Source organism: Silene latifolia, chromosome 4 (assembly GCF_048544455.1).
Source record: "Silene latifolia isolate original U9 population chromosome 4, ASM4854445v1, whole genome shotgun sequence".
Classification (NCBI taxonomy): domain Eukaryota; kingdom Viridiplantae; phylum Streptophyta; class Magnoliopsida; order Caryophyllales; family Caryophyllaceae; genus Silene; species Silene latifolia.
Window position 1 is genome coordinate 28,303,322 of NC_133529.1, and position 72,089 is coordinate 28,375,410.

Genomic DNA, 72,089 nt, shown 5'->3' on the forward strand with positions numbered 1-72,089 from the left:
AAGCATAATGATTTAAAAACCCGAAACAACATGGGAAAAGGATAAATCAAGACATGTATGAGATTTACACGACGGCGTAGCATAGAAAACTTTGAATGAACCTTTAAGCTCTTGCATGATCTTTCGACTTATGGACTCTCACGGGACACTCAAACTCTTTTATATGTGAAAGGATAATTTTTGTGAATGAACACTCAACTATCCTCAACTTATAACAATGTGCCCGCAATCTAATATGGTAAACATGTCAAAACTAGCAAGTAAAGACAATCAAATGTAAGCATGATAAAGAAGCCAAATGGGTAGGAAGAAGGTAAATAAACATGGGTAAGAAGGGGGAACAAAAGAGTTATGGTAATGTGGAGCTAAGTCAAGCTAGCAACTACCAAAAAAATGCAAGGATGCTCAATCCCAATTCTAACCCAAATTTGCAATTCAAACCATAAGAAATTTCTCCAAAATATAATGAATAATGCTTGAGAATTTCTCATATCTTTTCTTCTTCTCTTTTTTTCTTTTCTTTTCTTTTTCAATGCATACTTCTTTTTTCATGCTTTTTCTCATTCATTCATTTTTTCTTTCTTCATTTTTTTCATTTTCTTTCATTTTCCAATGTTTTCAATTTTTTTCTTTTTCTCCTTTTTTTCCTCTCTTTTTTTTTTTTTTTTTTGAGCATTAAGACCAAGCTCACATGACTTCAAACAACCAAATATATCCCAATGAGCACCCAAACACTATCCAACTAAGCTACTAGCTCAACAAGGGTAGGCAATTTCAATGATGTAGCTAAGGATAAATTTTGTGAAGGGGTCAAAAAGGCTAAAATATCATGTGAATGGCTCCAAAATGCTAAAACAAATGAATGCGTGCTTACCAAGAAATGACATGAAGACCATACTTGTGCGTTTTGATGTAACACACATTATAAGGAGACACCTACACTCACCTAAGTGAGACCAAATAAAGATGAAATGGCCTTAAAGGAGGTTCTACCTTACCATTTTGTAGCTTGCCATAAGTCAAGATCAAGCCTATTCGGTTCATTCTCCATCTCCCACCTACTATGTCAAGACATCCCCATGTAGCTAATATCCCATCATTAAAGAATAAATCATTAGCAACAAGCTATTAATAGGATAAGCAAAGAGGAAAGTAGGCAACAAGCAAGCACAAAGCAAAAATTTCTCTCAAAAATTTTCAAATTTCCTACACTACATGCAAACTACACTATATGCAAATGCAATCCCCCCCCAAGCTAAACATCACATTGTCCTCAATGTGCCAACTATCCAAATCACCCAATCAAACCATAAAAATGGCTCAAAGCACAAAGCAAGGACTAGAGGTTATGTCTAATGGGTTTAAGATCTAAACTAATATGCAAAGCAATAAAAAACTTACTCAACTTGCTAGCCTCCCCCCAAGCTAGCATGAATTCGGGGGACTTCTTCATTGATCAACTAAGAAAAGGGCTAAAAATTGAACCCCTTCCTCCCTTTATTCTTCTTCTTTCCACTACCACTTGATTCTCCTTGTTGGCCACTTCCACTTGAGTCATCTCCTTGAAGAGGAGTGACATACTCACCAATATCTTGGCCACTACCAAGACCTTCACCATAACTACTAATTCCACCATAGCCACCATAGCCTCCATATCCTCCATAGCCTCCATAGCATGCCTCAATCCCATAGTCTGAACCACAAAAATCCGGGCCGGGTTCATATTGAGCAAATGTACATGCATCATTGTGAGGAGGGGAAGGGGGAATAGGAGATGGAGGAGGAAATCCACCCGGAGGATAAGTATAGAATGAAGGGTGTGGCCCCTCGGGTCGGATAACTCCTTGCCTAGCAAAATGATCATAAATAGGATGTAATGCAAGTCGTTGGTCATCACGAATTTGATTAACACCTAAGTTCATTTCTCGCATCATGTTCATCATTTCTATGCTAGATGGTGACTCAATGCTAGAGGTGGAATGACGTACTTGGGAGGATGAACCTCCCACACGTCTCTCAACGGTGGTAGTTGACTCACCTCTAAGGGCTAAATGGTAGGTCGGTCTAACAAAGGGGTCACTTCCACTACGAGGCCTAGTATGAACCAAAGCCTTTATTTCTTTCTTTTCCTCGGGTAGACGAATGGAGTCTTGCCTACCTATCTTCCAAATCATGTTTGGATGGGCATCTTTAAACCAATTACAAGAAAGAAAGTATTCATAATCAAGACCAACTCCCCTAGACCTAGACTCAAGCAATGGTCTCAAACCGGTAGTCTCTTGGTTGAACCTACACAAATGGTGAGCAATTTTTGTGACCAAACCACCTAAGACAATGCAACTATTCTTGGGGTTAGTTTGTTTGGTCAAGTGGACCGCAAAGTGGTAGGGGATATTGATTCCCCACTTCTCATCACCATTAACATTTAAGAAAGCACCCAAGATTTCTAACTCAATCTTCCTCACCGAGTGAGGTTCATTTCTACCAAAAAAGGTCCATCCCATAAACCGTTGCCAAATCCTTATGTTGGGATAATGAATAAATTGATGTGGTGTATGATCAAAACCCGGAAAAGGCAAGTGAGAAATGGCTTCCCAAGTTAAAGTGGGGTTGTAATCATCAGGTGACTCGGTTGGCAACTTATGAGGCAAATCAAAGATAGCGGCGAAATCCGCTAAGTCCATCTTATGATCTTCATTAAATAAACGAAAGGTAACAAAGAGAATGAAACCGGGTCTCTTAGACCTATGGAACTCAAAAGAGCTCAAGAACTCAAGGGTGAGTTCGGGGAAGGTCTTATAATTCATGGTATAACAAGATTTCATGCCAAGATTTTTAAACAAAGCTTTAACATTTTTCTCTATTCCAATGTTGTTTAAAGATGCTTGGTTAATGAATTTCGTTGGTTCCATACCTTTGCTTTTCAAAACAACCCAATTGTTGTATTGAGCTAGTGAATTGAAGATCACATTTGGATATTCCGGGTCATGCCATTGTGGAACATCCTCCATTTGGACATCCGCTGCTGCATTTGAAGCCTCCGCCTCACCTCTCCTTCTCTTAGAAGCACCTTGTGAAGGAGCTTTTCTTGGTGCCATATTGCTGAAATTTTAAGACAAAATTCATCTTAAGGCAAACCAAAATCCATCCTAATAGGCATAATAGTATGAATTAGTGAACTAATTCACACTACAAACAAGTAATAATCATTCTACAACCAATTTCTAGCACTATTAAGCACAAAATCGAATTCCCCCAAACTGATTTAGGGTTTGCATAATCCAATTAATTGATTGCAATAGATGAATTTAAAGAGAAAAGAGAAGAGATCTTACCAAGTTGATCTTAATGGTTGAACAAAGCTTGCAAATCAATGAAGAAAATGAAGTTTCCTTGTGATTTTAGGTAGAAAAGCAAAGAAAATAATGGAGATGGGAAAGGAAAGGTACCGTCGGGTTTGAAGAGTTGTGATAGAATCTTGCTTTTTTTTTTATATACCCGCAAATACCAAAAAGCAGCTACAGTACCACGACCCCGATCGGGGTTAGGCGGCCCCGATCGGGGTTGACCACTTGTCCGCGTTTTGACTTCCTCGTATAATGGGGTGACTTATTTTTCTTTTTTTCGAAAACCACGTCCCCGAACGGGGTTTTTGCATGGGGTTGCGTGTCAAGTGCACTCCATTTTCTCCTTTCTTCATTTTCACCTAAAAATCACAAAAGAAAAATCGTTAAGTTGAGTATTTTATTACTAATCTACGAAAAACAATTAAATTGCAGAAAATCAAAAACAAAAAAAATAAATAAAAGCAATAAAAAGCTTGGGTTGCCTCCCAAGAAGCGCTGGTTTAACGTCCCGCACGACGAAAAAGCTTGAGTCGGTTTAAGCTTTCTTTGGTAGAGGTTGAACGGTCATTTCTTCTATCACACCAACGATCACATTCTCATGGTAGAGCTTCAAACGATGACCGTTTGCCTTGAATTTTTCGCCCTTGGTGGTCATCACTTCAACGGAACCGAACTTGTTGACATTTGTGACGGTATATGGACCGGACCACCGTGATCGTAACTTTCCCGGAAATAGCTTGTATCGGGAATTGAATAGCAAGACCTTATCACCAATTTGAAATTCCTTGTTCAAGATCTTCTTATCATGCCATCTCTTTGTTCTCTCCTTGTAGAGACGGGAGCTCTCATAAGCTTGCAAACGGAATTCATCGAGCTCATTGAGTTGCAACAACCGCTTCTCTCCACTCAATTTCGGGTCCATGTTAAGCTCCTTAATTGCCCAATAAGCCTTTTGTTCCATCTCAACGGGAAGATGGCACGCCTTTCCATAGACCAACCTATATGGTGAGGTACCAATAGGTGTCTTAAACGCGGTGCGGTAGGCCCATAAGGTATCATCGAGCTTCATACTCCAATCCTTTCGTGATTTGGCAACAACTTTCTCAAGTATGGACTTGATCTCACGGTTGGAAACCTCTACTTGGCCACTAGTTTGTGGATGATAAGCCAAGCCTCTTCTATGGTAGACTCCATATTTTTCCAACAAAGCATCAAGTTGTTTCTCACCGAAATGAGTACCACGATCACTAATGATTGCTCTTGGAACACCGAACCTCGGGAATATGATCTTCTTGAACAATTTAATCACGTTGCGAGCATCATTGGTAGGAGTAGCAATTGCCTCTACCCATTTAGAGACATAATCAACGGCAACCAAAATATACCGATTCCCTTTTGAGGAAGGAAACGGTCCTTGATAATCTATGCCCCAAACATCGAACACCTCTACTTCCAAAATTCCATTGAGAGGCATCTCATGTCTTCTTGATATGGAACCCGTCCTTTGGCAAGCATCACAAGCCATCACGAAATTTTTGGCATCTTGGAACATGGTTGGCCAATAGAAGCCGGATTGCAACACCTTTGCAACGGTCTTGGATGGTCCATGATGACCACCATAAGGAGAAGAATGGCATCCTTCTAGCACCCCTTTCACATCCCATTGTGGGACACATCTCCGGAATAGCCCATCGGAGCAATGTTTGAACAAGTGTGGATCATCCCATAGGAAGAACTTGGCATCATGTAAGAACTTCTTCCTTTGTTGATATGAAAGGTTGGGTGGCAATTCTCTTCCAACTAGGTAGTTGGCTATGTCGGCATACCAAGGAGTATTGGCTTCCAACATCATTAGAACATCGTCGGCGAAGGAATCATCAATAGGTAATTCAATACCTCCATCTTTGAACTTCAAACGGGATAAGTGATCGGCAACAACATTTTCGGCCCCCTTCTTATCTTTAATCTCAAGATCAAATTCTTGCAAAAGCAAGATCCATCTTATCAACCTTGGCTTAGCTTCTTGTTTGGCTAGGAGATGCTTAAATGCGGCATGATCGGTATGAACAATGACTTTGGAACCAATCAAGTAAGAGCGGAATTTGTCTAAAGCATAGACAATGGCAAGTAGCTCTTTCTCCGTGGTGGCATAATTGATTTGAGCCGCATCCAAGGTTTTGCTAGCGTAGTAGATAGCATGGAGAACCTTGTCCTTTCTTTGTCCTAGCACGGCACCTACCGCATAGTCACTTGCATCACACATGAGCTCGAATGGCAAGTTCCAATCCGGTGATTGGATGATAGGTGCGGAAATCAAAGCCTTCTTGATCCTATTAAAAGACTCAAGACAATCGTTAGTAAACACAAAGGGAGCATCTTTTAAAAGAAGCTCCGTAAGGGGTTTGGCAATCTTAGAAAAATCTTTGATAAAACGGCGGTAGAAACCCGCATGGCCTAGGAAACTCCTTACACTCTTCACATTTACCGGTGGGGGTAGTTGCTCAATAACTTGGACCTTAGCACGGTCCACTTCAATTCCTCTCTCCGAAACAATATGACCAAGCACCACTCCTTCATTCACCATGAAGTGGCACTTTTCCCAATTCAACACCAAATCAACTTCTTCACAACTCTTCAAAACTTTGGACAAGTTAGTCAAACAAGCATCAAAAGAAGAACCATAAACACTAAAGTTATCCATAAACACCTCCATGATAGACTCAATGTAGTCGGAAAAGATGCTCATCATGCAACGTTGGAAGGTGGCGGGGGCATTACAAAGACCAAAAGGCATTCTACGGTAGGCAAATGTACCATAGGGACATGTAAACGTGGTCTTCTCTTGGTCATCCGGGTGAATGGGTATTTGAAAGAACCCGGAATAGCCATCTAGGTAGCAAAAGTATTTGTGACATGCCAACCTTTCCAACATTTGGTCAATAAAAGGTAATGGGTAGTGGTCTTTCTTGGTGGCTAGATTTAGCCTCCTATAGTCAATGCACATTCTCCAACCCGTCACAATTCTAGTTGGAATTAACTCATTTTTATCATTTTTTACTACGGTGGTTCCTCCTTTCTTAGGAACCACTTGGACCGGACTCACCCATTTAGAATCGGAAATCGCATAGATAATTCCCGTATCTAACAATTTAAGCACTTCCTTTTTGACCACTTCTTGCATGTTAGGATTTAATCGTCTTTGACCTTGGACACATGGTTTATGATCTTCCTCAAGATTGATTCGGTGCATGCAAAATTCGGGACTTATGCCTTTTAAATCGTCAAGTTTATAGCCAATGGCTTTCTTGTGAGACCTCAAGACATGAAGCAATTTAGCCAATTGACTCTCATCTAATTTAGCACTAACGATTACCGGACACATCCCCTCATTATCAAGAAAAGCATACCTCAAATTGGAAGGAAGGGGCTTAAGCTCGGGTTTTTGTACCTCAACATCTTGCGGTGTAGCAACCAAGCCTATAAAGTGTGAGCTCTCCTCCAATGATAGCTCCTCTCCATCCAATTCATGCTCCAAAGCATCAATCTCCTCATTTCCAATCTCATCATCACCTGCAAATGATTCTAAAAGCAAGAGTGCCTCCAAGGGATCTTTAGACAAAGATCGAGGTGTAGAGTCTTCTATAACAATGTCAACAACATCCAAAATGTCAATAGAATAACAAGACTCTTCTATCATAGGACTCTTCATGGCACTATTCAAATTATACGTGACCTTATCGTCACCCACTTCCAATGTAATTTTACCGTTCTTGACATCAATTAACGCACCCGCGGTGTGTAAAAATGGTCTTCCCAAAATGATTGGGATTTGGGCATCTTCGGCCATGTCAAGAACAATAAAATCAACCGGAATGAAAAACTTACCAACCTTAACGGGAACATCCTCCAAAACTCCCAAAGGGCGTTTTATAGAACGGTCCGCCATTTGCAATGTGACACTAGTGCATTTTAAGACTCCCATATTAAGCTTAGCACAAATAGAGTAAGGTATTACACTCACACTAGCACCCAAATCGCATAAAGCTTTATCAATTTGGTAGGTGCCAATTGTGCATGGAATAGAAAAGCTACCGGGATCTTTTAACTTAGGAGGGGACTTGTTTTGCAAAAGAGCACTCACCTCGGCGGTGAGAGCTATTGTTTCAACCTCATCAAAAGTCCTCTTCTTAGTTAAAATGTCTTTCATGAACTTAGTGTAAGATGGAATTTGAGTGATTAATTCGGTAAAAGGAACGGTTACCTGTAGATTCTTCACAACTTCCATGAATTTACCGAATTGAGAATTCTTTTGATGCTTTGCCAACCTATGAGGGAATGGCACCTTGACTTTTTCCGGAATCTTTGCTTCAATATCTTTCTTTGGAGGAGCATCCTCCACTTCCTTGACTTTCTCAACAACAACAAGTGGGTCATCCACTTTCTTTGGAATTTCTTCAATTGCCTTATCATTGTTAGAGACCTCTAACTCAACAAGTACCTCCTCATCATCTTTGGGCATGGATGGCCCATCATATTTCGTTCCACTTCTTAAGGAAATAGCATTAAGGGTAGCATGTGGTTGCTCACCTTAAGGGGGTAGTTGACCCGATTTCCTTGAAGAGCTAGATGAAGCCAATTGAGCCATTTGTTGCTCCAACATTTTGATCGCGGCATTTTGAGCTTGCTCATTCTTTTGAATTTGAGCCAACAATTCCTTTTGCATACGGATTATCAAGCCCTCAAGCTTACCTCCCTCTTGGTTATTTTGTTGGGCATTTTGTTGTGGAGGTTGAGTTTGTTGGAAATTGTTTTGTGGGGGCCTTTGTTGATTTTGATACCCCGGTGGAGGGATATATTTTTGTTGAGGGACATAGGCATTTTGTTGTGGTGGGGGTTGTGGTTGAGGATTTAGCACATTGTTGCTTCTATAAGACATATTCGGGTGAAATCTTGAATTTGGGTTATATGTGTTTGAGAATGTACCTGGTGGATAAGCATTTTGTGCATTTTGTCTTAAAGCTAAAAAGGCATTTACCTCTTCAATGGGAGCTTGGCAATGAGCGGCATAGTGACCCGCACCTCCGCAACCTTCACACACAACGATTTGGCTCGTTGAAGACATGGCATTGACTTGTTGAATGGAATCTCTAGCATCCCTCTCCGCCAATTGTTGTTGGAGCAAAGCAATTTGAGCTAGCAAAACAGAGTTGTTAGAGGATTCTTCTTTACCTTTAGATGGCACAACTCGGGAATTGACATATTGGGCATCATGGACCGCCATAGATTCGATCGTGGCATGAGCAAGATCGGTGTCAATTTGATCAAACCGCCCATTGTTGGCGGAATCAAGAATCCTTCGGGACTCGGCACAACATCCATTGTAGAATGTTATTGCAAGAAACCAATCATCTAGCCCATGATGTGGGCATTGTCTTTGAAGCTCTTTGTACCTCTCCCAAGCCTCATATAAGCTCTCAAGAGCTTGTTGACGGAATCCGGTGATTTGGCTCCTCAAAGTTTGGGTTTTCTCCGGTGGAAAAAACTTTTGGTAAAAAGCAAGAGCCAATGTCTCCCAATTGGTGATTCCCATGGTGGTGCGGTCAAGGCTATTGATCCAAAGCTTGGCCTTGTCCTTCAAAGAGAAAGGGAAAAGTATTTCCCTTATTTGGGCTTGGGTGACGCCCGTTTGACGGATCATGGAGCAATAGTCACAAAAGTTTTGCACATGCAAATTGGGATCCTCCAAAGGACTTCCTCCAAATTGCTTTCTCTCCACTAGGCTAATGAAAGCCGGTTTGATCTCGAAGTCCGGCGCGGTGATTTGAGTGGTTGTGATTCGGTAGGAAGCATGGCCGCGGTGGGCTTTGAGTGATCGGAAAGTTTCACCATCTTTTTGGTAGTAGATGGTGATGGTGGTGGGGATGATGAACTTGAAACCTCCTCCTCTTCAAGGGCCTCTAGATCGTCTAAGTAAGACTTTCTAGCACTTTCGGCTTGTACGGGAGAAGAGGCTTCTTTCACTTCCTTCCAAAAACGTCGTCTTCTCCTAAATGTTTTCTCGGGATCGGAATCCGGTGAAAGCAATTCTCCCTTGCGTGAGGACCTGGGCATAAGACAACAATTTCTAGAGAAGTGATAAGTAACGGTCTTAAGGAACAAATGTTCCTCAAGACAAAAGAAAACAAGATAAAAATCGACAATTCAAAAAGCAATAAAATCGTTTCCCCGGCAACGGCGCCAAAATTTGATAGGCTTATCGCGTACCTATGCAAAAATAATTTCCCTAGACACAAGTTAATGTAGTAATAGGGGTCGAACACAAGGAAACGGGAATTACGTCGTAAATTGCTATGGGTGGATTTTTATCAAGGTCGATTACGTTTTGGGTTTGATTTGTTTGGTTTGTTGATTAATGAAAATTGCAATGTAAATAATATGATAAAAGATAGTCTAAAGGGGTCGGGTCACTCATGCAAAGGTAAACATATGAACATGATAAACTTGGTACTAATAATCTTTGTCAATTACTTAGGTTTAAAGATACCCACCTTACGGCATTAGCATCAACCATAGAGCGGGTCCTAGAAAAACTCTCGTCCATGACTAGGTCGTCCTACCATACATGCTTAGTCTAATTCAATTCCGTGCCTCTCGACTTTAGAACGAATAAACAAGTTTTAATCTACGACTACGGCCGATAATCAAAGATTAAGCGTAACAAAGCAAGCATGTGATGGAAGCAATTGATCAAAATTATTATAAACTTTATTTAATCATATTATATGTTTGATTTTGCATGGCTCCCCTAGCCTTTAGACTAGAGAATTTAGCTACTCATACTAAGATATAAAATGCAAACTAAATTGTAGAGAATATTAAACATGGTTGTATGAATTATATTAATTGGGTGATATAACATATGAAAAGAACAAAGCTAAAGTAACAATTATAAAAACTATGTGATAACTAAAGCAATGATGTAAATTGTAAACTTGTAATAAGAAATACCTTAATAAGGAAGACTTGTATGGAAAAACAAATAGCTAGAACCAAAAGATTGAATAACAAATGCTTGAAAAACTCTTGAAATACAAAGTGTTGAATGATTAACTAAGGAATGCTTAAACAACTTAAACTTGAAATGAAAACTAATGAGAGCAAACTTATAATGCTTGAGGCTTAATGTAGTAAACTTGGACGTAAAATGGGATGCCTAAAACCTAGGAATACCTCTCCTATTTATAGGAGAGGAGGAGAATAACGTAAGCACCTACGAGCATGCAACCCCGATCGGGGTTAGGAGGCCCCGATCGGGGTCACTTAATCCTCGGTATTTTGCCTTAAATCTCCTCTTAATTGCTAAGGTATCCAATGTTGGTGATTAAATGTGCGATTAATCACCCGGTTAATGTTCTAAATTCCTAGCATCCTAAGCTCTATTGGCATCCAATGCTTGCAACCTTGATATGGACCTTCATTTTGGGCTTGACTTTGCATTTGGCTTCATTTGTAATTCCTTACTTCAATCCACTAATCTTCATGCAAAACCCAATAAATCTTCACACACTTAGTCCAATATTTGGCCTTGTTTAGCTTAGTGAACTTGGTGTACAAAATCATAGGAAAAAGCCTCTAAATGCTTAGATTCCTACAAAACCATAACAAACACAACAATACACCTAGAACACAAAATTAGCTCAAAAATATACTAATTAAAGTATGATAATCAATAGAAACCGAGCTAAAACGAGGGGTAAAAGTATATATAAAATGAACATATCACCACCATGTTTTGTACGTACATGTTTACGTTTATGCTTTGTACGTAAATATAAATTATTACGAAGTAATAAATAATGCATCATAATCTCCTAATTTATCTTGACTTTATATTATTAATTTCCTAAAATATTACCAATATAATCTGAACAAAGAATAAGAACAAAAAAAGAAAAAAAATTATTATCAAAAATCGTTTTATTTTTTGCTTGATAAAATCGGTAGAAAACATAAAAATAAAATAAAATAGCATTTCTTGCTAAAAAATCGGTAAATATAAATAAAAAATAAGACCACAAAATTAAAAATTGTAGAAAATAATAAAATAAGACCACAAAATTTATACCGTCTTTAACTTGAATGGTAGATTTGCAAACAATAAATTAAATGGTAGATCTGCAAACTCTTGGAGAAAAAAATAATTATAATGATATTAAAATATTAATAATCGAAATATATGCACAAAAAAAATTAAATAAAAAGTGAAAAATTATTAAAATAAAAAAAGGTCAAAAAAGGCTCATTTCTTGAGAAAACAAAGTCTCATAAAATACATTTCAAGACGCAAAAAAAAAGTGAAAAAGTACTTCAAAAACAACAATCATTAAATGTAAAAATAATTTTTTTAATAATACTGAAAGACATCATAATTATTGAAGATTAGTGTAAAAATAACTAAAAAATTATATAAAATACCAAAATATCATATAAAATACTACATGCAAAAAAAAAGAAATAAGGATTAAAAAATCAATACTCAGAAATACTAAAGCTCGGTCTTCGTTCAGATATTATACAATACTAAAATCTCGATCACAATTTCATATTGTTCTTCAATATTTATTTATCATGTAATTGCACGACCATCCAAACGGATGATAACATTAAAATTTGATAAAAAAAATTGTTATGAAAAATTGATCAGAACATTGAGAGGGATATATATAGTTATAGCGATTAAATTGAATGATAAAATTAGAACTTTTCAGATTTCTAAATAAAAAGGGTGATGTAATCAACGAGATGAGGGGGGAGTAGAATTGACGAGGGAGCAAGTAAATGAAAATATGAGATGAAATTTATTATTGAGAGGGGGAGCGGCGGAGAGACTAAGAGAGTGAAAATGTTACATTTAGGGCAATTAGTGAATGAGAGAGTGTATATATATATGTGCAAAAAGTTAGGGTTTATAATATAGAACTATATGAGATGAATGAGTCGACTCAAATATTATCGTATAATATATGGACCGTAAATGTATGAGTTGACCCAAATATATGTGGGCTCTTTTAGTGAGTGAAAGAATTACACAAATTTCTCAGTTAAAATTGTTAATATCCATTTTAATCTTAAGACGAGTCAAGTGTAGTTAGAACAAAACAAAAGTATAGTGCATAGGGAATAACATTAGATTTGTCTTATATACATAAGTGAGATGGTATTTGATCCGTTTTAATAATTAAAAAGACGTATCGATTTAAGGGAGACTACTCAAAGGATTATGTCTTTTTATTTGGTTCGGATAAATTTTATACTCATTAACACGATTTGTGATGATTTTGTTTTATTTGGTTGCTATTTAGCGGATACGGTACTGGCATTTAGGCTGATTTATTTACGAGGCTAGACCGTTAACTCGGTTTATAAATCGAGACTTCTGTTTCGTTAATTTAATCTTTTATAAAAATAATTATGAAAAACTTAATCATACAACAATGATGTGACATTAAAATTAAAATTATATACTCCCCCCGTTTCAGATTTTGCATTTGCTTAAAATATCCCTCACAAAGAAGAACCAGTAGGTCTCATGAGAGAGCGTCTCCCACTAATTTAGTGGGAGACATAATAGGGAAAAAAGAAATTCAGTGGATCCCTCATCTTATCATGTGAGAGGTCTCTCAATAACGTTATTGAGAGACCGTCTCTCCGGAGTTTTTGTGAAGAACAAAAGAGACAAACAAACGATTAGGACAAACGGAGTAATATACTACGCATATTATAATTCAAATTTATTATCGAAATAAGCAACAAGGAAATCGTATTTACTTTTATTTGAGTATTTGTAGTATATTTAGACGGTTGATATTCACTATAACAAAACTCTTGAATACCTATTTATTTAATTGAACAATTAATCATGTGCAATTATATTTGCACAACTTTGAAACTTTAACACGATATATCGTTTTTCTTCAATGTCATTCAAATTTTAATAAAGAAAATTACGGCTAACTATAAAAGGATCGACTACCGTATATTCGATAACATATTTAAAAAGGCAACCTGTGCATTTCGTGCACGGGATTAAAACTAGTAAGTGTTATTTCCTTTGCATTTTAGTTTAATTTCTCGCAACCCATTAATTATGGCCTCTTGTCTTTCTTGTTTATGTGCTTTGAGCCATTTTTATGGTTTAGTTGGGTGCTTTACATGTTGGCACATTGAGGACAATGTTGTGTTTAGCTTGGGGGGGGGGGGGGATTGCCTTTGCATTGTAGTGTAGTTTGCATTTAGAAAAATGTGAAAATTTTTAGAGAACTGTGTTGTTTTTGCTTGCTTATAGCCTACTTTTGTCATGAAATTGTGTTTTATACCCTCTTGCTTATCTTAATGATAGCTTATAGATAATGATTTATTCTTATTTGTTGGATAATTGCTACATGGGGATGACTTAACATAGTAGGTGGATGATGAAATTAAATCATTAGGCTTGATCTTGACTTTTAGCAAGTCACAATATGGTAAGGTAGAGCCTCCTAGGCCGGTACATTCCATTTCCGGTCTCACTTAAGTGAGTGTAGGTCTCCTTATAGTGTGTGTTATATCAATAACGCACAAGTATGGTCTTGATTTCATCTCTTTATAAGCATTGCATTCACTTGTTGTTGACATTTTAGAGCCATTCACATGATTATAATTGCCTTTTTGAACCCCTTCACAAAATTTATCATTAACTACATATAAAAATTGACTACCTTGTTGAGCTAATAGTTTTGATTAGTTGTGTTTGGGTGCTCATTTGGAATTTGGTTCATCTTTAAATATCATTGTGAACTTGGTCTTAATGCTCTTGAAAAAAGAAGTGAAAGAGAAAATGAAAAGAAAAAAATGAAAGAAAAGAAAAAAATGATGAATGAAAAAATGATACGAGAAGAAAAAAAAAGGTATGAAAAAGCATGAAAAGAGAAATGAAAAAAAAAAAAAAAAAAAAAAAGAGTTATTTAACAAAAATACTTCAAACTATGGTTGGGCTTCTCAAAATACTCTCAACTTCAATTAATTCCAGAATATACCAAACTATTAACCATTTTCTCTTATATTACACTGGGGTAATCGACTACCTGTTAACCAGGTTATTGTTATTTTATTAATAATATTTCACTTATTACCTCCACCGTTAACATCTAAACTCAATCATCACAGCCTATTATCTATCACCCCACAACCATCAACGCCATTACCACCAATCCCAACCATCACAACTTCAATTCGCAAATGACCTCGTCCCACCGCCATTACCGTTAACCTCGATCACCACCAGTACCACCATCTTGATGATAAGCAATGGGATCTAACTGGTTTTTGGACATAATCATCGCACAAACAACACTTGGATCTGGCCTTAGGATAGGGGATGATAAAGACGATTCTGACGTGATATCAAGATGTGCATAATACGAAGACGGGAAATCAAATTGGTTCATTTCCAAAAGGAAGACGATGAACAAGTCAAATACAAAAAGGGCAAGATGGGGATTTATAGCCTTTTAAAGCTTACTCATCTACGCAGGCCTATGATTGGGTTCACCACATAGAGCCTGGGTTATTTAAAAATTGTTAGATTGTTATTCCACAATACCAGAAATAGAAAGCAACTTTCAGGTTTATTTTTCGTTGGTTTGTTCAAGTTGTGTAGTTATCTGTGGCGCTAATTGAATGTGATCTGGGTTTTAATTTGGATTTCTTGTTTTGAGACCTTAAATTTGGGAAGAAGAATTGTGGTGTTTTAATGGTGAATGTAGATTTGACCATTTGGGGAAGAAGATGAAGGTGGAGGGAGGGTGTTTAAAAAGTGAAGGGTGGCTTTGGGAAGAATAAGGAGGTGGGACCCGTTATTGCTTTTACCTGTTATTACAGGTTAATAAAGGGACGATTCTGTTTAAAGAAGAATGGTGTAATAGTACGGTATATTGGTAGTTAAAATATAGATTGGAGTATTTTGAGAAGGACTCCAATTGTTTAGAGTATTCTCATTAAATAACCCAAAAAAAACATGATTTGAATTGAAAAAGAAGAAGAAGTTGATGTAATAAGCTCTCATGTTTTATTCATAACTTTTGGAGAGTATTCTTGTGATTTGTATCGGAATTTTGGGATTAGTTTTGGGATTGAGCATCCTTGTATTTGGTTGTTGCTAGCTTGACTTAGCCCCACATACCATAAATCATTTGTCCCCCTTTCTTACCCATTACATATTGTCTTCTTCTTACCCTTGGCTTCTTTTACATGCTTGCATTTGAATATTTTTTACTTGTAGTTTTGAAATGATTACCATATTAGATTGCGGGCACACTCTCATGAGTCGAGTATAGGTGAGTGCTACTCACATAAAAATCCTTTTTACATATAATTGAGTGATGAGTGAATCGTGAGAGTCCAAAGTAAAAAAGATCATGCAAGAGCCGAAAAGTTAATACATAGTTATTCATGCTACGCCGTCATGTAAATCTCATCCATGACTTTGCTTTATCCTTATGCCCATGTTATTTCGCGTTTTGAATCATTATGCTTTAACTTGTTTTAGGATATTGCAATTGATGGAATATGGTTTCTTGCTTAGGGACAAGCAAGAGTTTAACTTGGGGAGTTTAATAAGTCCATTTTATATATACTTTTCTCCCCATATTTAGCTCGATTTTATATTTATTTTGCGCTCTTAGGAGCGATTTATTGAGCTAATATCGCCTTTGGTAGTATTCTTGTATTTTATTGTCTTATGTAGGAATTGGAGCGGTTTTCCGTCATTTTCTTACGCTTTGGCAAATCCCGAGTAAGGTGGAGCTAATTACGAGTATTTGAGCTAAAGATGACGGACTATATTATTTGGTGGACAAAACAAATTAAATGAAGCTCAAAATGAAGATTAAAGAGCAAGCTTAGAATTCCATATTGAAAGAGGCATTAAGAGCAAAACATTGGATTCCTTGTGTTAATTAATCAAGAATTGAAGGAAAATTAAGAGTATGTTTAGGATGCCATTTTGGATTCCATATGAGCATTCAACCGGAGGAATTAAGGAGCATTAAGACATAGCATTGTATTACTTTGCAAATTTTACTCCCTTATTCTTATATAAATGGTGTTGATCGACACAACTTTTTGGGACATCTCTTACACACTTCTTAGACACCTTTTTCCACACATTTTCATATATGTTTTAGTCTTAGTTTTAGAATAAAATGTAGGTTAGATTTCCTTTATGTTATTTACATTTGCTTTAGCATTTCAATATTGTATTACAATTTTCATTCAAGCATTTGTTCTTCAATTCCAAGTTATATTTCCATTATAAAGGTAATCTCATTTCTATTACTACTTTGTTATTCCTTTGTCATTTTCATTTACTAATTATCATGTTTACTTTATCATTTATCATTATTTTAAGTTTACATTATGCAAGATTAGTTTACTTTGTCTAGGGAATAAGGGAAACCATGCAAAAGTAGTTCTTGCAATTGTTGAACTAGGATATTATAATATCGTTTCAATGTTTATTTCACAGGTTTGCATTGTATTGTTAGTATTTGATAATTGATCACCATCTTAGATTAAATTTGTTAATTCACTTTTATAAGTTGAGACGCACGAAATTGAATTAGACTAAACATGTGTTAGTAGGACGACCTTGACATAACGAGAGTTCTCCAGGACCCGACCTATGGTTGACAATAAGGCCGAGAGGTGATTGTCTTTAAGCCTAAACAATTAACGATTTATCAACTCTTATGTTTAATTTGAGCATTTACATCCTAGTAGTGGGCCTCTTGCTGCTTTGCCTTCCTGTTGACGTGTGGGCTTGGTTGATCATCCCCTTGACTTATTTTTTACTCATGCCTTCAAGCTGGCCCACTTGAGGTGGAACAAGGGCCCAAACAATGCTCAATATTGATGGGGCGTCAAAAAGAAACCCCGAGTTGTCAGGTGTAGGTGGTATTTTTTGAGATTTACCGGGTCACATGATAACTGCCTTTTCGGAGAAATTAGGCTTGACATCGGTTATTAGAGATGAACTAATGGCCTTGGGGCGAGGTTTAATGATAGCTACGGAGCGTCGTATTACTTGTCTCTTCATCCAAACTAACTCACAAGTACTGAAAGGGTTATAGAGTAAATAATTTTGTAGTGCTCATTTGCATTTGATCCAAACTTGTCGTTCCCTCATCCGAGACTCGTCATGGAAGGTAGAAGTTCATCATATTTATTGAAACTAACTCGTGTGCGAATTGGTTGGCGAACCAGGGGTAGTGCAGGATTAGCGTCTAGTCATCTTCGAAGAGTTCAATATGCCTGATCATTTGTTTCGTCTGGTGCAACAAGATGTCGGGGGGTGTAGCTTGGCCTCATGTCGTTCATTTTTTTATGCTTTTTAATCTTGTTTTCGTAGTGTGAATTTTGAGTAAGACTCCTCTAAAATAGTTTTACAATATCATAATGCAAAACCATATAATGAAAGACCTTAATGCCCTAATTATGCAAGTGGTGGTTGGTGGAATTTATTTTAGTTGGGATTTTTAGGTAAATAATCAGTCAATTTATTTAAAATGGTTTGGGATATTCTCTCGTGTACCCCTCAACTTTTTCATTTTCTATGATTTACCCCTCTTTTCATGCAAAATAACTTTGACCGTCAATAACTCTTGGCTACAAGTTCAGAATACGATAAACTTTTTTTTCAAATTGACCGTCTTTCAGAGGTCTTCCGTGTGAAAAAAATTTCACCGACGTCTCAACTCATAGTCGGGAATTATCGTCGGTCAAAGTTTATTCGTTAAAAAATGTTTGACCAACCATAACTACCGGCTACGAGTTCAAAAAGCGGTGAATTTTTTTTCCAAATTGAAGGCCTTGACGAGATAATTGGTTTGAAAAAAAAAATTACCATTTCCTGAACTCGTAACAGAGAATTATTGTCGGTCAAATTTTTTTTATGAAAAACGAGGGGTACACAATAGAAAACGAAAAAGTTCAGGGGTACACGAGAGAATATTCCAAATCAATATATATATATAAAAGAGGCTTTTTTCAGGCAATTCTAGAGACTCCAAGTTTTTTAAAACGCTCTAATTAAAATACTAATATTAGTCAAAAACAGAATTTTAATCTTAATCTTAAAAGATAAAATAAAAGATAATCTATCAAACATAAACAAAGTAATAAAAAATAATCCTCCGTAAACAATTGAGATCAAACCAAACACTAAAATATAGTTTTATATTTAAACTCCACAGCCTATATGACGATGCAATGAGAATAAATAATGAGCCAACAAGCTACAATACCTGGGAACAGGCTTCAATGATACCGTCTCACAACCCTAATACTGTCACAACATTTTGATCCGCTATTTGTCGTTATTGGGGACGTTGGTAGGTCTATGGTGCTATATAGGAAGATGCAAGCTGATGGAATCAGTCCCGATAAATAATCATTCAATGCTCTGATTCAAAACTTTTGTAGAGGAAATAAGACTGAAAAAGCACTCAACCTTTTCCATTCCATGATTGCATTAGGACTGGCTTCAGACAATATCACGTATGGAGCTCTTATAAAATCACTCTGTGATATCGGGAAAATTGAAAACGCGAAGGAGATTTTGTTTTCAATAGAAGCTAATTCCCAGCCTGGAGACATTCCACGATGTTCTGTCATCAGTTACCGATGTTCTGCAATCTTTCACGCGGTTTTGTTTTTATTCATCTTCTTCTTCCTCTTCTTCTTCACACTACCGCCCACATCATTCCCGGATCCTCCACTTCATCCAGAACCGGCATACTCATAGTCATACCCGTACCCATGCCCACCTGATCTAACCCGAGCCCAGATGATAAATTCGGGTTTAAAAAATACGCAAATGAAAAACTCGGATAAATATGCAATCTACTCAATTGGGTCTCCAATTCATCAACTTTTTCATCATTGTTCGATTTGAAATCATTGGTTAAATTAGGGTTTATGGTAATCTCTTGATTTAGGATTGATTTGGGATTGGAAAACAATTGAGGAGTGAGATTTAGGGTTGTTATCAATCTGGTGGAAGATTGTTTGGGATTAATTAGGGTGCTGAGTAAATTAGCCATGGATGAAAGAGGGGTAATTGAAATTAGGGTTTGTTAGGGTGAGGAAATTGGGGATTTTGGTATTGTTGTGTGAAGATGATGAAAATGAAAAATTAGGGGTCTGGGTTTTGAGAAAAGAAATAAGTAATTTAATTTAATTAGGGTATAAATATTACGCTTGATATTTAGCTACTACTGATTTCCGTACATAATGTTGTGAGTAAAATAATTCTCAGTATATGGTTACTTGAAAAATAATTCCCACCATATAGTTAAGCTAGGTTTGGATAACCCGATGTAAAAGGATTGGAAAGAACATTATACTTGGATTTTCTAGAGGTATTGTCTTGTAAGAAAATTATTCCCTACATATTGCTACTTTTATTTTTATTTTATTTTTAATTTTAAGAAGACATATTTAGGTATATATTATAATTATTTGACATATAATATTATATAGTAATAAAATTTAAATTATAATTATGATAAAAGAATTTAAAATATTTTATTTTTTATTTGAGTATATTAATATTAGTTTAAAAACAACTTTTTAATAGATTTATTTTGTGTGCTCGTAATATATCTTTTCATCATTTTCTTTTTGCAATAGTTACCTTTTTTTTTTCTTTAATACAATAAGGCAATATTTTTGATTTTTTATACTTAACACTTGATGTATGACTTATTGCAAAAAAAAAAAAAAAAAAAGATGAATCATAACTCAGACTTGTACTAGCTTCGATATTAAATTTTAATCCGACCATTTTGAACACACATATAAATAAAGCTAAGAAAAAAGTGCGAGTATAATTTTAAGTAATATTAATACACATAAAAAAATACATTTTAATTTTTTTTATCATAATTGTAATTAGAAATTAAAGTAACAATATGTAGGGAATAATTTTGTTTATAAGACAATACTTAAGGAAATTTCAATTTTATTGTTCTTTCCATTCCTTTGCTTTGGATTATCCAATCCTACCTCAACTATATGGTGGGAATTATGTTTCAAGTAGCCATATGATGAGAATTAATTTGTCTCATAGCATTATGCAAGGAAATCACCCTATTTTTACTCCACAATACATTAACAAAGTAAGAATTGTTTTCTTATGTATAAGCTTAAATGCTATTCGATTTCCACCATACATTGGGGTGAGTAATACATGTTTTCTTATGTCCTTTCTGTTTTCTATTTCGTATTTTTCTTTTAGGATTTACATGGTATTTATTAGTTCATTCAATTGTTAGGAATTACAGGAAGCATGAGATAATAATGAAGTAGCATGAAGAGAGGAGAGAAGACATAATATTGAAGAGTATTTTCTTACTATATTGATTCCATCTCTTAGTTATTTGAGAATCAATTTAGAAGAGGAAACAAGACTATGGAAGCGGCGGCGTGTGTCAGATGATTGTATAAGTTTTTCACTAATTGTTATTGTTTATATTAGTAGGTTGAATATTTTGCATTGTCTTTTGAATTATTGGGTTTGTTTGTTTTTCCGTCAAATAAGCTACAAGAGCAGTACAAAATAAGGGGTGTGGGATTCGATCACGTAATTATCATTCACAAGACCTCCGTCTTAACCACTAGGCTATGACCTCTTCCGTAAAGGGCTGTAAAATTTAGACTGCCAGTTTGTTTATGAAATATTAATTTTGGGTTGGTAAAGAAATAACTGCAGTTTAATCATCAAACATCGTCACAATTGAGACTTGCTGATTATAATTAGAGCACATACTGACAAACATGAATACATGATTATACATATCTAAGATGACAATAAAGATTCCATAATATGTTAATGAAGACCGTATAATACAGAGCGGTATATAACACAACCGTACAAAAGATTAATTGAAATTAGAGAGACTAACTTAAATTAATTCACAACATCGACTACACTTATTTTCAAAGTCGTTAGTTACTTTACGATAGCAAATTTACCGTTCTCACATTCAAGAACTTACATATTCTACCACTTCAGTTAAAAATAAAACATTAGTTAGAAACCGTGCAACGCACGGGCACAAAATCTAGTGGTTTTATATATTTAAGTTTTTGATGTATTTCATTTTAGTTATTGTTAACCCACTTTAAAAAGGGAAAATAAAAGACATTTTTCATAGACCAGAAGGGAGGAGTAAATGAAAAATAAAGACGCTCATAATAATCCGAGTCCCAAATGCAAGTTAGATCATCTCTAATTTATCTTCAACGCGATCACAACAATCATCTCTCTTCCCGCGCTTTAATTTCAATCGAATTTAACCTAATTCAAGATCTAAGATCCAGGTTCATCAATGGAGGTTCCGCTAGGCGGACTCGAGAGGGACAAATCGACTTCCACTGCCGCTTCTCCAGTTTCTGCTGTCGCCAATTTCTGGAAAGGTTTGTTATATTTGATTGTAATTCTGCTCATGTTTTCGATTGATTTTAACCTAATTCAAGCATTGATTCATAGTTAGATAGCTTGATCGTTGTGTTACAGTCAAATTTAGGAATTATACCTTTGATTTTTTTTTGCTCTCTAGATTTTGAATTGGAGAAAGAAAAGAGTTTGTTAGATGAGCAAGGGCTACGGATTGCGGAAAACCAGGAGAATAGCCAGAAAAACCGCCGTAAACTCGCTGAGAGCACTCGAGGTTGTATTTTGTTGCGCTGAATTGATGATTTAATATCTCATTGTTTTGATATATTCAACTGTATTATGAATGTACTATGTTGCACAGTGCTGTAATGTATTAAGCTACCCTTTTATCATTATAATTATCTTTATTGGATAGAGTACCTCAATCTGTATATTGTTATGCCAATGGTGATTTAAGGTTATTATTTTGACAATATTGTGTTTGTTACGCCACGGATTCTATTGAAATGCATAGGACCACATTTGTAAAGAATATGATGGAAGATTAGGGAGAAGCTACAATTATATCAAGGGAGGTGTAGTTGATCATTATTAATCCATGTAGAGGCTGTTGTTTAAGTTCACGTAGTAGTTGTAGTTAACGATACTTATGTCTTATTACCGTTCTCCCCACCCACCCACACACCAAATACTCCCTTCATCCCAATCATTCGTTTACCTTTGATTAAAATACCCCTCACAAGAAATAAAATAAAAAGGTAAAGAAATGATTAGGACAAAGGGAGTACTAGATACTAGTTTGAGGTTGTACATGACATACATATGTGGTGGTGGTTGTTATTTTGGAACATTTCCGCTGGTGCTCTAGGTTTTGAGTTAATTCTACCATGCTACCATTCGAACAAAGTGATCTTTTGCTATGTGGATATATGCGTTTTTTTATGATTGTCTGCATTTGTTTGGATAGACTTCAAGAAGGCACCACCTGAGGATAAATTGAATTTGTTCAATGCATTGCTCAAGGGATACCAAGAAGAAGTTGACAATCTTACTAAAAGAGCAAAGTTTGGGGAAAATGCTTTTCTTAATATCTATCAGAAACTCTATGAGGCTCCGGACCCTTATCCAGTTATTGTCTCGATTTCTGTGAGTACTCCTTCGCTTGACTTTGATATCGTAAATGAAAGTTTGATCCTGTTACTGAATACATAAGATACACTAAGCGTTTTGATGGGTTTAAATACTGTGTTTTAGACCAATAACCAAGTGTAACGACTATGAAAACTATGGCTTAGAACTTTTAACATTCGTAACCTCTTCTCAGTGTTACTAACATCCAGTTGGTTGCAGGAGCAAGACGTAAAAATTTCTGAACTTGAGACTGAGAACAGGAAGATGAAAGTTGAGCTCGAGGAATTTAGGGCTGAAGCGGCACATCTGAAAAATCAACAAGCAACCATAAGGAGACTTGAAGAACGCAATCGTCAACTAGAACTACAGGTAACATTGCGTGGAATGTTTTTTGCTTGATTTTTTATGTGCATCTTTTTGCAGTATGGTCATTGCAGACTAGCAGTTCCGCTTTCACATTGAATAACATGATGTCCCTACAAGCATAATTTTATGGCATGTTTGATTGATTGATTCTCATGTCGCCAAGAATATAACGAATTGAATAACAGGATTGTGGCCTTAGTTTCCGCAAGAAATTTGATTTTTTCATTCTATTAGTCAGACTCTGTCTTGATAAACCATTAAGTTAACACAGCTCTCCACTTTACTACCTTAGATGGAGGAAAAAGTAAAAGAAATTGTGGAAATTAAGCAGCGCGGTTTGGCAGAGGAGAATCAAAAGATATTGGAAGTTCTAAAAGAAAGGTATTTTTTTTAATTTGATGCAATATTAATTATTAAGCTATTGTGTATATGTTTCTGGTCAACTTCCTTCATATGACAAGCATACTCTCTTTCCTGTGTGTTCAGTATGACATAGTTTCACCATGACTTGTCATCTCACTTGATACAGAGAGCAATCCCTGCAGGATCAATTGCGTCAAGCTAAAGACAGCGTTACAACGATGCAGAAATTGCATGAACTTGCCCAGAGTCAATTGTTTGAGCTCCGTGCTCAGTCAGGTTGTTTCGTACTTCTGAATTTAACCTGTGATTGTAGTGCTCAAGCATATACTATGTGCTGCTTGGGATCTTATTACAATTATAATAAGGATGCCTTGAGTCATAAAACTATTGGGAGTTTGCTAACATGGAGCCTCGTACATATCCATCATTATACTGCTTAAATGTTTATTACAGTACATTACCTCAATACCTCGCAGGCTCCCTTGCCTATGCTGAGGGAAAGGGGGTCAGATACCCTGCAGCCTTGAGAATTGTATTTACTGGTGTTCTACAATATAATAAACACAGTTTAGCGCACATTCCTCTGAGTGAAATTCATCTTCAAAATAGACACACCCATATTAATATCATGAATAAATTGCTGGGTTTATATGCATCTTCTGAGTGCTTGTTACATGTTTCCAGTATAATCTATATTTCTTTGCTAATTTTGGTATATCTGTAGTTGTTTGTGTGATATTAGTTATGGTTGTTTGTGTCTCAGCCTTTTCTTTGCATGTATATGACAGATGAGGAAAGAGCTGCGAAGCAGTCTGAACTTGGTCTTTTGATGGACGAAGTGGAACGAGCTCAGAGCCGGCTTCTAAGTATTGAAAGGGAAAAGGTAAGTACATTTTTTTTATTGAGAATGCTTTAATTTGCACTTTCCCCTGTTAAGTGCACTTCACATATGCAAGCTTAGGTAATACAGTTTCTCGAGTTCTGTGTAAGGGCTTTCTCAATGCCAATTTTGTTCCATTTTCTCATTTCAGGGGCATCTACGTTCTCAGCTTCAGTCTGCCAATGAAGAGAGTGCAAATAAGAAAAGGTAAGCTGCTGTGTTCCCTATTTTATTTTGTATGTGTCTTTCTTAATCCTCCTTATAGGAGTGTGCAAGCCTGGTGTGGCTTCTCGCCCTCAGCAGTGCCCATACTTCAGTTGACTTCCTATGTCCTGGAACATGCGGAAAACTACGGTAGCTCACACATTTTTGATGTGTGGCCAATTCAGGAGCTATAAGCACTCTGCTGTTGTATATTTTTCATGTTAACTGTGTCGTGAGAGGCTGAGAGTTCACTGGTTTGTAATATACTATTTCAAGTCATTAGGAGTACAGTGGTTCCCCTGCAAAACGTGGTAGTGATCCTTCTGGATATCAGCTTGATCTCACATCCACTGGTAACAAGCTAGTTTTTCATAACCAAGTGGCTATATCTAATGTTTCTGGATCGTGGTATCAAATTGCGGTTATTTGTAGCAATTGCGGCCGCGGCCGAAGTAATCGTATAGACTGTCAATATTATACCAGCAGAGTATTGGTCAACATTGGCCAAGTACGGATCATATTGGTCAAACATTTTATCCCAAATATCGACTCTTTTTGAAAGGTCTCTTTACATATAAAAGTGCTGTCATGGTTTTAGATTTGGGTAGCGACTACAACTTATAAAAGTTACTCCCTTCTAGTCTCTATTATCTTCCCTATTTCCTTATTAGGCTTAGTCATCATTTCTTCCCTGTTTCCTTATTTGGACATATAATTGTATCTGAATGGAGAAAACTACCCCCACCCACTCTATCCTAATAACTCAGCCCCAAGACTCCACTCAGGGGGTATAAGGTTGTTTTCGCTTGGCTTGGTGATGGGTTCGGCTGGAGTGGTGGTGGTTAGGGGCTGGGTAGGTTGTGGCTGGGGGCATGGTTTAAGTGGTGGCTGGGGCTGGGTTGGTTGGGGTGGGAGTTTGGTGAGAGGGATGTAAAAGAAGGATATAGGTGGGTAAATTGAGGGTAGATGGGTAATTGTCTTTCTTTTCTTATTTTTGTTGCCCAAAAGAGAAGGGGAGATAATAGAGACTAGGAGGGAGTATTAACATAATCCACCTATCGTGTTTTGAAATTTGAGGTGGTATTAACCACACAATAAACATGATCAGTCTGCGGCGATCAGTCAACAAGATTAAAGCTGATAATTAATAATTAATAATTAATAGCATGGTCATGTTAAGCTGAAGAACCTATTTGTATCAACTGATCTGGGCCAATCTTTAAAGGTACGTGTTGGATGCAGAGGTTTAGCTCGCTTCCTGTAGTTGTTACTCTTTGGAAGCTTTTGGACTAGTAATGTAAAACTTAACTGGCAGTTGATACTCTTGTGATCATATTTTGTGGTCTGTATTCTATGCCTTTCCTTTTCAATAGATTAAAAACTTACAGCTGAATGACTGCTAAATAGAGTGCCTTTACTTCATATCTCACATATTTCCTTGTACAAAATTTGCATGAAAGGGAATCAATATAGGGGAAGTGCAATTTACATATTACAGCTGTGGATTTTTTTGTGGATGATTTGAAACTTGGGAGTATTTCCTTCAGTCATCTTTTGTGATTAATCATCTTTCATTGTTTTTGCTATGGCTCGTAGTGATACTGAGGATTCCAGCAGCATTCTTGAGAATTCTTTGAGTGCTAAGGAAAAAATCATATCTGAACTGAATATGGAACTTCATAATGTTGAAACTACCTTGTCAGAGGAGAGGGAGCAGCATATAAATGAAATTAAGAAGTTGAACGCACTTTTACACGAAAAGGTATGGGTTAAATTGATAAATTCTAGTCGGATCAGAAGATTTGTTGTTTTTTGACATTTAGATCTAGTGCCTTTTACATATAAGTACCAAACCATCTCTCATTTTCAGTTAAGGGTCAGTTGAATATAGCCTCCATCATTGGATGCAAATAGTTGCTTATGTTCGACCCCGAAACCCCATAGTACCCATCCCCAGGATGGCATATTACTTCAAGCGGGCTTCCCTTTTTTTGCATCGGGACGTGATTATAATGACAATGATGATGAGGAGACGTCAGTGCATTTTTGACTGTCATGGATCCTCTCGACTTTTATGTGATTTTTTTAGCCGCGACTTCCCTTGCCTTTTAATTTCTAGGAGAATTCAACCTCCCTTTGTGTGCCTTTTCTGTGAATTTGATGAAATTTATTTACAAAATCTCGCACAACCGTCTCAACAAATTTTCGTTAGTCACACACATATATGGCTTTGGCTGTTTGGCATATGCTATGTCAATGGGTCGGGATTATTCTCGAAAAGATCTTCGTACCATGCTCAAGACAATAGAAATTACTGAATTAGGTTTAGTTAACTCTGCAGCTGTTTTTGATTGTTGTAAAAATATTTTTGAAAAATATTTGTGAGTAATTGCATTATTAAGGAAGTTGAGCTTTTAGGTTAATTGTTTTTCTTTGAAAAATTTCTGATCAATTTTACAGGAAATCAGTGTACAGGATTTAAAGAAAGAGCTTCAGGCTCGGCCAACTACAAAATTGGTTGAAGATTTGCGGAAAAAAGTCAAAATACTGCAGGTGATTGCTGCATTTCATTATAGTCTGTACTCTGTACTTTAGATGACACACCATTGACATTGGTAATCCAGTCACATTTTTTTTTGGTCTGCCATATTCCTACAGTGAATATGGATTGCTGCTTGCTTAATAATCTCAGTAAATAACAAAAATCACTTTCTGACATTAGTAATCCAGTCACAGTTTAGATGAGACGTCCAACTAACATTTTAAAAGGTACTCACACACACACACACAAAAAATGCGTTAAGCCCTAACCGTCATGCATATCGTTATTTTTTCCTTTTTGATAAAGACAAGTAACAGTTATGTTTAATTTCACCCACAAAAGTAGATGACGTTTAGTATTGATTTCAAATCGACACTAGTCTTCAATTTAATTCCTTGCCGATCTTCAATAGCATTACCCGAATCGCTGCATTGTCATTGTAGTTGTAATTATCTATTTCATTTCATCCGAGAGGCATTTGGAGGAATGATTGAACTTTGTTATATGAAAATCGTTTACTCAAAGTCACTTAGGCCATAATTATCCATAGTAGCTTGAGGCCGTAATTCTTATTTGTTCGTTTTTTATAAGGGTGTCACCCTCTTGGTGTCTTAATATTTGATAATTTCATTATAGACTTCTATATTGAGCTTTGTCATATCTATTTCATTTCATCCGAAAGGCATTTTGAGGAATGATTGAACTTTATTATATGAAAGTCGTTTACTCAAAGTCTCTTAGGCTTTCCTGTTACCTTTGCGTCTATTTCCCCTCTTCTTATAAATTCAATCAACTGGTCACTTTAGTAAGTGAAATAATGTCATGGTTTAATCCACCATTCTGCCTGTAATTGATAAGTCGGACAAGTCACATCTCAAAGGTCTGGTAAATGCGAGAAGTTTTCTTTTATAGAAGTTTCATTTCAGTGGGGTTGGTTCCGTACAGACCAGTGAGACCACTGCCTGACACATATTATGGTAATCCGGGGCGAAATTGTGGATAGAGTGTTTGTAGTGTTCTATGTAAGGACGGCGTTAAGGTTTAAATATTTGGCGTGAGCTTAATTGGTTCTACCTTTGTGTGTTGATAAGTTTTCAGAAAACCTAATTGCTCGGATACCGGACTGTTATCCTTATACAAGACTTGTTTAGTTCATGTTTTCCCCCGATCAATGTAAAGTGTTGATTTCTAAGGCTTTGAATATGATGGAATAAGTTAAAATAGTGCACTACTCTTTATAATTCTTGTATAGTGAAGTAGTAGTGTGTCAATGCATCAACAACGGAACTTTCATTAAGGTCATCTAGAAACACAAAATCTGTGTTTTAACACGAGGGTAAGGCTAGTATATTGGTCCCTCTTAACTCCATCATAGACGAGTGCCATTGAGGCAGTGGGGAAAGTTTGTTGACGTATGAAGTTTGGAGATTGAATAATGCCCTTGATTGGCAATAAAGGAACTCGATAGCTTCTGTTCCCCCCTTCTTTTATTGAGTGAGAATTTGACATTAAGGTACAATTTGGAATTGCTATGTTTAGCGAAGGGAATGGAGGATTATAGCAAATGGGATGTGTAATTTGTAAAGAGATGCCTTATGATTGCATGAATTTTCTAGATCCTTGCTGTGTTCAGAGAAGGGAATTGAGGAATATCGCAAAATCGCAAATGGGACGTGTGATTTGTAAGGAGATGTGTTATGATTGCATGAATTCCCCAAACCTGTGACGTGACAAAATTCGAAGTGGAATATTGCCTTTGCTTTTTCTTAGTGATTTCTCGGATTTCCGACTACGCATGCAAAGCGCAGGGTCACACTGAACTTATTATTTAATCGTAGTGATAGACAGTTTTGCTGGTCAATATGTTTTGCCTACGCTTTTTTAGATTATTGGCACTTGGCAGTTCAAAGTTTCTTCTTTACTTTTTTTTTTTAATTTTTTTTTTCTGAAAGTGCGAGAGTCGCTATAACTTCTTTTTTTCTCCTATATGACACGACATTATGAAAGTTTCAGTTGCTATTACTTTTTATGACCTATTATTATATGCTATGCCTTTGTAAAATAGTCTTCATTCTAGTATTTAATCTTCAGCTATGAACTTGTGGATCTTGGTAGTTGTTATGTTGAGGTACACTCTTGTCTTTTTTCATCTAGTGTCTGGACTCCATGATATTTCATGACCATTCTTATTATAACGAGCCTACTGCTTTTATAAAAGCTATTGAGAGTTGATTACGAGTACGTTTGGCCTAGCTTTTCAAAGTGTTCCAAAAAACATAAATTGGCCAAACATGCAATTGTTCAAAAGTTAAAAATAACTTCTTAAAAGCTTAACAACCATCATTTTGCCCTGAAAAATAGAAGTACCAATTTGGTGCTTCTAGCTTTATAGCTTAAACTTGAGAAACAAAAACTCGCTTTTAATAATATATTAGGCCACACATATTCTACATTACGATACTCTTGACATGTAGTTCTCTGCTACTCTGTAATGTATAATAGGCTTTATAGTGTCTAAAGCTAGTGAATATTCTTGAATCACTAGCCAGTTATAAAATTTGTTCATCCCTTTTTTAACCCTGTACTTCTTTCTCTTCATGTTTTGATTTCCATTTGTGCATTTTGGTTTAATTCCTACAACTTAATGTTTTTGTCTGAATAGTTGTGAATCATTGATTTAGGCAGTGGGTTATAATTCAATTGAGGCTGAAGATTGGGAAGTAGCTACAACTGGGGAAGAAATGAGCAAATTGGAATCTTTGCTGCTTGACAAGAACAGAAAGATGGAACATGAGCTGACACAGTTAAAGGTATTGATTCTCACCTTTTAATCTCATGAGAGCCTTATAATGTGATAAATTGCTTAGTACATCCAGCTCCTGTTGCCACAAGCCCACAACTATCATTTGAAGGGAGTGTAGTCAAAGATGTCACAACTATTCATAATTATACTTTGGTTTTATGTGCCTCAGGTTAAGCTTTCTGAGAAAACTTCATTACTAGAAGCAGCAGAGTCAAAGGAGTCAGAACTTACTTCTAAGATTGATGAACAGCAGAAGTTAATTCAGAAGCTTGAAGATGATATCTTGAAGGTAATCTGTGAAAAATAACTGTGGTGATTAATGTTAGATAATTATTTCCTTATTGAGATATTTGTTAGATATATGTATAATAAAAAAAGGCCATCAAAACCATATTTTCCTGTTAATTTTTTTTCTTTTCTTTCAGGGGTATAGTTCCAAAGAGCGCAGGACCTCATTATTTAATGATTGGGATCTATCAGAGTCGGTTTCAGCCGAGACATCTGAGGTATACTGTACATCTACCCTATTCTTCTATATCAACAATTGAGAAACTCCTCATTTTTCTGTTCTCAAATTTTAAAGAATGTCTTCATCAAGTAATCTCCAATTCATGTATTTTTTGTTGGTTAGACCATTACCCATTCCCTACCTACATGAATGAGCTACATTTCTTTATTTTAGGGTATTTTGAAATTATTTTTATACCAAGAAACTCATTCGGTTTTTATAATTCTTTGTAATATTTGCGGAGAGCGGTCGCATTTTGGTTAATTGATTATGATTCTCTATAAAATTCCGTATACTTCTGAAGTTTGCATCCTTGTATAAGGTAATCTGCTAAAAATTACAAACAAACTGCAGGAGGATACATTTGGGTTTGATGATTACATAACGTGCACAATAAAAAAAATTCACGGAAATGTGACCCTTCAATTAACCCTTGGATTATGTATGAAGTATTGGTTCAATCTTGATCTTGAATAAGGCGTCTTGGTCTGATCTCAGTTGTTGTGCAATAAATGCGTCCTACCGGCTTAAATGTAATTGTGGTAACCTTATAAATTGTCACAAGTACTTTTTAGTGTTACAAAACTATTTTCGTACACTTATTTTAAAGCTGAAAAACTCTTCACAAAATGAACTAGGTGAAAGGCAAAAAAGGCCTTACCGAGGGAAGCGCGTAGAGGTAACGTCAAAGCCGGTCAACTTTATGAAAAGCGGAAAGCGTGCGCCATAGGCTTTTGCAGCAAAGCCTATGTTAATCCAACTCTTCTTATTCCCTCGCGTACTTGTATCCGACACTCGAAACCCGGACATGGGGTATGACATTTGGTTGGATACCTCATTTCAAGCCATAATATGCAAATATTTCATAGAATTAGTCGAGTCTGACATTTGGAGTTTGGACACGCACCCGTGTTGGATTCTTCAAAACCGAGTCTGTAAGATGGAGCAAAGCAGATTAGCAGACCACCCCGGTCTTCAATTCTCTCCGCCATAAGGGGAGTTAGTGTCAGGGACTCCTTTCACCCCAAAAGAAAAATAAAATAAACTAAATATATTAGTGAACCGGTTGCTTGTCAGCGGAATTCCTTTCATATGGTGTGGCTCCAGATTGCGACAAGAAGTTTCTGTGTATGAAACAATTGTCAACGGATTTTGGTAACAGTAAATAAGACGAGCATTAACTGGGAAAGGGGATGTCAACGGATTGTGATTTTCTCAGTAAATTCTCTAGTTATTCTGGCTGAATGGACTTCAAGTAATGTATTCTCTTGTGTTTGACATGCACTATCTATCTTGCTACACTGGGATGTATACTGTTCATATCTGAGGCTTCTGGTATTTTTATTTACTCCTGCTGACCACATCTTTGGATGTGTGCCCATATATTGATCAGGGCGTGGAACAAAAGCATGTTTCTGGTGATCAGGACCAAAGTTCAATGCTGAAGGTGATTTGTAATCAGAGAGACCGATTTCGATCCCGGCTCCGTGAGACTGAGGAAGTAAGTTGCTTCCTTCAAACGCTATCATTTTATCGTTTACTAGTTGTTTGAGTATCCTTTCTCAATCTATTCTCGTGTGACCTTTGTCGGATATAGTGATGAAGTCTATTATTTTATGTATAGAGCTTCTGTTTTTCTTCATGCAAATCACTTTTTTCAATTAAACTTCTTGCACAATAAGATTATATTTCTGTGTAATTGTTATTCTTTATACATCGTAGGAAGTAAGGCAATTAAAGGACAAAGTCCGTGGATTGACTGATGAATTGGAGAAAACTAAGGCTGACAATGTTAAGCTGTATGGAAAGATTCGTTATGTGCAAGACTACAATCGTGAGAAAGTTGTCTCTAGAGGGTCAAAGAGAGTACGTTGCTTACCACTACAAGATTTCAGTTGAAGTTTCTGGTGTTATGGATGTTAAACTGCTTTCTGCATTTCAGACTCCTGATGATCTAGAAAGTGGCTTCAGCTCTGATGTTGAAACCAAGTACAAAAAGATCTATGAAGAGGACATAAATCCATTTGCAGCTTTTTCAAAGAAGGTAATCTGAACAAGCTCTAACTTTTCTATGGTTGCAATCTTTCATGTTAGGCTGGCTGATACCCGTGGTATGCATTGTACATGTGTTCCCTGTTTAAAGACGCTGTTAAGCCCACCTCGTCATTATGCACGAGTGATAAACATATTACTTCTCCATATGGTTGCATTCATCTTTAGTTCATGACAAGAATTTTTGTAGACCAATTCAATTCGAACTGATTGCAATAATTCCATCACGATATATAGATGATAGACAATTAGACATGAGAAATGTTAGGTCCATGACCAAAGTGTTTTATTATTCTTTTTTACTCGCAACAATTGAAAATGGGTTACAAAGAGAATACAGTTCATCATTGGATTAAAGTCAACGGAAGTCCTAAAAATATGTCTCAGAAGCTGAAGGCTAAGTTATCTACTGTGTTTAACAACCTCACTAATAGACTTCATTTTTGGACGACGTGGACATTCTTGCTCTGCAAAACCCAATTGATGCTGATTGCTCGTGGGCTTCCCCTTCTCCTCCTCCTCCTCCTCCTCCTTTGTGTACAGCATATGATTTCCATTTATCGCAAAACATTTATTTTCTAGAGCTCTTTCCACATCATGATGCATAGATTTATGGTCTTTCTTAACCATTCAGAGAAGAATACTATAGTAGAGACAAAGATTGGGTATATTATCAGAATTCCCTTTTGTTATCATTTTTTTGATCTTCTCTAAGTCCGTGCTCCTGTAGTCCTTAATTTTAAGTAGTCTAGAGTCTAGATTGTTAAATAAATTTGAATATATATAGATGCTTCATGTCACAAATTTTGTGGAGTGTTATAGAATGAGTTACAAGTTTAAACATATTCTCATGAGTTGAGAGTTGAGAATAAAGCGTGTCTAAATTCACGAGTCTTGCGCTGGTGAATTCCTTTTAAAAAAACTATAGGATTTAAAGGAGTTGGAATGCAACAGATGCGTCATGTCAAGACTTTTCACCGAGTCTTGTTCAACAAGTTACAATTTTTTATACACAGCCTCATACATTTAGAATTTTGATTGAATCATGTGTTTAGATTGGGTTGCCTGAGGAAAACAAACATTTTATTGATGCATATTTTGCATGAAACCTTTTTCCGCACGACTTTGTGGATTTTGTTTATCTTCTTGTCAATATTTAAAATTGTGTGCTCTCTTTTTGTTTGTTTGCATCTAGGAACGGGATCAAAGGTATAAGGAGCTAGGTCTCAGGGATAAGATAACACTGACCAGTGGGCGATTCCTGCTCGGGAACAAGTAAGTTTTCTTGCTAAAAGGAGTTTTTTTATGTATTTCAAACATTACTCTGATAGGTACATGGTTCACGTGGCATGCTATCTTAGAAGGAATATCCAATCTCTAAGCTTGAATTGTTATCTATGTTACTTGCTGTTCTCATAGTTATGCCATTTGTGTGAAGAACACTTTTCTTATAGATCTGTGGCATTCAGCCTATTCCTGGGTTCAGTAAAGATTAGGGATACGGTTAACATTGAATATGCACAACTTTTTCCCTATGGTGAAAAGTCTGAAAACACGTGACAATAAACACGTCTGAAATATTGTGTCTACCAAATACAATTTTCCAATATAAGAACTGTACACAATTTTTATTACATGAATATCCTACTTAGATAACTTTGAATATTCTATTGCAGATATGCTCGAACCTTCGCCTTTTTCTATACAATTGGGCTACATATCCTAGTTTTCACGTGCTTATACAGGATGTCTGCTCTGAGCCACCTAAGGTACCCTCTTTCTGTAATATTCTCTGTAATTCCTATACGAGTGCTTTCATAACTTAGGTGTTAATCCCTCCTAATCACTTCTGCAGTCATGGATACGAAGAGATTGCTGAACCTAAAGTCCTGACTCAGGCATTATAAGCGCGATTCAAATTGTCATAAAGAACTTTGCTGGTGATGGTTCCAAATTCGAGCAGGTCTGTATAATGTACTTGCACTTTTTTACTATTATACAACAAAATGTCAGGATGTACTGTGTTACGTAGCTTTTAGTGCTCCAGTGCACATGATGTTTGTAAAGTCGAGAAGTGCACCATTATACTCGTTAGTAAAGAGCTTTTCTAGTTATATTGTTCTTTTAACCTCAATGCCCATGAAGCACATAACCACAAAACATAGGTCAACAAGTGCTATTCAAATTGATGTCTGGATATATATTTGGGAAGAATTTACTGTCTTGCAGTTTGGCGTAATACAATTTGATGTCTGGACTTTCAAGAATTACGGTTTGGTGACCTGAGTTTTGTATTGGTTTTTTACTTTGTTAGTGTAAACTCTAAAGTGTGATATATAGCGAAGATTGTATCCAAATCAATAAAGCTTTTTACTATCACATCAAGATGTAGGGTTTTGGTAAAATAATCGAGCTACTACAATTTAATTGTGTTAACAATGGGTAAAGGTTGTATACATTGTCCCTTATTACCGTGTCAGAATCAAAGCTTGTTAGTCTGTTACCTTCTCTTGTTGTATGATAGCGTGTTTTGTTTTAAACTATTTTACGTGTAAAATCAGAAGTTGAAGATGAATCATACATGTACTCGTATCATAAAGTTGTTACCAAAAACCCTTTCCAGAAGGGGTATTGCTGTTAATTAACAAATGATTTTGGTAAAATCGCAAATCACCAATATGTATCTGATACTCTTGACAGCAACACATTTTATCTACTTGTTAATACGTTTTTTTTTTTTATAATCTAAGAAAATTAGATTGATCCTCTTGGATAAGACCAACCTATCTCATCCTTTCGAATGAGAGAGGTAAGTTGAAGCCGCCGGCTTTCAAACCACCTCGAAAGAGTTGGACATGAAGTCAGCAACCTTGTTGGCTTCACGAAAACAATGTTTAATTATCACTTTATCGAAAGAATGAAGGTCTAATTTCACATTCTTGATAATACTAGAAATTTCCTAAGGAATTTGCCAAGTACTACAAATTGAGTTAATAACGCATAAACTGTTAATACGTTGCTTTAGACGAGCAATACATAGTTAATAAGTTCTGAATTTTGGAATTGATCCTGTCATAATCCAAAAGTATCCCATGGACTTGGGCCTAGACTGTTCAAAGGGCCCAACCCAAGCACATGATATGTGTGTCGTCCAAGTCAAGCATGATCACCTCTTGTAGTACTAGGCTACATTATAAATTTAGGAAAATGATAACGGCACTACACTTTTTGTTAATGCGATAACAATATAAGTTAAATTTAAGGGCATATTATTATTCATGGCTTACAATTACAAGTGCCATTAGTAATTTCAGAGTAACACTATCTCTTTCCCAAATTCATAATCAAGTGCAAAGAAGTGCATGACACACCATTATTAGGACATAGATCTAGAAATGAAATCGTTTTTGAGTTTTTCTTGTATGACTTTAAGAGAAGTTGACGGACAAAATAAAGAAAAACTAAAAAAACAATAGAAATAGACGAACTAGTGATAGGGAGGCATTAAATAATGGCTATTGGGGTTAACAAATGGTCAAAAAAACTAATAAATCAACCTTATATCCTTGTCATCAACCAAGAAACCAAATGCCCCATGCAACTCAACAAATAACAATGAGTGATGTGTGAGACCATTTGAAAATGTGGTTGCTTTGGTCAGGTACACCTCACATATCAGTATGTGTCCAAAAACAACTCTGCTTATTAGACAGTCAACTCTCACCCACCACTCCCTTTCAAACTTACTTTGCCATCCAATAATGACCATTACTTTTACACAAATTCTCATTATCACCCACCATTTCTCCTCACAAAATACCCATTTCCATAAAGTGGGACTTACTACCCATTTTATTGCCATCCAATAATGACCTATTGTTACTTTTATTACTTCAAAAAAAAAAAAATATATGTTATCATTGAACTTGAGGAATAATGGAATATACTCTTGGTGGCTTCCTTTGGAAAAAAAATCGACTTTATTATCCTAAATAATGCGAATTCTATTGTACGATCGTCGTACATGTAACGAGGAAAAATGTAATCGTTTTTTTGATAAACTATCTAGATTTTGTGCATATACATGGTTTTTTAAAGGGTGTTGATTTTCGCGATCTGGCATTTTTTTCATCGCATGATCTGTTTTGATAATTATACCCCTCTCATTTCCTTATCCCATTTCTCTCTAATTTCTCTCTAAAGTTTCTCTCTAATTTTAAACACACATTACCCTCTAATTTCACATACCCTATTTCCGGCGGTTGTGGCGGTTCTTGTCAACGTTTTGCACCACCGTATACTTTATTGCCTATTATAATATTATTTGCATTGAATTTCTGCACGACCAAGCACCTCCCGACTCTCCATTCCTAATGTATTGCATTTACTACATTGAGTAATGAACGGAGTACTACTTTTTGCACTCCCACGCAGCCCTCCCTTCTGCAACTCTCCCTCCCGCACATGATTCCGTTGAATGGCCACCGATGACGACCTATGTCGTCCTTCTCCCGCCGGTGCCTATCTATGTTGCCTACGACATTTAAGTACTCCAATATCCCACTCCCACCAATTAGCCCTTAATTAATTTTAACAAAAACCCTAATGAAATAAGATACAAAATATAACAAAGAGTTAAATTTAATTATTAATAATGGTTAGTGAATAAATATATGCTCTATAATCGAATAATTATTCATAATTAAAGAATTCCAAGAAGGTTGAAGGAGGTTAATGATTCAACAATAGAAAGTGGATGGAGAAATTTAGATTTGAGTTTTCCTGGTGTAGGGTAGACAAATGGAAAGTTTGGTACAAAAAGTACTGTAATGAGTAAAAAATGTACTGCGAAAATAAATTACGTTTTTAAATTGTCATGTATAGAGAACTTAATAGTTAGAGTTAATAGTATTTAAATGAGCTTTGAATTTAATTTTTAAAATCTGCAATCATTAGTGTAGTATTAAGAGTTAGAATAGACAACATTTGACATTTTGCTTAAAAAAAAAAATTGATGTAGCTGAAATTATTTTTGTCAAATACTGTAAGTTATAATAAAAATTATCAGTTTAACCGAAATCAACTTATGATTATTTTTACGCATTTTAAAGCTTCCAATGAAGCATATAACTTTGAGGTGTGCGTTCACCCTTAGACGGTTTTAAAGGATGATTCATGGCAGCCGACTCCAAATCATTTTGGAATTAAGGCTCTGATGTTGTTGTTGTTGTTATTGTTGTTGTTATACATTTTTTTTTTTGGGAAAAGGTAAGATATATATTAATGCCAATTTGCCAACATGCACATACACAGGTTATATCCTTATCATATTACACGACTTAGACAATTATCAATCCAAACTCTAGCTAAATTACTCTTTATCATCACGTTTTTGCCTCTAACTCTAGCTAACAAGTCAGTTCTAACACAAAGAACAATTCTCTCAGGCCGGGGAACAAAATGATCAATACGACTCTGATTTCTGGCATGCCAAATGTGGTACATTAGGCTTGCAATAACAGCTCCAATAATTTGCTTTATGAGGAGGGACTTCATCTTTTTTTTAACCCACCAAATTAGCACCGAATTCACAGGTATATCCAACTGTAACCAGGACCTCAGCAGGGCCAAACATTTCCTACCAAACAAGCACTCAAAATATAAATGTTCAATGCTTTCCTCATCAACTCCACATAAGAAGCACCTATTCTCCTGGATGATCTTCATTTTGCACAGACGGTCCTGAGTCAGTAACCTGTTCTGAGCAGTGAGCCAAATGAAGAAAGAATGCTTTGGCACAAGCACCCTATTACTTACCCAAGGATGCCACTCAACAGGAACCCCCTCATCAACTATCCAAGAGTATCCTAATTTGATATTGTACTGAGAATTCTGTGACCTCCATTGTTCATTGAACATAAAAGGTTTCAACAAGTTTTTCACCCAACAAATCTTTCGCCATGCCCAGCTAGAGGATAAAGAAGGAGTGTAATCTTGCCATACCTGCTGCTTTATATAAATGGCATGAACCCAACGGACCGAAAGGTGGTCAGCCTTAGCTTCTATCCACCAGACATACTTCCTAATAGCTGCAATGTTCCAGCTATGGAGTTGTCTAAGCCCCAGTCCACCATTCTTCCTAGGTTTGCACAGTTTGTTCCAAGCCACCAGTGCAGGGCTTTCCTTAGCCTCATTGCCATGCCATAGGAAAGCTCTACACAGAGCATCAATCTTGTTAAGCACAACTTTGGGAATGATAAATATACGCGCCCAATAGTTATGCAAAGTGCTGAGAACTGCTTTGATGAGAGTGAGTCTCCCTGCATAAGAAAGTTTCTTGCTCCCCACATTCCTGATTCTCTCAGTCACCTTATCTACAAGCTGCTGGCAATCCATAACCCCCAAGCATTTGGGTATAATATTCACCCCCAAATATCTAAAAGGGATGGCACCTCTTTTCATACCTGTAGCCTGTTCAATTTGATCCATAAAACTTTCAGGAATACCATTCCCATACAGATTTGATTTCCCTTCATTCATCCTTAAACCTGAAGCTCTGGAGAAAGTCTCAAAAGCTCTTAGCACCAGAGAGAGAGAAGTCATGTCTCCTCTACAGAAAACAATCAGGTCACCAGCAAAGCACAGGTGAGTGAGGCCAACTCTAGCACAAACAGGATGATATTTAAACCCCTTAACTCTCTGAATCCCCTCCAGCAAACGACTTAAGTATTCCAGGCAGGTTGTAAAGAGGAGAGGGGACAAAGGGTCACCTTGTCTTAGCCCTCTTTTGCCTTGGAAATAACCAAAAGTCTCACCATTTACAGCAAGAGAATAAGAGGTAGAACAAACACATTCCATAATCAGGTTAGTCAAGCTCACAGGGAACCCCAAACTCTCTAGCATCCCTTTGAGAAACTCCCACTCAACAGAATCATATGCTTTTTGAAGATCAATCTTTAGCATGATTCTAGGAGAGCAAGTTTTCCTTTTGTAAAGCTTGATGAGGTCTTGACATATCAGGATATTGCCAACAATGTCTCTTCCTTGAATAAAGGCACTTTGTGCTGGATTGATGATCTCGGGGAGTATTCCTGCCAATCTATTGCATAGCACCTTAGCCAAACACTTGTACAAAGTGGAACAACAAGCTATGGGACGAAACTGTAGCACACTTTCAGGATTATCAATTTTTGGGATCAGGGTCAAAATAGTATTATTACACTCCTTCAGTACTTTCCCAAAAACATAAGCACTCTTCACTGCCTTAATGACATCTTTACCCACAATGCTCATTTGTCCTTGAAAATTGGTGCTATAGCCATCTGGCCCTGGTGCTTTATTGCAGGGATAGAGAACATAGCTTGCTTTATCTCCTCATCATCAAAGGAGCAGTAAGAATAGCCTGGTGCACCTGCAGATTAGGCATTTGCGGATCGTGTACAACACCTTTGTGAATCTGAGTGACAGTTTTGGAAGTGCCCAACAAACCAACATAAAACTCCTCAAATGCAGTTTTTATATCTTCAAGTTGGGTACATAGAATGCCACGTTTATCCTTAAGCTGATATACTTTATTCCTTGCCCGTCTTCTTTTTATGCTAGCATGAAAAAAAGAGGTGTTGTCATCTCCTTCATCCATTCAGTGCTCCTTAGATTTTTGAGCAAGGTATAAATTCCTGGCCCTAACAAGTGTGCTAAGTTCATCAGCACAATCTCTCTCAGCTTGGCACAAATAAGGATTAAGAGGATCCATTCTCAGCTTTTCTTGGAAATGTCTCAGGGATAATTCAGTAACATGGGTTAAATTCTCAATATCACTGAAATTTGCCCTATTCAACTGCTTAAGCCCATGTTTTACACTCTTTAATTTTTGCATAACCTGATACATTGGAGTGCCATACACAGGAACTCTCCACCTCTCAGTAACCACCTCTAGAAAGTTCTCATCCAAAGACCACATATTAAAGTATTTAAACGGGGTCTTCTTCCTTTCACCACTGTCAACCATAGAAATAAGGCATGGACAGTGGTCAAAAAGACCTTCTGGGAGGAAGTTAGCATAAGAATCAGAGAAACTAAGGATTCATTCATCATTAGATAAGACCCTGTCCAGCCTACTATAAATCTTAGAACCAGACTCATGCTTATTATTCCACGTGTAATAAGAACCAATGGTCTTGAGCTCTTGCAACTGACATTGAGCCATCATGTCCTTCATGGGAGCCATTTCACTCCAAGTGACATCAGCCCCCCTATTCTTTCATTCACATCAATCACACTGTTGAAATCTCCACAAACTATCCAAGGTCCATGAACCAGCCCCTCACAAACCTTCAGATTGTGCCATAAAGAGATTCTCTCCTGACTTTTATTAAAACCATACACCATAGTAACCCAAAACTTCTTATTGTTACCCTTATCAAAAACTTGAGCATGTATGAACTGATCACTCACCATCTGAATATCCACATCAAACATCAGAGGTTGCCAAACCAAAGATCCTACCACCGGATGGTACCCATTATTTGTGCATATGGACCAATTGTCACAAATGTTATTCCTTACCTTTATCCACTTACTACCTTTGATTTTAGTCTCAAGCAAACCATATAAACCTAAATTATTTTGATGAAGAAACCATCTTATTTCATTTTGTTTATTTAGGCTATTCATACCCCTAACATTCCAAAAACCCAATTTAACCATTATCAGTATACCCAACCTGAATCACCCTCTTACCAGTACTCACATTCCTAGCCTTCTGCATTGAGACAGTAAGAGCATCCATGAAAGATAGACCTCTGGGTGTAAATATTCTTGGCTCTCCTGAATCTTGCCTTAGCATTTTAGTGATAAATCTCCTAGGTAAAGGCGTGTCTCAACCACTTGTGACTTCCCCACAATGACGGTACTCTACGAGAGACGGAAGGTTGGTGTGACCAAGCGATCCCTTGGAGACTTGGCACGAGCAATCGGTTTTGAGGCGGAGTCCTTTGCTTCCTAGGACCACTGCACTTCTTTGAGGTTTAGGTTTAGGTCGCCAAATCTTCGTTGGTTTTTGACCCCCCTCCTTCCTGCACTGGTCAGTAGAATGCCCCATACCTTTACATTTCACACAAGTTAAAGGTAACCAATCATAAGCCACCCTTACCTTGTGAGACTTGCCCAGTTCATCCAAAAACTCGATTTCAGTTGGAAATTCCTGCCCAATTTGAACTTCAACCAACAATCTCGCAAAACCTAAGAAAGCCCTACGAGATGTCGCCTCATCACACCTTAAGAATTTGCCAACGAGTCCACTAATTTTTGACAAACAACCCGTCCCCCAAAATTTTATGTCAAGCCCATGAAGTTTTACCCAGATTGGAATCGATTTTACATCATGTTTAATCAATTCCGTCTCTGGTTTCCACTCCTTAACGATGATAGGTTTGTTATCAAACATTAAGTGTCCAGTGTTCACAACTTCCATCTGCTTTTCCTTCGTCTTAAAGCGAACCAGGAAAATCCCATTCGGTAAAAAGGAAATACGATCAACCCCATAAGATTGCCATACCCTTTTCACAAACCCAGAAATAACACTCGCAGGAGGTTTCGCCCCTAAGATGTAACAAAAGACAGCAGAGGACCAGAAATTTACCTCCTCCTCAACATCAGCTGTTGACAGTCGAAGTACTGACTCCGTTACCTCTTTATCAGATCCAGGACCTTCCTCAGCTTCATATTCCAATAACTCATCTTCTGATACTTCCTCTTCCTCCACTATAACATCCAGTTCCGAGTGAGATAAAGGTGGAAAATTGAGACTCACACGACGGACCGGAGATGGAGATGATCCACTCGTACTCGCTAAATTCGTATCTACTATTTTTTGTGATTTTTTATTATGTGAATTATTATTATTATTAGAACGATTACTATTACTATTCTGATTGTTAATTGATTTGGGATTATTAGGTTTAGGGTTCTTTCTTTTAGCCATTGCTTAAGAAATCCCTAAATTAGATTATTAGAGTATCTCTCTCTAAAATCTCTCTCATCCCTTGTAATTTGAAGACTGCACTTTCAGTCTAGGAAAAACGCAACAATTCTCTAAAAGATTTTTGTTGTTGTTGTTGTTGTTGTTGTTGTTGTTATACATAATAACAAATATAAAAGAAAAAAGTGAAAGAAAAACACAACGATTTATATTATGAGTAAAATTTGCATAATTTTTCAAGTTGGTAACTATTTGCCAGAAATGGTCACTTTTTTGCCAAAAAAAGGGAAAAGAAGAAAGTTGTTGCCTAAGTAAATACGAGTATTGATTAATTATTGGTTAGAGGATTTCTAAAGGGTTATGCTCTTTCATGTCCATGATTTATTCAGTCATGAACATAGTTGACCAATTTATCCCTTTCATTACTAACTCCTAAATTTTCAGTTTTCTCTTTATTCAATTTTCCCTTTTGAATTCCACCACCTTCCTTCCCCCATTTCTCCTCTTCCCCACCTCTGCTTGTTACGACCAAACTGTAAGATTCATAAACCTCTTATTAGACATTTCTAATAACTATATAAATTTAGTTTAGTCATAAACTAATTAGATCTTATGTATGCAAAACAATAAAAAACAAAGTAAGAAGAAAACCGATCAACTTACAAGGAGGGCCGAAATGGGTATACTAATTTGGACACCTTCCAAATTAGTCTTCTTAAGAAAATCCTAGTGCTCCAAGAAAACCTTAGATTCAATAATGGAATCTACTCCTCAAGGATTTGTACCAAGATAATCACTCTTAATGCATATACTAATTTGAATACTAGAATTAGTATATGAGCCCTTAAAAATAATAACTAATATTTTTATTTACTACTACTAGTAGTGGTATAATAATATTGGAGATTTTGTGAGATTACTTTTCTAGTGTGTTCACAACAAATTAGAGAGAACAATTAATTATCAATCTCATAATGTATATAAGAATGAATTGTGTAAATTAGAAGAGAAAACTCTCCCAATTCACAAGGGGTGGCCGGGTGGTCTTGGGTAGAATGCCCAATCCATGCACAAAATTGTTCTTCTCAAGATACATAGTGTAGAGCTAGGTTTAGGTCTATAAAGGACATAATCATTATGCTTAATTCTCAATTAGACCACCAATTAAATCCTAAACCTAACCTATCCCTCCATTTACACGGCACCCATGTAGATAAAATGGGTCCATTTTAAGTTTGTCAATTGTCAATTTGTATAGTGTGACATAGTGGACATGTTACTTGACATGTTTGTTAATAATGCATTTTTAACTTATTAAAAATCATTATATAAATAAAATAAATCACATACAAAAATTAACTAGTAATTCATGATTACAAGTACTTAAAATGGGTCATGGAATTATAAATCACAACAACTTGTATTTATAATAAATCATTCATTCTTATTTTAATTGTTTCATAAACAGTAATAAAACCTAAGTAATAAAACAATTTCACATTACTTAGAACGAATCTTATTTAATCGAATTACAATAAGATACGAATTCTCACTCACAAAATCATTCGTTCAATTTTAAGAAATTAATTAACTTGTATCAACATATAATTAATTAATTAATCAATTAAGAGTGTTACCCTAGAGGTATGACCTTAACGGATCAACTGATCACCACCGTCATACGACAGTAATGTCAAACTCTAGTCAGCCAATCATTACCGATTAATGTGGATCGGTTGACAATAAAATATTACTTTCCCTCATGCATTCTTAACATCAGATTTAAACATATGATTGCATTATTGTCGAGGACACATACTCCAACACAAACGTCCTCCCTTGATCGACGATGATCTCTGCACTCCAGACCGACCACCGCGACAGTGGTGGCATTAGGTGGTCCATCGTTCTATTTTGGGTGTCTCGAACTCCCACTCCCTGCTTGACACAACCACCATTTGAGAACCCATGCTGCCTTGCCTCTAACGCCTCCGCTACCACTGCCACCACCTGCCTCTCCTCCTCGGATCCCCACCCACCATCGTACAGTCCATTGATGGAAAAAATGAAAACAAAAAAAAACAAAAATATTGTCGGATTATGCTTCTCTTGATGCTCCTCTCGTGTCTTCCATCCTCTGTGTCACGGTCCGCTACTTTTACCGGACCGTGGCGCGCACCCTTGCCCGTCTCAAGGCAAGATGCAAGCGACAAGAATCTTCGTACTAGTGAGGGATCGCCCACTAGCACGATACTCGGGTCTCGGGGTGTGAGTCGGGATCCTAGTGTCGATCCCACAAACACGGCTTGTTAGTAAAGTGAAGGCAAAGAGTCGTTCACAACAAAGCAACAACAAGCAATACGAAGGCACAAGGTAGGAAGTAGATTTTCATTCACTAGTACTCCCTAAAGAGGGAAAAATGATTATTACATCCTGGTAGCAGGAGACATTGAATTTACAAGTTTAGTTCAGAATAGCGATATACCTATTTATGGAAACCTATTCTAAAACTACTAAGAAAATACTTACTACAAATGTACAAGGGAAATGAAATTACATAAGCATAAAATAAATCTAAGGGTTCAAGTGTGCGGATCGTCACACTCTCCCCCACCTAATCTGTTGCCGCCCTCGGCAACACAAAAATCTTGAATGGTGCTTTGGTGAGACATCCTCGGTGAGCTCGACCCGTCCATGCGGTGTTGGGGATTGGCTTGTACAACTCGGCTTGAATGTGCGCTTCGTCCCAAACAATGACTGGCCTCTTCGTCCCCTCAAGGATAGGCTGGAGTTCCTTGACATAGAAGCTGCCGAACATCATGTTCTCCAAGTTCACCACGTGCTCCTTGTCTCTCGGGAACGTCCACTTTGCCGCTGCTTGAAAAGTCCTCTCTCGGGATTCCTTCAAGTCATCGGCCCCAACGGACCTTCATCTTGTCTCTCGTCACTTCAAAGACTGCATTCAAGGGAATGTGAGATCTCCGGGACGCGAATCGGCATTTCGGCGCGGCCCCTGATGGTACGAGGCCTTCTTTCTTGGGTCGTGACGACCGCAAACCAGGACGTCGATTCAGCACATCGACGCGGCCCCCTGATGGTACGAGGCCTTATCTCTTGGGTCGACTGACCCGCAAACCAGGACGTCGATTCAGCACATCGACGCGGCCTCCTGATGGTACGAGGCCTACTTCTTTGGGCATCTCGGCCCTCATTGTCTACTCCTCGGTGAGGGGGTAGACTCTTCCTTCGTCCCCCAGGCCACTTAGCATCGTAGTTAGCCTGGGTCTTGTTCGCCCTCGGCTCCACCGAACCTTTAGGCATTCTCCAAGGTCGCACCCCTTGTTTCGGCGTCGGTATCACCCTCATAGCCGAAATTCGATGCTGCCCCTTGTCTTCGTCGCTGTCTACCGTCTTCACTACGATAGACCCCATTAGTAGCATCGATCCGTCACTCGGTTTCAATACCACCAATGCTTCATGAAAGAACTGCATCCCGAGTACTAACTTGAAGTCATCCAGCGGAACGGTGGTGAAGTCGAGCTCCCCTGCCCACTCACCCACTTGGACCGCGACCTTCTTAGCTACTCCTTGGACGCGTCTCACTTTCCCATTGACCAGGCTTTAGGCGGTGTTAGCATCCGAGAACTAGCCCCAACCGATCGCTTCCTCTTTCGTAACAAAGTTGTGGGAGACGCCCGAGTCGATCAAGGCTCGTGCTTTCTTCCCATTCACCATCAAGTCCACGTACATGAGCCCGTTGGATTTCTTGGCGGAGGAATCTTTGTACTTCCCCATCGCGCTAATCCTTTGAAGTGAGCCCATCCGTGGTAGGTCTTCACCATCACTCGAGTCTTCGTTACACTCTTGGTGATAGTCGGCCAACGCCCCATCAAGACGTTCTTGAGCCCCCTTCGGCATCTTCTTGAACATGGCATTGAACTCCGCTTGGTTCGGACTATCAGCCATCTTGTGAGGACCCTTGCACACAAAACACGCGAACGGTCTCTTCGTTGTGGAAGCAGTAGAGTTTCCCGCCTTCGAAGACGAGCTTGAGGACGAGTTTGTAGTGCTCACCGATTGGGCTTGACTTCCTTGCGAGCGGAACCGACTGTTCCCAACTGAAATGGCGCTGTTTTGTGGCCTTTGTCCATTATACCCACTTTGTGACGTACCAGCATTCCCCGTTGGTGCCACAACTCTTGGTGCCTCTCGCTCCCCGTGAAAGTCGAGCAGGCGCTCCGCAGCCGATATGGCCGAAGACAGAGTTTTGGGATTCTGCCTCATGACCTCCTGTTGTGCCCACCTCTTCAATCCGTCAATGAATTCGAATGTCCTATCCGTCTCGGACATTTCGGTAATCTCGAGCATGCACGCTGAGAATTCCCTCACATATTCCCGGATTGATTTGGTGTGCTTGATTTCCTTCAACTTCTTCCGAGCAACAAACTCCGTGTTCTCGGGGTAGAAGTGATCCTTCAAGAACCTCTTAAAGTCGGCCCACGATGTCACCGTAATCGTGCCCGCATCGATTTCCTTGTACCTAGCCCTCCACCACATCTTGGCATCGTCGACTAGATACATACTTGCCGTGACAACTTCCGCGTCTTCGTCGAGCCCACTTACTTGGAAGTATTGCTCCATATCGAAGATAAAGTTATCCACTGCTTTCGAATCCCTCGCCCCATCGTAGGCAGGAGGTGGAGGTGCCTTCACCTTATGGCTCCCCACAGATTTCCCGTCATTGGCCACCGCTTTCACGAGCGTGGCACACGTGTTCTCTAACATCTCAACCTTTCGATGCAGATGATTGATCTCTTCCTCCCGATCGTCGGGGATCGCGCCACTGATCGCTTGGATGCGGGTGTCCATCCCGTCCACCTTCGTCTCAAGGTCACAAACCGTCTTTTGCAACTCCTCGAGGCTCGCAGCCATCCGCATAACGATGTCCTCGAGTTTAGGAAGCTTGACGTCGATTGTGTCCTCTAAGGCATCCACTCGGTCCTCGATTGTTTCGCCCATTTTCTCGATCTCGATGAACAAATGCGGCGTGCGTAAAACCCGTCCTAAGACCAGGGCTCGATACCAAATGTCACGGTCCGCTACTTTTGCCGGACCGTGGCGCGCACCCTTGCCCGTCTCAAGGCAAGATGCAAGCGACAAGGATCTTCGTACTAGTGAGGGATCGCCCACTAGCACCATACTCGGGTCTTGGGGTGTGAGTCGGGATCCTAGTGTCGATCCCACAAACACGGCTTGTTAGTAAAGTGAAGGCAAAGAGTCGTTCACAACAAAGCAACAACAAGCAATACGAAGGCACAAGGTAGGAAGTAGATTTTCATTCACTAGTACTCCCTAAAGAGGGAAAAATGATTATTACATCCTGGTAGCAGGAGACATTGAATTTACAAGTTTAGTTCAGAATAGCGATATACCTATTTATGGAAACCTATTCTAAAACTACTAAGAAAATACTTACTACAAATGTACAAGGGAAATGAAATTACATAAGCATAAAATAAATCTAAGGGTTCAAGTGTGCGGATCGTCACACCCTGCCACCACCGTCCACCGCCCAACAGTCGCGCATTTCCTCGCGCCATCACCACCTCTTGCCTACCACTGCCCTTTTCTCATAAACCCTAATTAAAACAAAATCAATTTAATCCGAATATTAAAGTAGTTAATAGCTAAAATGAAGTAATTTATTGTTCAATATGATAATTGAGATCAATAATTACGAGGAATTATATTATGTTTTGGGAAGAAGAAGAGGGAATTTTGGTTTTTCTCTCTTTGGTGAGAGAAAGGTAGTGTATGGAAACATTATGAAAAAAAATGTCGTTTCTAAAATAGTTGTTAAACTAAAGGAAAGAGAATTTACAAAAAAAATTGTCATTTATTTGTAATAAAAAATAATAAAGTAGGCGCTTTGTAAGATAAACTTTTATACTTTAATAACACGAGTTTTGCAAGCTTATAATCTCATCAAAATAATTACTGAAAATAATTTAGGTTCCAAATTTTAGTGAGATTCTGTTTTGGACTTAATATTTAGGTTTAGGATCCTCTAAAGTTGTAATATAACTCTATACAGTAATAGTAAAGTTTTTAAAATATGGTATTTCAATCATTTTTCACATTTTTGTCTTTAATTTAAAAAATATCGGTATATTACCATCCCCTATTTACAAAATGAATAGGCGAAACTCCATTTTTTCCCGCCTAAAACATATCTTATATCTTATATATATATATATATATATATATATATATATATATATATATATATATATATATATATATATATATATATATATATAGAGAGAGAGAGAGAGAGAGAGAGAGATTTAGGATCCGGTGAGAACGAATATTCAGTGAGAACGGTGAGAACGAGCTAACTATATAAAATTTATAAATAAGTCACGTGCAACTGCCATTTAATCTCAATGTCAAAACACAAATTATCACCAAACAAACCCAAATCCCATCCTCGTCCACCATCAGTCATCACCACTAGAGGCCGACGACACCACGAACAGCAGCCACCACCCGCCAGACAACGCCGACGAGCACCTCAACCCCACCAGACGCCGGCGACTTCTCCTATCAATGTTTCAGTATCTTTCGCTTCACTTTTTCCTCTTATTTCTCCCCTTCCCTTCACTGGTGATCGCCAGACCACAATCGACGGCAAATACTCGTTTTGTCTCCGAGTAATGACTCAATTGACGTCGTGGATTGAATTGTTGTTGTTGGTCGTACGCGAAATCAGGCGAGAGAAAGCGGGAGTACAAATTTGGAGATCGAAAATGGGTATGCGATGGTTGTATTCACTCAACAACCTTCCGTCTTTGAGATTTTCTTGTATAGCCTATTTCAATGTAACTACTCTAATTTTTCATGTATCTCACCACTATTTTAATATATCTAAACATAGATACACAAAACTACTTACTAAGTACACTAAAATTGCATTGAGATACATCATTGTGAGCAATAGATACACTAAATTACTACGGAGTATTAGATTAATAGAATGTCTTGACAATGGTGTTTCCTTTCTTGAAGTTGTTGTTGGTACATCCTCCCCCATTTCTTCATTTTTTTGGTTTGTTATTAATCACTTTTTGATCTTGTCATACCTGTTAAAGATTGATTGTTTATTTTTCGGTTTTCGCCATTTCGGGTTATACTGCATGGTTTAATTGACGGTATATGTATTGATGGAGTAATGGGTTAAGTTAATTGATGAATTTTGTGGGATTGAATTGTGTTACTTTACATTAGCTTGATTTGGTATGGGCGTGGAAGAGAAGTGATCGAAGGCTCCACGACAAAACGACGTTACGTGACGGAGCTCGGTGTAGTAGATACATTAAAAATGCTTGGAAACACATCAATTTACAAACGATATACACTAATTGCATTTCGTTCGAACTTATTGTTCGCTGATAGTTGTCGTTGATTATATGTAGTCGTGGGGATGAAGAGGTCGACGTGGTTGGGCTGGGAATGTTTGATGCGAGAAAATGATCGATATGAGATCTAATCGGAGCTCCGACAGTGATAATGATTGAAGGAGAAAGCAGAGGTGACGATGGCGAGGAGATTCCAGTGGTGAGAGGTGGTCTGGCATGACAGATGGTCATGGTGTCGGCGGCGGATCAGGAAATGCGTCGGAGAACGGTGGTGTTTGGTGAGGCGAGGTGTGAAAACGCGATAAGATGGATTGTGACCATGGGAAGACGAGGTGTCGATTATATGGACGATTCGCGGCATACTTGACCGTCGTCTCTTGTGTGGTCGGTGGTGGTGTGCGGTGTTGTTGGAACTCGCCGGCGATGACATCCAATAAGGGTGTGGGGATGTAATATGATGAAGAGGAAGTGCAGGTGAAGAATAGTAGTCGGTCAAAGCATTCTTAGTTAGCGCGTGGGTTATAAGTTAAAGGAGTTGCGTGATTTTAGTTTTGTAAACCTCTATTAATAAGGTCGTTCTCACCGTTCTCACCGAGTGATCGTTCTCTAGGATCCCACCTATATATATATATATATATATATATATATATATATATATATATATATATATATATATATATATATATATATATATATATATATATAGTGTAAAGATCATCTAAGTCCACCTCTTACATTTGAGTCCATAAGTTCCCTTTAGAGCCATTGGATGAGGAAGATGGAGGGTTGAGATTGGAAGCAAAAAAAGGAGGATTAATGCCTAATAAAACACTCCCCCTCTCTACTTTACTAATCCACACTAATCAAATATTAATCCACTATATAACCTTTATTTTTCCACCAACTTCTCTCTCATTCACACAATTCACTTCTCTACTCCCTCTCTAAAACCCAAATTAATTCAAAACCCAAATAATTCTCTCATCCAAAAAAACCCAAATAATTCAAAATCTAAAAAATAAAAAAAATTCCCTCCATTTTATTCATCCTCTCTCTCAAACAAACCAACTAGAAAAAACCCAAAAAAACTCCTCTCCACCACCACCGGCCTACCCGTCCACCACCACCGTGACCTCACCACCCCACTACCGCCTCCTTCCACCTCGCACCTCGCACCTCGCACCTTCAGAGCTGCCATTTTTTTTTTTTTTTTTAAGTTTAGTGGGCTGGGGTGGCTGGTGATGTTGTTATTGTTTTTTTTTTTTTTTTTTTTTCTCTTCTTTTTCCTCCTTTTCGATTTTCAGATCTGGCAATTTTTTTTTTTTTTTTTTTTTTTAGTGGCCTGGGAATCTGGGATGGGGGGTGTTTTATTGTTTTGTTTTTTCTTTTATTTCTCCTTTCTCTTCTTGTTTTATTGTTTTGTTTTTTCTTTTATTTCTCCTTTCTCTTCTTGCTTTCACGATCATATTTTTTTTTTTTTTTTTTTTTTTTTTTTTTTTTTTCGTGTGTGCATGTATATTATATAACTTTTTTTAGGTAGTTAATGATTTTTTTTAATTTTTTTCAGTTTTTGTTATTATTTTTTGTCTTGTTACATGCCTTTTTTTTGGGTGTTAGTATGACATTAGGTATATTTTTTAAATTTTAGATATAAGTTTTTGAAAATAAATTTGATTTTTTAAAATTTTAGATCTGTGTTTCATTTTGTTTTTCAGTGGTTTTTTTTTTTTCCTTATTGTTGGCTTCTTATTATTTTTAAAATTTTAGATCTAGGTTTTTGAAATAGATCGAAAAAAAAGATCTCACATAAGTTGTTTAATTTTGTGAGATCTTCCATTAAATTACACTTTTTTCCATTAAATTACATTTTTTTTTTGTAGTTAGAATTACACTTTTTTCTGTTAAAATTACACTTTTCTTCATTAAAATTACACTTTTTTCTGTTAAAATTATACTTTTTTCTGCTAGAATAACACTTTTTTTTGGCTAAAATTACACTTTTTGTTGTTAGAACTACACTTTTTTAGCTTAAAATTATACATTTTTCGGCTAAAATTACACTTTTTCTCCTAAAATTATACTTTTTGTTGTTAGAATTACACTTTTTTCTGTTAAAATTACACTTTTCTTCATTAAAATTACACTTTTTTCTATTAAAATTATACTTTTTTCTGCTAGAATAACACTTTTTTCGGCTAAAATTACACTTTTTCTGCTAAAATTACACTTTTTGTTGTTGTTAGAATTACACTTTTTTTCATTAAAATTACACTTTTTTCTGTTAGAATTACACTTATCTTCATTAAAATTACACTTTTTTCTGTTAAGATTACACTTTTTGTTGTTAGAATTACACTTTTTTCTGTTAGAATTACACTTTTCTTCATTAAAATTACACTTTTTTCTGTTAAAATTACACTTTTTGTTGTTAGAATTACACTTTTTTCTGTTAGAATTACATTTACCTCTATTGGACTAATGTTACACTCTTAATGGACTTGGTCATATTCTCATATTCTCATTGGACTAATCTTACACTCTCAATGGACTATGGATTTAATGGTGAAATTACACTTTTCGGACTAAAATTACACTTTTCCGGACTAAAATTACATTCTCCTTGACTAAAAATAACAATCTCATTGGACTGAAATTACACTTACCTGGACTAAAATAACACTTTTTGTCATTAAAATAACACTCGTAAAATGCTAAATTACAATAACTTGTGATAAAATGACAAAAATTCAAAATATTATTCGTTAAAATCACTCGGAAAAGATTGAAGTTAAACTTGTAAAACGCTAAATTCTCGAAAATATTTCTTAAAATTACACTTTTTCTTGTTAGAATTACACTCGTAAAATCCTAAAATGTCGAAAACTTGTCTCGAAAAAAAAAAACGAAAAAAAAACGAAACAAATCGAAAACTTGTCTCGAAAAAAAAAAAAAAAAAAAAACCGAAACAGGAAAAATGTTAACAAAATTTTCATAAACTTTGAAGTATAAGACAAAATATGGTGTTAATTGTGTATGATAATGAATTAGTGAATGTATTATTAAAACTAGAGAGAGAAGTGAATTCATTAGTGTTAAGTGTGTTTTTTGCTTTCAATCTCAACCTTCCACCATGCATGATCCAAGGGTTGTGGGAGGGACTTATGGACTCAAAAAAAAAGGGACTTAGAAGAACTTTGCTCTATATATATATATATATATATATATATATATATATATATATATATATATATATATATATATATATATATATATATATAGAGAGAGAGAGAGAGAGAGAGAGAGAGAGAGAGAGAAGAGATCAACTAAGGTCATTTCATCTTATGAGTCCATAAGTCCTTCTAAAGGCCCTTGGATGAAGAGAATGGAAGGCTAGGATTAGATCTCAATGGATGGCTACAAATTAATCCCTCCACCTTTTCTCTAATTAGCTCATCAATCCTATTAACATACCTCACTAATCATTCATCATCTCATTATCACAACTTCTTCTCATCTATCTACATCTCAATTCTCTTTCCTCTCTAAAAAACCCAAAAAAAATCAAAAATCTCCAAAAATCAAAAACCCAAAAAAATCATTCATTCATCTCTTCTTCATTCACCACCACCCACCACCACCCTCCCGACACCACCCCACCACCCGCCGCCGCCACCGCCGACGACGTTTTTTTTTTTTTTTTTCCGTGTTAGTTTTTATGTTTTTGAGTTGTTTTTTTCCATTCGTTATTTTTGTTATCTTGTATTTTATTTATTTATTTTTCATTCTTTTATTTTTACTTGTTTTCTCAATTCTCGTTTTTTTATAAAAAAAACTCATATTTGAAATAACACAAACAATAACACTCCCAAAAAAAATATAAAAAGTGCAACCATAATTGTAAATTGTACTTCCTCCATTCAACTCCACTCTACCATAATGGAAAATGCACAAATATTAAGGTAACAATAAACAAGTAATAGAAGTACAAATGGTTGTGTGAAAGTTGTTTTATTTTAATTAGGGTGGAGTTTGATGTTAGTTTGTAGTGGGATAAGAGTGGCAAAAGTTGTAAATATGAGGTTTTCATTAGGATAAATGGGTCATTTTATATTCTTATTTAGGAAAGTGGTAGAGTGGAGTTGAATGGATGAAAAAGGAAATATGGTAGAGTGGAGTTGAATGGAGGAAGTATAACTTTAATGTTTTACGAGTATAACTTTAGTCGTAAATTGTATAACTTCAATGTTTTAGCGGTACAACTTTTGTATAACTTTTGGTTGGAGTAAAAGTTATTATAATGCATATTTTGACATTTCAAATATCGTCTTATTTTCATTTTTACAAATGTCGTTTCTTTAGAATTCGTCTTGTTTTTTTTATTTTTACAAATGTCGTTTTTTTAAAGTTATTATAAATTTTTCAGTTATGGGCAAAAGTTATACTTTTATAGACTAAAGTTATACAAAAATGAACCAAAGTTATACAAAAATGAACCAAAGTTATACAAAAATGGACTAAAGTTATACAAATATGGATTAAAGTTATACAAATATGGACTAAAGTTATACAAAAATTGGATTAAAGTTATACAAAAAGGGACCAAAGTTATACAAAAATGGACTAAAGTTATACAAATATGGATTAAAGTTATACAAATATGGACTAAAGTTATACAAATATGGACTAAAGTTATACAAAAATGAACCAAAGTTATACAAAAATTGGACCAAAGTTATACAAAAATGGACCAAAGTTATACAAATATGGACTAAAGTTATACAAATATGGACTAAAGTTATACAAAAATTGGACTAAAGTTATACAAAAATGAACCAAAGTTATACAAAAATGGACTAAAGTTATACAAATATGGATTAAAGTTATACAATTTTGTATAACTTTGGTTCATTTTTGTATAATTTTGGTTCATTTTTGTATAACTTTTGTCCAATTTTTTGTATAACTTTAGTCCAATTTTTGTATAACTTTAGTCTTTTTTTGTATAACTTTGGTCTATTTTTGTATAACTTTGGTTCATTTTTGTATAACCTTAGTCCAATTTTTTGTATAACTTTAGTCCAATTTTTGTATAACTTTAGTCTTTTTTTGTATAACTTTGGTCTATTTTTGTATAACTTTGGTTCATTTTTGTATAACTTTAGTCCAATTTTTTGTATAACTTTAGTCCAATTTTTGTATAACTTTAGTCCTTATTTGTATAACTTTGGTCTATTTTTGTATAACTTCAGTCCAAATTTGTGTAATTTTAGTCCAAAATTGTATAACTTTATTCCATAAGAGTACAATTTTGATCATTTTTGTATAACTTTAGTCCAAATTTGTATAACTTTAGTTCAAAATTGTATAACTTTAGTCGTAAATAGTGAACTTTTATATAAAACAAAAAACAAAAACAAAAACAAGTCAAAAATAAACCCTTAAAAAACAACTCTTAACTAAAAAACAAAAAAAAAATAGAAAAAACAAAAAACCAAAAACCAAAAACAATATATACAAAATCTGAAATAAATGATCACTGAAGTTGCACATAAGGGCATTGAAGTTGTACACAATGACCACTGAAATTGTACGAAATCTGAAATAACAAAAAAAATTATATATCGTGTGTATAACTTTAATACACGCAGTGTATAACTTTAATAGATAAGATGTATAACTTTAGTCATAAAAATTGTAACTTTAATGTTTCAAGGGTAAAACTTTAGTCGTAAATAGTGTAACTTTAATGTTTCAAGGGTATAACTTTAGTCATAAAATGTATAACTTTAATGTTTTAAGTGTATAACTTTAGTCGTAAATAGTATAACTTTTATAAAAACCAAATAAATATGAAAAATAAAAAACGACAATTCTAAAACCAATAGGTATTTAAAATAATATGAAAAATTTAAAACAAATCTAAAAATCTAAAAACTAGATCTAAATAAATAACAACATAATAAGTAAATAACAAAAAAAAAAAACCAACCCAACCCAACCCGAAATCTGAAATAAACCAAATAACAATAAAAAAAACCAAATAACAAAACCAAATTTAAATATCGTGTGTATAACTCTAATGCACGCAGTGTATAACTTTAATAGACAAGATGTATAACTTTAGTCCAAAAAATCAAATAACAATAACAACCAAATAAAAAAATAAAAAATAAAAACAAAAACAAAAAACAAAAACAAAACAAAAAACAAAGAACAAAAACAAAAATAAAACAAAAAACAAAGAACAAAAAAAAACAAAAACGCAGTACAAAAACAAAAAAACAAAGAACAAAACCAAAAAAAAAATGGAAGGAGGAGGAAGGAAGGAAGGACGGCGGAGGGAGTAGTGGCGGCAGGAGGTGCGGGAGAAGGAGGAAGGACGGCGGGAGGGTGGCGATGTCGGTGTTGGGGGTGCTGTTGATGTCGGTGGGGCTGGCGTTGGGGAGGGAGGGAGGAAGGAGGAGGAAGGAAGGACGGCGGGAGGGAGGAAGGAGGAGGAAGGAAGGACGGCGGTGGGGCTGGTGTTGCTGCTGGTGTTTAGGGTGTCGGGTTTAGGGTGTCGGGTTTTGGGTTGTGGAGGGCGAGAGTGAATGAGGCGCGATGGTGTCGGGGTGTGCGAGTCATTGAGGTGGTAGGTGGCCGTGGGGTTGTCGGGTGGCAGTGGGGTTGTCGGCTGGCCGTGGGGTTGTCGGCAGGAGGAAGGACGGAGGGGATATTGGTGGTGTTTTGTTTTTGTTTGGTTTTTTTTTGTATGGTTTTTTTTTGGGTTTATGAAATGAGAAGAAGTGAGAGAGAGAAGGAGTGTGGCTGTGATAATGAGAGGAGAGGAATGATTAATGAGGGGAATAATTGAGTTGAGGAGGAAATTAGAGTAATAAGCATTTTGTTTAGTGAGATTAGTTTGTAGCCTTTCATTTTGATTGAATCTCATCCCTCCATCCACTATATCCAAAGGCTTCTATTAAGACTTAGGGACTCATTATATATGAGGGCCTTATATGAGTCCATTTTTGAAATAATGGTCAAAAATAAAATATTTGTCGTTTTGGGTCGGTTTTGAAAATATTTGTCAAAATGTTGTCCACGTAGGCTCGGGATTTATAAACCTGAAACACGCCACTACTAATGGCGTGTTTTGTGAAGGAAACACGCCATTAGTAGTGGCGTGTCTTTACAACAATTTTTTTCCTCAACTGACTAAACTTTAAAAAAAAAAAAAAAAAATTACATAAGACACGCCATTAGGGGTGGCGTGTTTCCCCTCCGAAACCCGCCATTCCCAATGGCGTGTTTGTTTTAGTCCATTTTTAATGAGGTTTCTTTCTGTACTCATTATAAACACGTCATTGGTAGTGACGTGTTTTAGGTCCAGAAATCCAGGAGCCTACGTTGACACCATTTTGACAAATATTTTCAAAACCGACCCAAAACGACAAATATTTTATTTTTGACCATTATTTCAAAAGTGGATTATATATATATATATATATATATATATATATATATATATATATATATATATATATATATATATATATATATATATATATATATATATATATATATATATATATATATATATATATATATATATATATATATATATATATATATATATATATATATATATATATATATATAAGCTGAGTTGAATATTTGTGGATGCGACACGTGTCAACCCAGCATTAAATACATGTATTAAATACATCTGAATATTAAATATAAACATAATAAATAATACATAAATCTCAGCAAATTGTTAATTAGAGTTCAATAAATGTATTATAAAATTACATATAACAATTACGGTGATTTGATTTTATATTTATATAAAAAAAAATTGATAAAAATTCTAAAATGTAAATCATTACCTTTATTGCGAAAATTCCATTAGATTGAGTACACTTTTCATTATATTTATTGAAATATTTTGATATGTATAGATGATTAAAATGAGTGTCTCACAATGCATTATATTTACTTAAAGAAAAACAATTTGAGAAATTTATAATACTTAGACTATTAAATCCTTCAACAAAAATATATTTGGAAGAAACATTATGTTTATTAAAAACAAAACTTAAAGATAACTACTAAGAGATAAGTTTTTATGATATGATGATGAAAAAATTATATTGGACAAATTAAATACATATGAGATTTAAAAAGTTTTAAATAATGTGTACATTTATATACACAAATTGTTGTATAAGACGGTCTCTTAGCATGAGACCAGCCCATTAATATAAAAAGCTCAATATATATGTATACTCTCACATAAAAATCAAATAAACCAACTCTATTCCCACGATTGTAGCATGAGACGGCCTCTTGTTAGTTGCCCTCTTTGGCTCTTACTACGCCATCATCTCAGCCATTGATACCACCAAAGTCTAGCTTTAGACTATGCTGATTACGCCCATAAAAAACGTAACTATTCCGCACAAATGTTTATCTCAAGGTTAAGAATTTCTTATTTAAAAAATCCAGTTTTCAAACTAAAATTCGTAGTTATTATATAAAATCTTTAAAAGATAAAAATTAAGCAATATTCTAAACTAGAAACAAATAAAACACAATATAAAAACTTACACAAACTTAACTTTTCTTCATAGTTATAACTTATATGTGAAGTTTTCAAGTTTAAATTGGGAGTTTCGAAGTTACAAATTTAGATGCTTCATAAATCCGTTAAAATGATGATTTCACCGTGTAGTAGAGACTTAAGGGGTGTTTGGTTGGGAGGTTTGGAATGGAATGGAATGGATTCTACCCATTCTAGTGTTTGGTTGGGGTATTTTGGAATGGAGTTAGAATCTTGATGGATTCTCATTCCACCCCAACTCCTTGGAATCCCATACCCACCTCCTCCCCATGGATTCAAACTCCATTCCTTCATGTTTATTTTTCTAATGAACCAAACATGTTTTGGAAGGTATGGAATTGGAACCCCATACTCCCATGGTTTCTCATTCCAATCAATTCCATTCCTAAGTAGTGAACCAAACGACCCCTTAAAGTAATTTGAAACCCATTGTTATTAACTTAAAAGTCAAAGTTGTTAACATAAAAACATGAGTGAGAATTGAAGTTAAAATTGTGAAGTATTGAATTTTAATTTTAAAATCAAATATTCATAGTTGAATTGAAATGAAAGCCATAATATTTAATTTGAAAACTCATTAGTTTTAAATTTGATTACACGAGTAATCAAGTTACAAGTAATAGTTATCAAACCTGGGTGTTAGCAAATCATCATCACCATTCACCATGTATTAGGGCCGGTGGATTAGCTTTGTATTCTCGGCCCATATTATGTATAAATACGCTATTGATTAATGAGAATATCATCACACATGAATTACACAATTATATTGTTTAACATGGTATCAGACTTAGGTTACGTTCCTTTCTCTCAACCCTAAATTTACCCCATCTCCGCCACCATGAAGATTATCTCTTCATCCGCTGCCATGGCCGGTGACGATGATAACCCTCCACCACAAAAAATCGACCCTCTTTCACCCTATTCTCTCGCCAGTCAAGAAGGTCCTGGCCAATCCATCACTCACGTAAAACTCCAAAGCGACAATTATGATGAATGGAGTCGTTCAATGCGTCGATCTTTGAAATCAAGACGCAAGTTCGGTTTTTGCGATGGGTCGATTACAAAACCTACTGACGAATTTTTACTTGGGCAATGGGAGGTTGTGCACTGTACCGTGGTTCAATGGATCCTAAACTCGATTGATCCTTCGATCCGGGACAGCGTGTCCGATCCTGAAGATGCCCAGGTTTTATGGTCCGACTTGGCTGATCAATACGCCGTTGTTGATGGAGCCAAGATTCATAATTTAAAAACTCAATTACACGAGTGCCGACAGACGAAAGGTATGTTCGTTACTACTTATTATGGACACTTGAAAACCCTTTGGGATGCTATCGCTGCGTAGGAACCGCCATTTAAATGTAACACGGTTGGCTGTGATTGTGGCGTTACTAAAGCCGCTCTTGCTAGACAAGATTCGGAGCGGCTTCATCGATTTCTTATGGGTCTCGACAAGTCCCTTTACGGTCCTATTCAAAACCATCAGTTGGCTATTGATCCGTTGCCAACTCTTAGCCGTGTATATCACGCGGTCATTCAAGAAGAACGCCTCCTCGTTGGTCCCATCATCCTTTGTTGAAGAGGCGCGTTATGGCCTTCGCGATTAAAGCGCACGGCCGACACCCCTTTTTTTTTGTCACTCTGCGGTACCACGGATTGGCGCGCCCTACGTGATCTTTGAGCGTCGGAAAAAAATGAAGATAATGTGCTCTTTTTGTCTTGCTCCGGGTCATGCGTGCCCAATTGCTATATTAAGTCCCAAAAATTTCGGTGGTGGGGCGTCGTCACGGACAGTTGATTGAGGTGAAAGCTCGAAGGGAGAAATTTGCCTCGCGTAATTCAGGGAACTCGGGGCGTATTAATTTTGTTGGTGGTTCGGGTTCGGTTCCATCTTCGTCTTAAGACCGTCTAAGTGGTATGTCTCCTACTTGGATTATTGACACAGGTGCCTCCCATTACGTAACCGGTGACGAATCGTGGTTAGCTGACTCACATCCTATTCCACCTTTTCCGGTTACTCTTCCCAATGGACAGAGTGTATCGGCCAATTTGGCCGGCACAGTTTGCTTAACTGAATTCCTTGTTTTACGCGATGTGTTATTTGTGCCTAGTCTTGCTTGTAATCTTTTGTCTGTATCTCAACTGGTAGCTGCGACAGATTATGTTATCAGTTTTACTAACACCTCTTGTCATATTCAGGACCGTTTTTTGAGGACGAGGATTGGAGTCGGTGAGCTACGGGACGGATTGTATCTGCTGCGTGCGGTGGTTAAACCAACAATACATCGGGTTAGCATTGATTCTTTTGATTTGTGGCATCGAAGACTTGACCACCCATCCAATAAAGTAGTTAAATTATTACCTTGTGTTAGTGATTTGCATTCTATTCCAGACAGTATTTGTGATATTTGCCATGAAGCAAAACATAGTCGTAGCAGTTTTGATTCGAATACTAATAAAGCTTCTGCGATTTTTGAGTTAATACATTGTGATTTATGAGGTCCCTATCGCTCTCCCTCTTCATGTGGTGCAAAGTATTTTTTAACTATTGTGGATGATTACTCTCGCACTGTTTGGGTTTATTTGCTCATTAGTAAAACTGAAGTAACCGATATGTTCTTAAATTTCTTTGCTATGGTTAAAACTCAATTCTCGGCCGTAGTAAAGTGTGTACAATCCGACAATGGGACCGAATTTTTCCGAATGGCTGACTTTTTTCGCAAACATGGGATTTTATTCCGTACTTCTTGTGTCGGTACTCCTCAACAGAATGGGCGGGTCGAACGGAAACATCGTCATATCTTGAATGCTGCTAGAGCTTTGAAGTTTCAAGCTTATTTACCCATCTCTTTTTGGGGTGAATGTATTTTGACTGCGGCCTATTTGATTAACCGTACCCCTTGATAAGTAGCATTTTAGTTGTATTTTACCCCGCATTTATACCTTATTCCAACTCGATTTTGTGTGCTTAAATGTCTAAAAAGCTCATTTAATTACTAATTTATAATAATTAGTCGTATTGGTTACATTTAATATTTAGTCGTATTGTTATTATAATATTAGTATTATTACTATTATTTTATTAATATATTAATTTAATGCGTAGGTGAGATGGGATAAATAAGAAGGAACGAGGAGTAAGACGATTCAACAAGCAAAGCGGGTCAAGATGGACGGAATCAAGTAATATGTGATGCAATGGAGCAAAATTAGACAAAGTCAAACTCAAGCTTGACCATGTGAATCACCATATGCATCCACCGTCATCACCTTACTTCTACATCATCACTACCATTTCTACTCATCACCATTACCGTCATTTCCCAACCACATATAATCCCTTCATCCATTTCAATCAATAACAACAAAAAAATGCAACCATTCACCACCATTTTCATACACTTTCCACAAACACCACTTCATATGCATCATCACCTCGACATTCACCATCACCAATCCGCAACACCACCATAGCTGAAACCCGACACCATTCAAATCGTCATCAGTCATCAGTCATCAGTCATCAGTCATCACCATTCTTGATTTTCGCCATCTTTATTCATTGTCTTGCCTTAAAAACCATGATTAGTGAGTAGTATCCTTACTAGGGTGCGATTAGACCCTAACATGAGTAATTTATCTAATTGAGTTCATTAAATTGGTTGTTGAGGAGGGGTTGTTGGGTTTAAACAAAGGAATTGGATTGTTGTGTCTATTTGGGAGTAATTGTCGGTTTTGGCCCTTGTCCACCAACGGGAGTTGGTTAGGTTGAGATTGATTATATTAACCCTTTTGGTCGTGTGCCGACTTGGGTTGAGCCCGGGAGGGAGAACCCAAGTGGGGTGCCTTTGTTTTTCGGTTTGAAGTTCACCTTCGGGAGAAGGGTAGGGATGACCGGGAGTTTATCGCGGGCTTAAGCCCTTGATCTTGATGAGAGGTGAGCGGAGTGGGCCCACTTTGGTGAGCCTTGAGTCTTGAGTCGGGGGAAATCGAGTCATGAGCCCGGAAGGGAGTTGATTCGGTATCACTAGTGTCCCACCATGAGCCCGGGAGGGAGTTGGTGGGCGAATTAGAGGCGTCTCCACCCAATACACTTCCCCCTTGACAACTAGTTGAAGGAACTCATGATTTATTACGAATGTCGGTGGTTTAGTCGCTCCCTAGGCTTTAATTAACTTGAGTAAATCGTATTTGATAGCTTGCTTTCTCATTCTATAGTTTAATTAGTTTAATTTATTTCTTGTTATTTAGTTTAGACCTTTATATAATCATTCATCCTTATTTTCTCCGACTTAGCTAAACATAAGAATTTAGACAATTAGTAATCACCCTTGCTCCTTGTGGTTCGACCTCGACTACCCTACTACATTAGTTGAGTTATTTGTTTGATCGGGGGAGTGCGACAAACCCCGCTATCAAAAATGGCGCCGTTGCCGGGGAGCATTGGCATGATATTAGTTGTTTTGTTCTAGTTTAGACTAAGTCTTAGTTGCTTTGCACACCTTGGTGTGCCGTTTGTCTTGCTAACTCTCTCCTTCAAGTGTGTTAGTTTATTGCATGAGAAGATTGAGTTTGAAATCAACAAGTCAATGAAGTTTCTTTCTATGAGCGACTCTTGTTGTAGAGTGGATGTATTGGAAGTTGATATGAAAGGAGATTTGAATGAAGATGGTTTGAGGGAAAGTGAGTTTGAACCTCAAATTATGAAGGAAATTGAATTGTATTTGAACTCCCCAAAATCACTACTTGATGTTGGGTCTTGGTTAGATGACTCTTCAAATGATTCTTGGGAAGCTCAAGTTGATGCCTTAGAAGTGGCGCTTAACGGAGGTAGAATGGAGTATACTAAGAGTTGTGAGGAAGATAAACTTGGCCCTCCCATATGGGACACTTATGAAGCCTCCTTGCAAAATGATAAGTGTGGGGAGGGAAGTTATGAAGAGCTTGGTTCCCCTATTTGGGATGTTTATGATAATGAGGAAGACTCCCTTCTACCACCTCCTTTCAAAGTCATTGAAGAAGAAGTGCTTGTCAATGACAAGTGTGAGGAAAAAGAAAAAAGTTGGGAAATGGAGGTTGATGAATTCGAAATTGCCATTCTTGGAGAGTTGAGAATCCATGACAAGAACTACGACCTTGGTAGTTTTGACAATAGTTTGGAAGAAATTGAGACTCTTCTCTTTGGAAATGGTTCGATTCACATGGAGAGTCAAATTGAATGTGATATGCACGGTAGCAATTTGAACCTCAAAGATGAGAAGTTGACTCTTCCACCTCCTATTCTCCACCACTCTCCTTGTCTTGATGGCCATGAGGAGGCTTCCTCATTTTATGAGGTTTTTGGGATACCGATCCCTTCACATCCTAGCTACTTCTTCAAGAAGAAGGGTCAAAGGCATCAAAAGGGCCCAAAAAATGGTGCAAAGAAGAGTAAAAGGAAGAATGACAAGAAGTGTTGGAGAAGAGGTCGGGTGAGGATTACAATGGCATGGCACTACTTGTGTCAATTTGAGGCTTTCGCTAGAACCTTTGACCAACTCCTCCGTGCCTTGAGTGAAATGGATCATGCTACTTGGAGTTTCAAACAACAAAATTTTGCATGAGAGGTTTGGTGGAGTCCCTCAATAACCACTAAATTGTATTTATTCCCTTCCCTTACTTATACTTTACTTGCATTTTAATTTCATTATATAAAAACCATAAAAATTTGAAAAATTTAAAAACACCAAAAACATGTTATTTATTTTATTGCACCTTTCTTTCAAAAAAAATCCAAAAAAAAAATGAATATTTCTAAAATACAAAAACATGTTCTTAATTTTGAAAATATTTGAAAAACACAAAAATATGTTCTTTAATTTCTCATTCTCTCCCTATACTTTGCTCCATTGAGGACAATGTAAATTTCAAGTGTGGGGAGGGAAATATCCACTTTGTGCATATTGTTTATAATTGTATATATTTGTTTGTTAATTTAAGAAAAATACAAAATGCCTAAAAATTGAAAAAATTGAAAAATTTCAAAAAAAATTGCATTGTTTATATTATATATATTGCATTTGTTCTAACCATTTTGATAGGCAACACATGAATCATCGGAGAAGACGCTTGGTAAAATTCTTCCAATCATTTCTCCTTTATCCTTCCTTTTCTTTTTGTATATATAAGCATGGAGGAGGACGGGATTTGTGATGTGGGTGTTCCTTTTGGGAACCGTTTTGGATATGCGTGTGTTGTTGATGTGTTGTTAGGACTATAACTTGTATGCATTTAGATTAGACATGTATATATGTGTTCACTCTTGCATTCACGTAGTTTGTTCATATGTTTAGTTGCATTTCATACACGTTGCATCTCGTATGTAAATAGTTGCATAGATGGTCTAAATGTGGAGGGTATATGTCGTTAATGATGATAATTGTTTTGCCCGTGTCATTTCCCTCTTGATAGCTCGTGCCTTTTGACGTCACATGTTAGGGTTTTTGCTTGCAAAAACCCGGAAGTCTAACTTAACAACCAAGTTGCGACCACCTTGTGAGACCGTTTTAGGCCCGAGACTTGACCTTAGACCGACATAGCTACTAAAATGTGAGGATAGAGCCTCCATATGGCCGGTCCATCAAACCGGACCCATTTAGGTCATGTGAGTAGTCCTCCTTACGTGGTATGTCATGTCAAAACGCATAAGTATGGTGCTCATTCCTTACCGTAGAAGTGTCGGTGAGCATATTGAGACAATTTTGTTCAAATAAAGTAACCTCACAATAGCCATATAAGCTTTTGTTCTACCCTTGAGTCAATTGTTTCCTTTTGTTAACCCATTTTGAGCCTAACCTTATCATTTCTATTGCCAACAAATTAACTACATCCCATAAACAACTCACCTTGGTTGAGTAGTTCGTCATTGTGGTTCTTTTGTGGAGTATATTTGGGTTGAAATTTTGACTCTCCTTGAGGTGTATGATCTTAATGCCACATGAGTGAAATGCAACTTTGGCTACTTTTGTCTACACTACTAGAATTTATGGAAAAGAAACCATTGAAAAGTAACCAATAATTGTTCAACATGGTCTCTTTGGTGAAAAACACCTATCTTGATAGGTGAATGGTGTCTTATGTATGATAGGGGTCCACAAAAAAAAAACCAAAGAAACCATTCTAAATAAATAAACGATCTCTTGAAAAAAAAAGTTAAAAAAAAATTACAAAAAGGATATTTGTATTATTTATATAACTGTTATATCCCAAAACCCAATTTTCTCGTCATATACTTCTTCAAAAGTTCAGCCGGTCTCGCACTTCTTCCCGCTTTCACTTGCCAACCACCGCCACATACCACGCAGGGTCGTCGTCAACCACTCTCCTCACCGCCATTCATCCACTCGTTGTCATACCTCAGGCTTTCAGCCTCATTTCGTTCAGTTGTAAGAGTTTTTCCCCTAAATCTCAATTTTATTTATAACAAAATTAGGGTTTACTCCTCCAATTGTATGTTTTTCGAATTAATTTTTTGATGATGTTACTTAAATTCTCAATTAATCTTACCCTAGTTTAGTATTTGATAATAAATTTCATTTTCATTTTTATCCTAGTTTTTGATTTTTTGTTTCCTCATTAATTTGAAGAGTTTGGTAATGTATTTGTTTGGGCATGAATCTTGTATTTCAGAGTAAGCCTTTTATGAATCCGTAGTTTTCCATTATTATAAGATGGATGAACTAGGTAACAATTAGGATTGCAACTGAATTTGGGTTACTTTGTTTAGTTGGGAAAGAAAGAACGTGTCGGATTATTGGGTTGGCTTCCAAAGAGCTGTGACCTCTAGTGATATTACAACGCCGGCTTGTTTGACATGACCAAATTAAAGGTATTGTGTATCTATTTGCAGCCTAACAATTTTCTCAATAGAAACTACTTGCAGTTTCATTGTTTTGTATCGATGATGTCCAATGTCGAATTATATGATTCGGATACACATAAGTGGTAAATATGCCCATTAAGTTTGTACAATTGTAAATGCAAACTCCTTCAATTTTAGTTGCGAGCCTATTTGAATTATAATGTAGGCTGGCTATTGTTTAATTAACGATTGCAAGTAGAGGGCCGATATTTCTAAAGTGCTTTTGCTACTGTTTTCGTAATCTTTAATGCAAAGGCAGTACAATTTCCTAGTAAAAAAAAGACTTTACAGTCCTCCATACTATCTTATAAGATATCCTTAAGACTAAATTTTAGTTTTTATGTTCTCTTTAACTTTGGTCTATTGATTTCTAGCTAGCTATATGACTGAATTTCATTTTCTCTGCACATACTTGTTGTATTAGAGTTTAATCCGAGACTTGTTGCGGTGGTATTTGCTATTTTTTTTATTTTTTAACATTCGATCTCGACAAGGAATTATTTTTAGATGATTGGGGCATTATTCTGCATCAATAATAATTGTCACTACCATTATTGTTTCGCTTTTTGGGTAGTTTTATGGCCATAATGAAAAAGGCGTAATACATTTCGAGTAATTTTGGTCCATGTGGATTGTTTTATTGCAGGTTAGGTGTGTATGAGATCGGGTTATCATGGGATTCACCAAGTTCAGCCTAACTATGGCCACAACATATCAATTAAGAATCGGCTTGTTCTCTTCGGGCCTAAATTGTTTCTAACGTTCTGAACCAGGTACCATTTACAACTTCATTTACTACTCGGCTCATGCCAATTTTCCATGTCTACCTGATCTTGTGAAATTAACACAACCTACTTGTCCACAATAATAGAACCTACTTATCCACAATATGCTAATGACTGATTGTCAGATGGTCTAGTATTTTTACATATTTGCTCTTCTGTCATAGTGATTTTTGTGAATAATAATAATGACTAAATGATCTTTATTTCCAATTAATATGCCCCAAGTTGACTGAAGTTGTAGCTACCATCTATCTATTAAGCAAACGAATTTTTTTTAATAATATACGATTATCTTATCTATTATGTGCAGGAACTTTTCTAAGAGCTTACCATGAGAACTAATAGCATCAATGTCATTCATTGGCTGTTGCTTTCAAAGATTCATTGAAATAGGCGAGTTATCCAGGGCAGGTATATCTCTACTTTATATGGCTTATGAGTTGCATATAGTTAAGGACTCTGCCATTGGTTTGTTGTTCTTGTGTGCAATTTTGCCGGCTTCCAAATGAATTTATAGATCTGTCTCAGTGATCAGTCTTTGTCTCAGTGATCAGTCTTTGGGAACTGGAATTTGTAGTTGGACTCATGCTTAGTTTAAAAAAGCGCACCTTGGATGAGGCACAAACCAAAACGCCTCCGTGCGTTTTAGTTGCGCCTTTTAGACAAGAGTCACCATCGCCTTATGCTTTGTGCCTCATCGCCTCTGCCCCTTAGCGACTCGGTGCGCTTTGCCCATTTTCAAACGAAGGATTCATGAAACAGTGACGGACCTTGAAAGAAAACGGGGCCAGGGTTTAAACCTCCTATGTCATATGTGAGCTACCACTGAACTGAATGGGGTGTTTGTGATGAGGTTCTATAGGATTTATCAAGTTAAGCACAAGTGCACAACTATGGCCGCATCATGTCATTTAAGAAATCAGGTTCCTGGTGGAACGGAAATTGTCTCTAAACTAGCTATCAAGTACTGACTTAGGTTAGGCCAATTCGCCATGCCTAATATGCTCTTTTTTGCACAAGGGTAAATGATGAATTTGCTAAATTGTGGGTTCTATTCTTCATACTTTATGAATTTATTGTTGAACTATAATGTGTAGGAGGGAGCAAAGTCTCCTAGTTAATGCTTAATCTGTTGTTTGGGCTTTGACCCTTTGATTATGCTCTTCGTGAATTTTCTAAACCAGCTATTAGTAATGTTTCTTAGTTGATATGAACAATATTTTTTTGTAGGTTAGGAAAATGTGGATTACATTTGGTCTCAAACGAAAGGAGGTAGAGGAGGATGAAGATGGAACCGAAGTTGATCAATGAGAGTTAGATTTTTTTATGTAATTTGTTAAGAAAATATTGTCATCTTTTTTGTATTTGTTGCACAAAATATTATTTTCTTCAAGTGATTGTAAAATCGGTACACTTTATTTTATATATATGGTTTCTTTTTAAATTAGGATGGTATGTCTTTTTTGTTGCATGGAACACGAGTATGCGCACAATCGACTCATTATGGCACTAATTTGTAATGTAACAGTGCACTATGTCAGGCGAAAAAAATATTAATAAAAAAATTAAAGAGACCATACTTCTCTAATCCTTGGTTTCAGGAAAGAAACCATCTATCTTTGTTGTTTGGTTTGTAATTTTGAGTTAAGAAACCATTTTTTTGACTTTAATGGTCTCTTTTTTAGTTGACAAAGAAACCATTTATCTATGAGGGATGTTTTCTAACTTTTATTCAAATAAACCATTTTTATTTACATGGTCTCTTGCCCTAAGAGACCTTTGACCTTGAGACCATCTCTATATTGATTTCTTAGGTCAATTTCCAATGGTCTCTTTGGCATTTTTTCTAGTAGTGCTAATAAGAGGTGAACAAGTCGTAGAAAAATGTAAGAAAGAAAATCAAATAGAAAAAGAAAAAAAAATGAAGAAAAGAAAAACAAATAGAAAAAAAAAATGAAAAATGAAAAACAAAAAGAAAAGAATGTATATTTTTGTCTCAAATAAAGGGTTGGTAATTTGCAAATTGAGTTTGTTTTGAAGAATATTGAATAATTTTTGAAAATGACAATCTTGTCATATTTTGTGAAGGAATTCATTTGCATTGGTTGAGTTTAGTGAATTGGTTTGATGTGGCGACTACTCGATCTTTAGCTTCACATTTCCTAAAAATGGTGCTTGCACCAACCCCTTTTCACCGAACCCAAGCCCCATTACAACCCGATTGTCTCTTGTATGTGCATCATGTAACATTTCTCTTGCGGATATTGGATATAGTACCATATTAGATTGCGGGCATGCTTCGCAAGTCGAGTTAGGAGAGTGATTTTGGCTACTTTTGTCACAAAAATCACCCCGTTCTTTCATTTGAGTGACTAGTGAAACCCGTGAGAGTCGGTCTTTGGTCTCCTTTTGGTCAAGGGTTTGATGTGGAGTCGAATCTTGCGTGTGTCGTGTCATTCTTGGGAGTATAGCGAAGTACTTCCCCTTTCCCGCCTAGAATTTGTTTCTTTGGCATCCCGTGTTGTCAATGTTGGTTACTTGAGCTATAATTAGGGAGTCGACACCTTGGTAAGACCCGGAGACGACATCCTCCACTTATGACTCTCTTTGTTCGGTTTTTGGAAGAAAAACGGCCGCTTAGATGAGGAAAGCGGTTTGACTTTTTGTAGATGCATCTTATGTGCTATTTTGTGCTTAAATGTCGGATGTATCGAAAATTTTCCGCAAGCCCCCACTTGCCTTGCATAGGAATGCATACCTCATTGTATTTCAATGTGAGTTGAAGGGACGGAGAAGGCCCGTTAATTGCCTCTCATCGGATATTAGTAGTTTAGTTAGTCATTTTGTATTAAGGGTCTTAGTTTAATAAATGAGCTTACTCGAGGACGAGTAAGGTTTAAGTGTGGGGAGATTTGATAAGTAGCATTTTAGTTGTATTTTACCCCGCATTTATACCTTATTCCAACTCGATTTTGTGTGCTTAAATGTCTAAAAAGCTCATTTAATTACTAATTTATAATAATTAGTCGTATTGGTTACATTTAATATTTAGTCGTATTGTTATTATAATATTAGTATTATTACTATTATTTTATTAATATATTGATTTAATGCGTAGGTGAGATGGGATAAATAAGAAGGAACGAGGAGTAAGACGATTCAACAAGCAAAGCGGGTCAAGATGGACGGAATCAAGTAATATGTGATGCAATGGAGCAAAATTAGACAAAGTCAAACTCAAGCTTGACCATGTGAATCACCATATGCATCCACCGTCATCACCTTACTTCTACATCATCACTACCATTTCTACTCATCACCATTACCGTCATTTCCCAACCACCTATAATCCCTTCATCCATTTCAATCAATAACAACAAAAAAATGCAACCATTCACCACCATTTTCATACACTTTCCACAAACACCACTTCATATGCATCATCACCTCGACATTCACCATCACCAATCCGCAACACCACCATAGCTGAAACCCGACACCATTCAAATCGTCATCAGTCATCAGTCATCAGTCATCAGTCATCAGTCATCACCATTCTTGATTTTCGCCATCTTTATTCATTGTCTTGCCTTAAAAACCATGATTAGTGAGTATTATCCTTACTAGGGTGCGATTAGACCCTAACATGAGTAATTTATCTAATTGAGTTCATTAAATTGGTTGTTGAGGAGGGGTTGTTGGGTTTAAACAAAGGAATTGGATTGTTGTGTCTATTTGGGAGTAATTGTCGGTTTTGGCCCTTGTCCACCAACGGGAGTTGGTTAGGTTGAGATTGATTACATTAACCCTTTTGGTCGTGTGCCGACTTGGGTTGAGCCCGGGAGGGAGAACCCAAGTGGGGTGCCTTTGTTTTTCGGTTTGAAGTTCACCTTCGGGAGAAGGGTAGGGATGACCGGGAGTTTATCGCGGGCTTAAGCCCTTGATCTTGATGAGAGGTGAGCGGAGTGGGCCCACTTTGGTGAGCCTTGAGTCTTGAGTCGGGGAAAATCGAGTCATGAGCCGGGAGGAGTTGATTCGGTATCACTAGTGTCCCACCATGAGTCCGGGAGGGAGTTGGTGGGCGAATTAGAGGCGTCTCCACCCAATACACTTCCCCCTTGACAACTAGTTGAAGGAACTCATGATTTATTACGAATGTCGGTGGTTTAGTCGCTCCCTAGGCTTTAATTAACTTGAGTAAATCGTATTTGATAGCTTGCTTTCTCATTCTATAGTTTAATTAGTTTAATTTATTTCTTGTTATTTAGTTTAGACCTTTATATAATCATTCATCCTTATTTTCTCCGACTTAGCTAAACATAAGAATTTAGACAATTAGTAATCACCCTTGCTCCTTGTGGTTCGACCTCGACTACCCTACTACATTAGTTGAGTTATTTGTTTGATCGGGGGAGTGCGACAAACCCCGCTATCACCCCTTCTCCGTTATTACAAAATAAGACCCCTTACGAGCATTTATTTGGTTGTGCACCGATTTTTACACATATAAGGACCTTCGGTTGTTTGTGTTTCGCCCATAATCTACATACTAACGGTGACAAATTTGCTAAGCGAAGTCGCAAGTGTTTATTTATTGGGTATCCACACAATAAGAAGGGTTGGAAGGTGCTTGATTTATAAACACGGGAAATCTTTGTGAGTCGTGACGTATATTTCTACGAACACAGTTTCCCTTATTTTTCGGAT

General features: G+C 36.6%; 2 protein-coding genes, 1 long non-coding RNA gene and 1 other non-coding gene across 4 annotated transcripts; all 4 read left to right on the top strand.

Annotated features, from left to right (window-relative positions):
• Positions 1–8,758: 8,758 nt before the first annotated feature.
• Positions 8,759–8,865, top strand: LOC141654441 (small nucleolar RNA R71). Its single transcript, XR_012548001.1, has one exon. It is a non-coding gene; the product is annotated as a small nucleolar RNA R71 (small nucleolar RNA).
• Positions 8,866–21,550: 12,685 nt separating this feature from the next.
• LOC141653345 (protein CASP) lies at positions 21,551–34,959 on the top strand. The gene is made up of 19 exons (XM_074461078.1): positions 21,551–21,863; positions 22,007–22,117; positions 22,811–22,989; positions 23,194–23,343; positions 23,633–23,721; positions 23,870–23,979; positions 24,492–24,586; positions 24,735–24,790; positions 26,384–26,549; positions 27,248–27,340; positions 30,011–30,139; positions 30,302–30,421; positions 30,558–30,638; positions 32,034–32,141; positions 32,363–32,506; positions 32,583–32,684; positions 33,888–33,967; positions 34,369–34,461; positions 34,548–34,959. The coding sequence occupies exons 1-19, from the start codon at positions 21,776–21,778 to the stop codon at positions 34,597–34,599; spliced, it is 2,046 nt and encodes a 681-aa protein (XP_074317179.1). The 5' UTR covers positions 21,551–21,775; the 3' UTR covers positions 34,600–34,959.
• A 24,576-nt stretch (positions 34,960–59,535) lies between these two features.
• Positions 59,536–60,276, top strand: LOC141651294 (uncharacterized). The gene is made up of 2 exons (XM_074459013.1): positions 59,536–59,980; positions 60,095–60,276. Exons 1-2 carry the CDS (start codon positions 59,536–59,538, stop codon positions 60,274–60,276), a joined length of 627 nt encoding a protein of 208 aa, XP_074315114.1.
• A 5,650-nt stretch (positions 60,277–65,926) lies between these two features.
• Positions 65,927–68,809, top strand: LOC141652169 (uncharacterized). Its single transcript, XR_012547002.1, has 4 exons — positions 65,927–66,121; positions 67,244–67,370; positions 67,693–67,793; positions 68,613–68,809. It is a non-coding gene; the product is annotated as an uncharacterized LOC141652169 (long non-coding RNA).
• Positions 68,810–72,089: the final 3,280 nt, after the last annotated feature.

Coding starts and splice junctions, on each gene's coding strand:
- LOC141653345 (XM_074461078.1), top strand. CDS start 21,776: ATGGAGGTTCCGCTAGGCGGACTCGAGAGGGACAAATCGACTTCCACT. Junction 26,550..27,247: donor ACGCACTTTTACACGAAAAG/GTATGGGTTAAA, acceptor TCAATTTTACAG/GAAATCAGTGTACAGGATTT. Junction 30,422..30,557: donor TTGAAGATGATATCTTGAAG/GTAATCTGTGAA, acceptor CTTTTCTTTCAG/GGGTATAGTTCCAAAGAGCG.
- LOC141651294 (XM_074459013.1), top strand. CDS start 59,536: ATGAAGATTATCTCTTCATCCGCTGCCATGGCCGGTGACGATGATAAC. Junction 59,981..60,094: donor CGAGTGCCGACAGACGAAAG/GTATGTTCGTTA, acceptor GCGTTACTAAAG/CCGCTCTTGCTAGACAAGAT.